This window comes from Poecilia reticulata, linkage group LG8 (assembly GCF_000633615.1).
Source record: "Poecilia reticulata strain Guanapo linkage group LG8, Guppy_female_1.0+MT, whole genome shotgun sequence".
NCBI lineage: Eukaryota > Metazoa > Chordata > Actinopteri > Cyprinodontiformes > Poeciliidae > Poecilia > Poecilia reticulata.
This window is the reverse complement of record NC_024338.1, coordinates 19,394,800-19,466,888: the sequence shown is the minus strand read 5'-3', so window position 1 is coordinate 19,466,888 and position 72,089 is coordinate 19,394,800. Positions and strand designations below refer to the sequence as shown.

General features: G+C 38.8%; 3 protein-coding genes and 1 long non-coding RNA gene across 5 annotated transcripts in view; 2 read left to right on the top strand and 2 right to left on the bottom strand.

Moving 5' to 3' along the window:
• Positions 1-130: 130 nt before the first annotated feature.
• tmem100a (transmembrane protein 100a) lies at positions 131-6,324 on the top strand. The gene is made up of 2 exons (XM_008416510.1): positions 131-304; positions 5,345-6,324. Exon 2 carries the CDS (start codon positions 5,407-5,409, stop codon positions 5,809-5,811), a length of 405 nt encoding a protein of 134 aa, XP_008414732.1. The 5' UTR covers positions 131-304; positions 5,345-5,406; the 3' UTR covers positions 5,812-6,324.
• A 17,286-nt stretch (positions 6,325-23,610) lies between these two features.
• On the top strand, positions 23,611-39,183 carry mmd (monocyte to macrophage differentiation-associated). Of its 2 annotated transcripts, none has more exons than XM_008416508.2 (7): positions 23,611-24,240; positions 36,049-36,130; positions 36,217-36,377; positions 36,519-36,593; positions 36,695-36,796; positions 36,883-36,952; positions 37,949-39,183. In XM_008416508.2, exons 1-7 carry the CDS (start codon positions 24,161-24,163, stop codon positions 38,150-38,152), a joined length of 774 nt encoding a protein of 257 aa, XP_008414730.1. In that variant the 5' UTR covers positions 23,611-24,160; the 3' UTR covers positions 38,153-39,183. The 2 variants fall into 2 exon arrangements, with proteins under 2 accessions (XP_008414730.1, XP_008414729.1); XM_008416507.2 differs by lacking the exon at positions 23,611-24,240 and adding an exon at positions 33,950-34,416.
• A 1,811-nt stretch (positions 39,184-40,994) lies between these two features.
• Positions 40,995-56,237, bottom strand: hlfa (HLF transcription factor, PAR bZIP family member a). Its single transcript, XM_008416506.2, has 4 exons — positions 55,881-56,237; positions 52,212-52,571; positions 44,431-44,633; positions 40,995-43,868 (listed from the first exon to the last, which is right to left on the bottom strand). Exons 1-4 carry the CDS (start codon positions 55,987-55,989, stop codon positions 43,653-43,655), a joined length of 888 nt encoding a protein of 295 aa, XP_008414728.1. The 5' UTR covers positions 55,990-56,237; the 3' UTR covers positions 40,995-43,652.
• Positions 56,238-71,286: 15,049 nt separating this feature from the next.
• The window catches only part of LOC103469038 (uncharacterized), a 2,063-nt gene continuing 1,260 nt past the window's right edge, over positions 71,287-72,089 (bottom strand). The window contains exon 3 of the long non-coding RNA XR_534292.2: positions 71,287-71,506. This is a non-coding gene — a long non-coding RNA (uncharacterized LOC103469038). The remainder of the gene's footprint in view (positions 71,507-72,089) is intronic.

Here is a 72,089-nt window from a genome sequence, read left to right as displayed (position 1 = left end):
TTTTTTTTTTTTTTACATTTTGGCTTTTTTAGATGTGTCTGATTTATCTTATTTTGAAAAACTCAACCGGAAGTGCCCACTTTTCCCTGATGACCGTGAACTTGACGCAGTCATCGATACTTGACACGGTCCGCCTCGGTGAGGATGGCAGTTCGGCCCCCAGGCTTCTTTCCTCAGGACTACAGGAGCGTCGGACTGCAGCCCGAACCGAACCAGCCAGAACACTTTAGGACCCACTTTGCTTCCGAAACAAGCGACTTTTATTGCAGCGGTTCGGAAACTTGGTGTTGGAATAACTCATGAGGTAACAAATACTTTAACTTTTTCTAATTTCAACTAATTTAATTAATCTTGAAATGATTTTATTCCGCCTTCAGTAGATTTAATTCCACTTTTCTGTATTTAATCTGGTGGATATAATCTGGCTTGATGGATTTATTTAGATGTTTCTGAATGTTATCTATTTATTTGGTAAACCTTTAGTTGCTTTTATTGCGAATTGTCGCTGTGTAAATAAAGGAAGCTGAATTTGTAAGTTAATCTATGGTATAATAAAGGTTTAACTCACTTGTTGCCACATTATTTTAACCCGGTTTAATCTTCAGAAACTTTCCTTTTTGATTTCTTTAATTTTGGCTTGGATGGTAACAAATCACACTAAATAATTAACTCTACAAATGTATTCAAGGAAATGTAAATGTTTGGTTTTTACTGCTGCAGGAAACTTAACCACCAGCAGCAGTTTTATTATATAAAAGCAAAAGACGCCTGTTTGTTCCTCAAATAAGTAAAATAACTCACCAACCTGCAGAGTTTCTGAGGATTTTATGAGATTTTTTTTTGTCACTGAAGTTTTTAATGTTTGTATGCATAGATTGGTACCATCTCTGAAATTTAAAGAGAGTTCACTACGCACAAAATTCCCAACAGTCATTAAAAATAGTTTTTAATATCTATTCAATTAATGCACCTTGTTGCAGTTTTAGTATTTCTAGAAATTACTTGAGAACACCAAGAACATTCATTTATTGTTTACAACATTGTAGCAAACAAGAAATAAATCTATGCAACATTTTACAAGTGGAAAAAAAAATCTTAGAAATTAAGTTTTCAGTTATCTTGATCAAATAACTTCATTTCCTCGCGACATTTCACAGGAAGAAAGTTGATTTTGTTTCTGCTGAACAATTTGTTGATTTTGTCCGCATGTTTTGATCCTCGTCCTACTGAAAGACCGAGCAGTGAAACACTTTTAAGCTTCTTCCACCTCCAGATTTTAATTTTAAGAAATGTTCATGTGTTTGTGATGGTCGGTAAGAAATGGGATGGATGTGCTGGTTTCCATCAAAGCTGCTAAAATGTCTCATTCTTAATATGGTGTTTAAAGTGTTTTTAATCAGGTAATACATCGGTTGTCTGAGGAAGTGATTTCAGACATGAACCTTCAGAGACACATAAAGACAGTTACAAATTCAGCCTTTTATCACCTGAAGAACATTTCTAGGATTAAAGGACTAACGTCCTGGCAAGATAAACTAGATCATGTGTTTATCTTTTGTTGCATTGGTTACGGCAGCTGTGATTTTACAGGTCTGTCCAAAAAATCCTCCAGCTGCTGCTGATCCAGAATGCTGCTGCTGGAGTTCTGACTAAAACCAGGAAGATAGAGCAGATAGACTTTAACATACTGGTAGTTTATAAATCACTGAACGGCGTAGCACCACAATACATTAAAGATCTGCTGCTGTTGTAGCAACATTTCAGCCCTCTCAGGTCTTCTGGTTCTGCTCTGGATCCCCAGAACCAGAACCAAACATGGAGAAGCAGCATTCAGCTTCTATGCACCACAAATCTGGAACAAACTTCCAGAAAACTGTAAAACAGCTGAATCACTGAGTTCCTTTAGATCATAGGTGTCAAACTCAAGGCCCGGGGGCCAAATCAGGCCCGCCGCAGCTTTTTATGTGGCCCTCTGGACTCCAAATTACATCAATAAGTCCTTCCAGTTTTTCACAAATCTGCAAAAATCACACAAAATCAACAAATTTCCAAATTTTTTCCTGATTATACTGCTAATTTTCTCAAAATTGGTCAAAAACGTTGAATCCGTAACCGATACGACGAGTGATAGAGTCACATTTGACATCATACATTAGCGTAAATATTGTAAAAAAATAATGATTACAAATATTTCTTAATATTCACCACACAATCTGTCATTTTGATTGCAAAAATAAACACTAAAATAATCACAAATCCCAGAGGAACAGCTATTTATTGATATTTTAACAGTTTTATTGGTTTTATCAATAGATTCTGGTGCAACCGGCCCTTTAAGAACATTCAGATTTTTGATTCGGCCCAAAATAAAAATGAGTTTGACACCACTGCTTTAGATAAACGCTAAAAACCCACTGGTTTAGCGTTTCCTTTCATTAACAACTGGAATTATCAGTTTATTTGATGTATATTTGCTTGATAATTTTGACAAAATGTAATGTTTATTACTTCCCATAATTGGTGACTGAATTACGTTTTTATGATGTAAATCACTTTAAACTGCCTCGTTGCTAAAATGCGCTACACAAATAAGCATGACTGGATGCCATGTTTCAATATGGCCGCTCCTCACATCAACAATAGCATGCTGTGACGGAAACATGTTTATCTTATAAAACACAAAAATAAAAACAACTAAAGACTTAAATATAAAATTAGACAGCTTACATGTAAAACCTGCAACTGTAAACTGAAGAAATTAAAAGTTGAAAGTGAAGCTAAAACAACGTTCATAAGATGAACAATGTTTACAGGCGTTGCCATGGTGAAATCCTGACTTCCCTGTCCCAATACTTTAACTTCCACCGTTCCTTCATTAAACATCAAGTTTCCGCTGAAGGATTTGATTGCACAGTGTGTACCAATTCTCCAAAGTGTTCTTAGATCTGTGCATTACCCATAATTCATTGCTGCATGTGACGTTTTAAATTTAAAGGCAGAATTATGGCAATGTCCTGTAACGAAAAACTTTTCAAATTTATTAAGCATTGAAATTATTTGGTTTCACTAGGGCTGGATGATAAATCAATAAAATAAATATATTGCAATAGACACATGATCAATATCGACTGATCTGATAAAAATGTTCAGTAATTTCACTGAACCCTGATCCAGAACCGCACTGCATTCTGGGGGATGTAGGCAATGAAAAGGCTTTTAGTCACTCAACCTCTCAGCCATCTTGGTATTTTTAATACACTCACTCTCCTAGCAACTCACTCATTCTTTGGTTACCTAGCAACCCATTCCTTGGTTTCCTAGCAACAACTTGTTGAGCCACTTGTGGGGCAGCAGTTTCAGGTTTCGCCGCCGTTCCTTCTAATTGCTTAAAAATTAAAAAAAACAGGAGCATGAACTGAAAACTGTTGATAAAACAGGAAAGATCATGCCACCAGTTTGGCAATACTTCTGATATTTAAAACAAAAAAACAAATCAATAATTATCTATATTGACTGATATGAAATGCTTATGTTTGTCATGCATATCGCTCAGCCTAAGAGGACTTACGTTGGGGATTTGATGAGAAAATAATCATTCAGACAGCTGACACTTGACCTTAACTTGGACAAAATGTCTTGTGACACTTTCTGGTTCCGAGTTGTTTTACTTTCAGAGACATGAACAAATTAAGTCATTATTACTGATTTTCTGTTCCCTCTGTGTCCCTCCCTCTTCAACGGGATGCTTAAAACTAACACACAGAAATCTGTCGCTTAGTTTAGACGGAAATCAAACATTTCAGCCACATGCTGGAATGTGGAGGAACTTCAGCTTTAGCCCAAAGACCGACGCTGAACCTGAGGTCCAGTATCAGCGGTGAAAAAACAAACCTCCAGGAAACCTTCCTACACGCAGCGACTGTTCTGGGATGAGACAGATGAACTCCAGCAGCATCTGGCTGTGATGAAGCAACTTGTTTGTCCCTCAGCGTCTGAATCGCGGCTTCGCGTTGGGAAAACACACAGGCGGGAGAAAGGAGGGGACGGTTGTGAAACTGCTTGTGATTTCAGAGCTTCTTGCGTTTCAGCGAGCGCTCCGTATCCCGCGCTCTCCAGGGAATGTCTCAGCTCGTGTCGGGCTGAGCGGACCTGCGTCATTCTCCCCTGACTGGGCTGAGAGGCGGCCTGGATTGTGCAAAGAGGTTACATTGGTTTATTGAAGCAGCGTGTGGTGGTCAGAGTGGGCTGGCGAATTGTGAAATGTGATGTGGAAATCAAACCAGAAACATCTGCTTCGGTCTCGTTTCTTCTGCGTTGAGCAACTGAAGTTGACCTTTTGACCAGGGCTGAAACGATTTATCCAATTAACCGTGATTATAGAAATAATCGTCATCTAACTTAATAATTGTTACCTGAAGATAGACTAAATAATTTCATTTCCTGAAAGAACAATAAATGAACCTCCAATTAGCCAATCTTTGCTATCTATTTATTAACCAAAACATAAACAGATTAGTATGCAGCATTTGTTTTTAGCTGCAGATGCATCCTTTGCTGCAAATGATCAAGCAAAAAAATTGCTATTATTATGTCAGGCAATAACAGTTTTATTTATTTTATTTTAAAAAGTTATTTGAATTATTTTCTTATTTGCATCTTTTAATATATTTCTAATATTCTGTAAAACAAAAATAAGTTAAATGGAAATCCTGCCCATTTTTTTAGCCAATAACCATTACTGGGTATGCATGATATCGCCTGCATGTGGGTGCTGTGGTAGTGGGGGCGCCAAAACAAAGGCATAAAAATGACTTTTACCTGTTTGTGTGTTTGAAAATGATGTGATCTGCGGTTGCATTCACACCAGACCCGTTTAGTTCACTTTAGTGGAACTGGAGTTCATTTGTCTGGGAAGCTCGGCTCTTTTGGTGAGGTGTGAATACATGCATCTTTGTTTACATTTTGTGAAGCAGCAGGTTGCGCTCAGTGTCCTCCTTAGAGGTTTTTGAGTCATTTCCTTCTATGGTTCTTGGTGCAGCGCCCCCACAGGCGAGGAGGTGAACAGGTTTTTCAATTACTTTGGATCATTTGACTCAGTCAAAAAGTGTGAAAGTGAATCACAGCAGCTGAAAATGTAGCAAATGTTGCAATTCTGGTCTCCAAGCTAAGGAAGTCTATTGGACTATCAGATGTGGAAAAAACCCAAAAACAGAGTCACACCCAGTGTTCACACACACCTCAGAAAGTATAAAGTTGCGCCCTGATATTATCAATATTTTCGATTGATTTTGGATCAATCCAATCCTCTGCTGGTTTGCTTACTGGTCGGTTTGTCTCTCCTCAGACTGGGAGCCCCAGAGCGCCGCAGTGAGGAGCCAACTGTAGTCGGTTCATCCTAATCCTGCGATGCCAGACGAACTCAACAAGGACGCAATGAAGACGCCAGCGACCTCTGAGAAGCCCAAAGCCACCGAGCAACCACCAGTCGCCATGACGACGTTGAACATCCCCCTGGTGAACGAGGTCCAGCTGACGGCAGCCACCGGCGGCGCGGAGCTCTCCTGCTACCGCTGCACCGTCCCGTTCGGCGTGGTGGTCCTCATCGCCGGCATCGTGGTCACCGCCGTGGCGTACAGCTTCAACTCGCACGGATCCACCATCTCCTACTTCGGGTTGGTGCTGCTGTCGGCCGGGCTGGTGCTGCTGGCGTCCAGCGCCGTCTGCTGGAAGGTGCGGCTGGAGCGGAAGAAGGAGAGGCGGCGGGAGAGTCAAACCGCCCTGGTCATCAACCGGAGGAGCATTTTCACATGAACCCGCCAAACTCTCTGGGACGTTATCAGGCATCATCGCAGCGTTTCCGACCTGCAAAAGCTCCGACGCTGCGGGCTTTGAAGACACTGGCAGGGGTTTATTTGTCAAACTGACGACGAGCATCTGGAGTGCTGGGAACGCAGCCAGGAGAAACGAATCCCAATTAAACTGAATTACCACTGTGCACAGCGGTGGAGAGGAAGTCCTGCATTAATCCGCTGCTGCGGGTGGCGGCTGATTGCAACAGGAAGGATTGTGGGAAAAGAAAAAACAGCCCAGGATGGAGGACGGAAACGGGAAAATCCAGAATCATAATAATGTACATGATATTCTGGAGAAAACTATTTAACCTTCCATGTATTTTCTCCTGAAGAACTTTAATCCTCCACATCGTTTTTGATAATAAACTTTATGTAGCAAAGTTTGAGCTTATCTTCATGGTCTACTATGTAAACTCTTGAAGTTACTGCATGTATAACAAGATGAGTTTCAATAAAGCCACTGATTCTCCAACATGGTGCAGATTTCAGAAACAACTGATAGAAATAATAATGTTTGTGGAATATTTATTTGCTTTCTGGTTGTTTTCTGATGGAAAATAGTAATAAAATTTACCTAAAATGGTAAAATGGTACAGTTCAAACATAAATGTCACCATTTGATGAGCTGAACCTTGATAGGTCATAAAAATACAAGACAATAATAAAACAAAAAAGAAAATATAACACTACATGTTGCTTTCTAGTCACAGAAAAACACCTAATCACTGGCACACACACACACACACATAATGATTATATCTGAACTGTTTTGTTTTTCTAACAAATAATTAGATTCAACAACCTATAGGAGTTTGTTTTGAGTCAATAATAATTGAATATTGATAAAAAGTGCTAATTAAATTGGCTCATTTTTTTCACTCATACATTTTCCCAGAAGTGAAATAATCTGCAAGCTTGTAGTTTTTCAGAAATATAGTTAAGTTAATAAAACTAACTTAACTACTTGTAAGTTAGTTTTGTCTTATTTCAAGTGTTGTCGTGATCCGTGTTTCTATGTGTTTCTGTGTGATCCTGTTCCCTGTTAGTCCTGTCTCTGCGTCTTTCCCCGTTGATTGTCTCCCAGGTGTGTCTCRTKCCCGTGATTGCYCCRTGTGTATTTAGTYTCHCCTGTTGTCTGTGTTCTTCGTCGGGTCCTTGTCTATTGATGTCATCTGTCTCCGTGCTGCCAGTTTTCCTCGTGCTGTTCCCCGCTGTTCCTTGTTGTTGGATCATTATCATTAAATTCATCATTTTTTCATCATAACCTGGGTCTCAGCGTCATCTCCTCACCGCAACCTACCACACCCCATGACAAGTGTACTAAGATACTTTTACTAGAAACTAAATCAAAAATACTTGCTTAGTGTTTATTGATTTTGAGAGGGAAACCTTGCATTATTATGTCATTATCAATATATTAGTTCAAAATGGTCTCATAACAACATTGTTATTGTTTATCACAATAGCTACTTGGACATTTTATGGACAGATTTGTCCATAAAATGATGATGGCAGAAACAAGTCCACCCTCATCTCCTCAACCTCCTCCACTTCTTCTTCTGTGATGGAAACAGTGTTTAATTCAAGCCTGTTTCTTAAAATCCACAACCAAATCCCCCAGATCAACAAAACTTCACATTATCCCATGTAATCTGCCAATTGTACAAATACTTTTTCGTCAATATCAGGGAATTATTGACTTTAAAAAGCTTCAAAATCTTTCTGAAGAGTCCGTTTTGTCTGATATTTGCACTAGAAACCGGAACAATTCTTGGTATGATTTTGTGTTTTTACCCTTTATGTCTTGCATAACACTATTTGCCGACTCATTGCTTTCCCTTTGCAGAAGTTTATTCGTTTACAGTTTTTTACTTTATTTTGTCTCCAACACTGAAAGGAAGCTGAACTCTTCGCTTTGACCCTATTGGTTTTAAAATAGCCCGGACAGGGAAGTATATTTATAGGCAGCATTTGCGTTGCTATGCATCCGAGTGACACCAGACACTACAACTGAAAGGTTTCCTTGCGTCAGAGGAGACCCTACAACACACGGTGTCACTTCTGGGAGCTCACCACCCCTCCGGCGCGCGGATCGCTAACACATTTATGGGACACGCGATGCTTGGAGGGCGTCTGCTGCCCGGCTGCTCGGGTTCAGAGGAAGCCAGCCCGAAGCTGGAAAAATGGAGAGACTTGATATGAGGTTTGACAGCTGCTCGCCGTCAGCGTCTTTAGCCTCATTACGCGGGCTCCTGCAGGGTCTGCGTGCGTCACTTTTTGTGCCTCACATGGTTGTCATTCCAGCCAGGCTGCCGGCTGGAGGAGTTCATCAACAAACAGGAGGGAATCTGGAGGAGGAAAGTCCCCACAATGGAAGATATCCACTTACTAATGAAGCACGTTTAAGACATGCAGATCAGGGGCGTCAAACACGTTTTTTCACTTTGGGCCACATGAAGATCACAAATGTTCGGTTGTGCCAGAATGAATCGATAAACCAGATGAAGCACGTGTCAAACTCAAGGGCCAAATCATGAAACTGCAAAATTGTGTTTCTTTTGACATCAGATGAATATTAGCTGCATTTCCATTATAAGTGTACATGTGCTGATATTCTGCTAATGTCATAAAAAATAACCATTTCACAATTCCAGAGTTTATATTAAATAAGAAAAATGATCGAAATCAGATGAATAAGTTTGTTCCAGCAGTGAGTAATTAAAGAGCGTGATGCTACGTCACCATCCTACCACACGTCTTTTTCTCTTTAGCCTGCAGGTTCTTCATCAAGTTTCTTTTGCAAAACCAATTTTGAAATGCCAAAGAAAAAACACCTCATCCTTGTATAAAAAAAACTTTAAATCAAAAAACAAGTTTTTCTTTTTTCCAGAATTCTTATGTTTCTAAGCAAATTTATTTTTGAAGTGTCAAGTTGTGCAATTATATGGTCAGTGGAAATGCAGTTACTGTCAAAGTTTAGCACACATTTGAATGAAAACACAACTAGATGTCATGCAGAAGATTCTGTTAATGAACTTTTCACCAAAGATTCACATTTACAAAGAATTCATGTATGTTTCATGCATGTTTTTTGGATGAAAATTCACATTTAGTTTCAGTCTGGTTCTATTTTTCAACCAGTAATTCTAGTGTTGAAATCTGACAGAATAAGGGTTAAAACAAGGCCAGCGGAAAACGGCAAAAATGTAAAAACACATGTTCACTACACCAGTCTTCAGCTTTTAACCTTTCCTCTATAAAATCAGCATCACAAAACAAAACAAAACAAAAAAAAAAAACGCTGACTGCACAAAGATCTATGCTCACCCAGCGGAAAATATGAGTCTACAAGGACTGAAACTGTCACGTTTCTGCAAGGCGTGTAAATAATACATAAACATCACACTTCAGGGTTGCACAGAACCTTCATCTGCAGGGCAGAAACGGCAAACAGCCGCGTGAAACTCCAGCCTGCAGCACAGCCGACTGCACATTGCTGAAATTCTCCACAGTTAAACATAATGAGCTGAGCTCTTGCATGAAACAGCTGTGCAGTCTGGAGATAAAGCGGGTCAAACGGACCTGATCCGACGGCTCCCCGACCAGCTGGCGGGACCGGCGTAACCCAGACGACGGTCTGGCTGATAAAGGTTCTGACTGAACTGATCCACAAACACTCTCCAAGACCATAAACATCTGAGAGACATTCAGCATCAGTTCAGGTTTTACTTCCTGCAATCAGCAGGAAATTACTTTACGTTAAACTTTTATTTTAACTATTTGCCATTTGTCCAATTTCTGGTGGAAATATCTTTATACTCTTGAATTAAGACCAAAACTAACTTAAAATGAACTTTTCAGGGAGATGTAGAAGCTTATTTTATATCTGTTTTTCACTTATAACAAAATGTTCTCATTTTATAAGTGAAATAATCTACGAATTAAAATAATATTTCTTCCTCAATTGTAAGTAATTATTAACTAAAACAAGCGCCTCCAGCTGAAAAGTTGCTTGTGGATTAGTTTTCTCTTATTTGAAGTGTACCAAGATATTTACACTAGAAACTAAACCAAAAATTCTTGGTAAGGTTTAGTGTTTTGCAGTGCATCTGCTGTTGATGTTCGCTGTTTGGGGTAATAACATTCAACCCCAAGACACATGAGGACAAGAATTATGCCACAAAAAAGTAAATTCACATAAGATTCCCTTTTAAAATGCCACAAAAATGATTTAAAAACACACAAAAATAAAACAAATGTCTTGTCAGAATCCATTTTGCAGCTATGGTTCTTTTAATAAAAATGTTCTCAGTGTTTGAAATGATCTAATTGGATCTTAGATTTCATTCATGGCTGTTTTATCAAAGTCCGGCTTGTTTGATGAACTCTATCCTACAAACCTGGATCTGGTTTGGTTGAAATGAACTCTGGTGCTGTTTGAATCCTTAGACGGCTCTGAAAGCAGGAACTGGACTACAGCGCAGGGCATTCTGGGTAAATACAACCAAAACAAAGGTGCTATTCCAGCGCTGGCTGGAGAAATGGCTTATGATCTTTTACCAAGCACAAAAGACACTTGTTACCATTTTAAAACTTTTTTCTATAAAAATATTTTCTAAATGAATGCATCACTTCAGTTTTAGCATCAACTGTGACGTCAGACTCTTAATTATAATAATCTCACAGCATCTGCTGCATTTCCCTCATCTGAACTCTGATTTGACACGACGCCGCCCAGCCAGAGGAAGTCCAGAATCAGGGGAGGCCATAAAATTGAGCCAAACCGAGTCTTTAAACTCTCCTCCGTGTCACGCAGCAGCTCAACTCCTTCCTGCAGGGAGAGGTGTGTCCCCCCTGCCAGCCTTTGGTTTGGTAGGATTGCAGCAGAGATTTTATGAACTGAAGAGTCTGTCTGAGGCAGAGAGAGAAAACTTCTGCTGCAAACCGAGTAATGAGATGCACATTTCGAGGGGAACCGGCGGCTGTTTTGCTTCAAGACGGGCCAAGAGGGAGAAAAGTCAACAGCTCGAGTGGACCTTTGTTCTAATTTTCCAGAAACATTATGTGTACTTCGACTCTAAAAGGTGTGAGAAGCAGAGCAGCACACACACTTTTTCTGATCCTTTCATGTGCTGCCAGAGGTTCCTGGAGTGGCTGCTGAGCTGGTTGTTCAAAGTCCCAGAGGTTCTGGTAAAAACCCGTTTCACCACATGATAAAGACAAAGCTCTTCCAGACTGTTTCCTCCCTTTTTAATGACGAGTCCCACTTCAACAAGACAACTGTCACAAATTCAAATCCTCTTTGTTTCACTCTGCAAAGGCTCCAACCCAACTGGACAAAACTTCTCAGATTTACAGCAGACGACTTTGAAAATCATTAAATAGATAAAAACACGAGAGAAAGAAAACCACAAAAATGAGAAGACTGCAAAAACACAAAATATCAACAAGTAGTTTTGGTCTAGATTCTAGTGCAAATATCTAGTTCCTCTAAAAGATTATTTCACTTATAACATGGAAAGATGTCACATTATAAGTGGAAATAAAAACTAGTTGATCTAGTACTTTTTATCTATATTCAAGACGTATTTACCCAAAACAAGATCCTTTACCTGAGTCCAAGAAATTACTCAAGTAAGAGTCAAATAGTATTTGGTGAAAAGCAACTAAAGTACTGAGTAACTGATCAAATTATCAATCATTTAATTTTTAAAATTTGTAAAATGTAAAGTTAAAAGTGGAAATTTTAGTATTTAAACTAAATTAGGCTAAATTATTTTTTTCCAAATCAGTTTTTTAAATGAAAAAACTAAGAAAAAATTCAGGTATGTGTCTGTGTCTGGTGAAGTTTTGGTTAAAACATGTTTGTTTTTCATTCAGCAGGTAGAAAATCCAGAAATTTTACTCAATTAAGATAAAAAATATTTCATAATAAAAGTAAAAGTATAAAGTAAGAAGTACAACATTGTAAAAATATTCCTAAAAGTAATTATTTTCCCAAAAAAAAGAGAAAAAGATACTTCTGTGCTTTAGATTACAGATGTGACTGTTTATAGTGAACCTAACAGGAGTTGTGAGACATAAACAGATATTTGTTCATCTAACCAACAACAGAAACCATGAGAAACTCAGAGAAATGACCTACATGTGCAAATCTGTAAAAACTGCTCTGATGCATGTTTATGAAGGTTTGGGACCCTTTTCTTTCCGTTCTGACTGCTCTCCCTGGAAGCAGGACTGAATGGCGTTCAGCCTTTCTGGCTGGCAGACGGGCGCTGAATGCTGAACAACATCTGAATCATCTTTGTGGAGTTTGAGCTTGTGAGGAGCTACAGACCCTGATTCTCTCCACCAGGGAACGAAAAAGAACAAAAGGAAAGCTGACACCCAGATTTCAGCCTCACGATGCGTCAGAGTTTATTACAGCCGTATGTTTCTGCAGTAAATATTGGAAAACATTCTTTAACTTTTCTGTCTTCATGTGTTCGGTTTGTGTTCTTGGTCTGCGCTCAGGCTCTCCCGGGTTCTGGATCCAGCTCTTTCTGTCACAATAAACATAAATCAATTAATCGCATGATAAATTAAAACAAGCTCAGTAATTTCCATTTGGATAATTTATTGTTTTTTCTCTTCCTACCAAAAAGTGGATGACAAAAGTCTTCAGTTTTGCGCTTTGATCTCATCGAACTTTTTATTTACAGACTTTATCATTCATTTTATTTGTTGTTTCTGTTGTTTTGTTTATTTTATTTTGGATATTTAAAATGTCTTTCAGTTCCAGTGCTAAATGTTCATCAAAATTTAAAGTTTAATGATATTTGAGAATGCATTTTTTCATTATTATGTCATTATGTCACTTGAAAATGATCTCAAAACAACAATATTATTGTTTATCGCAATAATTACTGGGACAAAACTTGTCATTGTGACATTTTAAAAGTTTTGCTTGATTTTATAGTGATTAAGATAAAACCACTGAGATGAAACTTTGTTAAAAGAAATCTAACATCAGATGTTAAAAGAACCAGTTATATCGTCCATGACAGTGAAGCTTCAGAAGCTAATTAAACATCAAGTACACATTACTTCTTCTTTGGTGTTGGTAGTTTTGCAGCTCAACCTGGCATAGTTAATTTTTTTTACAGATGAAGGAATTTTTAGAAAGTTTGCATTCACCTAAAGCACCAAAATGTCACAGTTATCATAGAATCCTGCTGTTAAAAATGCACTTTCTGTTGTTTCTGTGATTTATGTCAAACATTCCTGGATTAGTAAATAAGCAGCATTATGTGAACGGCCCTGGAGGAAATGAAAAGGTGTGTCTGATTCACCCAGAGGTCATCTGACAGAATGATGTCATGGGAGGGAACTTCTTCTTTTCCTTTTCATCCGAACAACTCGTGAAGTTTCCACAGTCCCTCCGCCCCGCAGCCATTACTCACTGTCACACATAACACCGAAACGTGAAGGAAAGCTTTCCAAACAGCTTTTAGACTAGAGGTTCCCAAACTGTGGGGCGTGCACCCTAGGGGGGCGCCGTGCAATTGCAGGGGGGACGAGGGAAGCCGTCTGGATGGAAAAAAAAAAAAACCTGAACACTGTATGTGCTGGGTTTTTACCATAGAATGACCAACTCTCTGTAATTCCTATGTCAGTTTGATACAGTAGGGGCTACATGTCCCATATCTGTGTCCTCTGTCACTTTTATCAGCAGTTAAAACTGTTTAATCCGCTGCTAACACGTAGTAGCCTGTTTTTCCGAGCCGCCTTTAAACGCAACATGAGCGCTACGACGCTGGGTTTACAGCTGTGCGGCAGTGAAGGAGACCTGCTGCTGCTGTACGGAGCTACGCAGGTGTTAGAATCATGGCAGCAAACCAGCAAAACGCAAAGAACTTTTCACAGTTTTTCCCCAAACTAACCGACTGAGTTGAGTAAAGCTGCTGGATGCAGGTAAAGTTAGCTAAAAGATGACTAGCTAATATCAATACATCACCTTAAGCTTAACAAGTAGCCTATAGGCTACTCGCTCAGCCTATAGGCTACTTGTTATGTTGTCTATGTTCAGCTACGTACATTCATTTTGCCCCCCCAAAAAGTCGATTCCCCCCCACCCCCTCCCACTCGCATAAGTCGTTCAAACCAGCCATTTGTAATCCATAGGGGGGGCCCTGAAAATGTTTGAAAACCACTGGGGGGCGCAGGAGAAACAGTTTGGAAACCACTGTTCTAGACAAACACTTTCACAGAATCAGTTTCATCTCATGTCCCAGTTTCTTGCATTCACACCAGCTATGTTTAGTCCGCTTTCATCAAACTCTTTCTCGTTTGTCTAGAAAACCCGGTTCGTTTGTGGAGGCGTGAATGCGTAACTCTGATGTGGGCCAAAAAAAACGCCTAAAATCCAAGCAGAGCAGAGTAGAAACGGCCCCAAAAGCAGGAAGAGGACTACACCGCAGGGCATTCTGGGTAAATACAACCAAAACAAACATGCTAGCTTAGCGCTAGCAGGAGACCACAGACAAAAGAGAAATCCTCCCACCGCTAAAATCGACGCTACTCTGTTTTTGTTTACATTTCGTGAAGGAGGAAGTTGCGCTCATTTCTTCTTTGAAGGCTTTCGTGTCATTTCCTCCTGTGGTTCTCCCTGCAGCGCCCTCACAGGGGAGGAGGGGAACAGGTTTCTCAATTAGTTTGGATGGTTTCATACATTGTAGTGTGAAAGAGAACCGCAGAAGCTGAAAATGGAAGAAATGTTGCAGTTCTGGTTCCCAACTGAACTTTATGAAACAGCCTTCGCCTCCCATAAGAACTGAGAGTAAGACAATAAACGCTGGAGGAAAATAATGATGAAAATAATATAGAGAAACAGCAAAAGCAGAAGTCTACTACTGGGAAAGATATGACAATATTGTTTATAGCATATTCAGGTTGTGGGTCTTTTTGCTGTTGAAAAAGTTGCTGTAATTATTATAGTAAATAATTCAGAAAATAAGTAAAAGTGTTCTTGCATTATTTATGCCATTACTATTTGTGGAAATGGTCACAAACAACAGTATTTTAGTTCATCGCCGTAACTTCTGGGACATTTTATTGTGGTGACAGGCTGATTTCCAGTAACATCACCAACATTCTGCACCAGTCACTGTGCAGGGATTGTGATCGCTCAGCTTTGGTTGTACAAAGATCACAGTAACGTCTCTCCACAAACTGCTGAGGAGGAAACTGTCCCACACTTTCTCCACATCCACAGAACAAAACATGAGCCTCATTACATCATCAGAGGGTAACGATCTCCACCAAAGCCACGCCTAGACATGAATTCCCTCGTTTCTTCAGTCAGTAAGTGGATGAAACCACGCCGCCCTGCGTCACTGCGGGCTGGAAAAGTAATAAAAAAAGTGAGAAACATCCATCTGGAAATCACAACCGAGCCAGATGATCATAAACGTTTGATTGATGGAGCATCTTTGGTGAGAAACTAATTTTGTGTGCAGCAGACCACCCTGACTAACGCCATTACCTCCACCCTCATCCTCCTCCTCCTCTTCTTCCTCAGTGAAGACAAACAATACCAGCAGAGGAGACGTGTTTGGATGAAGTCTGGGGTTTTATCAGCTGTGGACATTCCTGCCGGGCGAAGAGCAAACAGGCTGTGGGAACGACGTTCTCTCCGATTCAGGCTGCGGCTGCCGTCATGACGTGAAAATGAGGCAGTCAGGGATCAATCGATGAGATTTACGATAACAGACTCATGGAGGGAGGAGGAGAAGTCTCACTCTCTCCGTACGCTGTAGCTTTGATTTAATGCAGCCGTAATATAACATAAAATATTTTAGTTTACATTCATGTCAACAGTTTTTGTTGCTCTGATCACAAACACTCTGCTCAAAAACAGAATCCACCCACAGATGAATCTTAAAGGGGACGTTTTATGCAAAATTAAAAATTTGTCATGTCGGGTGTGATACTGTTAACCCACATGCAAGAACACAGGCAGGAGAAACAGAAAAGTTTAACAGGTTTATTGTGAGGTGGAAAAAAGGACTGGTTCGAGCGGCGGGCAGCGGCAGCAACAGCACACTAAGAACAAGAACAGGGAAGATGGTGAGTATAAGGCTGGTGGGAAATCAGCGTTGCTCCAGATAACAAAAGSGAGAACTTACGGTGGTAGTGGTCTAGTGACGCCTGGGAGGGAAACAGAGATTCTGGGGTCCAGTTCGTTAAATCTTCGGGGAACGGACAGGTCGGCCAGGGCTTGGCGAACTTCAGAGCGGGCAGTAGTCAACTTGAGAGAGAGGGAAGGATTCAGCGGTCAGCCTTGGAGARGGGASTCGGGCATCTGACGGGTATCGTCCGCCAGCGTCACGAGGGAYGAAGAGGAGTGGATGTCCAGATCCGGACKCTCGGGGAGTTTCTGCAAAAAAGCAGAGATCCAAAAGGATCGGATTGCTAGATGAGCGCAACAAGGAATACACAGCTTCAATGAGGGCTAGAGGGCCACGAGAATACCATAATAGTCAACAAACTGGCGTCGAAGTGTTGGTAACCGCCTCTCTTAAGCTGCCGGTAAGGGTGTAATTGCCGACCGGTGTGTCGGTGATGTAAAAGATCTGTTCCCCCATGCAGCCATCTCCAGGACTCCATCTAGAGGAGAAAAACAAACCTGACCTCCACCCAGAACCTAACAAAATTCACATTTTGAATGTTTTGTTTTTCCATTCGGGTCTCAACTGGTTCTGAAAACAGCCGAAGCGCTTAAAAAAATTATCCAATTAAAAAATTATGGCTCTTTGGTGTCTAGAAAACGAGCCGTTTGTTGAGTCATTCTGCGCCGTCACCTAGCAACCCCAGCTAAGCCTAGCCCGTCACTTAGCAACTTCAGCAGAGTTCCAGCACATTTGGTCAGCTGGTTTTACCGCTGTACAATGGCTGCTGGAAAAGAAACATGTTTTGTTGTTGACTTTACAACCAGAAGCCACTTGCTACAGTCTTGTTAAAAATGAGCTTCTGCAAAAAATGCAATGAAGGTATTTTGTATGACCCATTGATGATTTTCCCATGTTACAGGTAAAATATTCTGGTGCTTTTTCATCAATATTAAGGAATTGTTGACTTAAAATAAACTCCTACATCTTAGTAAAAAGCTTCTTGTAATTTGGTTTTGTTTTGTTCCAAGTGGATGAAGATATTTGCGCCGGAAACTAGACAAAAAATACTTGGCAAGATTTTATGTTTTTGCAGTGCAGATTCATCTGTAAGTAATTATAAATGATAAAAATCATTTTTAGGACTAATAGATCGAATGCATCCGCATCAGATCAGTGCGAACTGCTGGCTCACAAACTCCATCTGCAAACCAAATAAAACACAACATCTTTGTCTCTGCTGACTGAATTTAGGTAAAAATGAGATTTTCTGTTTTATTGTTTTACACAAACTTTTTCAGACAGTCTGAGTGACACCACCCAGTCGGGTTGGTGGCGGGTCCGTAGCGAGAGGAAACCAGGAACTCTGGGAGGAGCAGCTTCCCACACCCAGAAGAAGAGACGCACATCGCTCTAAAACAAACAGTCCTCCACTCAGGAAGGAAAGGACTCTTTTTTTGGGACTTTATCAGATCTGCAAGATCCTCGGTCTGTCTCTCATCCACTGCTGACTTGCAGTGTGACAGCAGCTCATTTAGCTTTTACGAAAAAAGAAAAAAATCACATTCCAGTTTGAGATTCTCATCTTCCCTCAGGATTCAGAACCAATTTATTTAAATAAGCTTGTTTTATTATGGATTCCCCAGAACAACTGGGACACATCATCATGACTAAACCTCCTTTAGTCTGTTTCAGATTAAAGGGAACATGTGAGAACTGTAGAAAAACTGCACCCCTAAAACATGATTCATGTCATCATAAAATGATGAAAATAAATATCTTCACATTTTTTGCACACCATATTTTGTGATACCGCAATGCGTCTTGTTTCATTTTCTTTAATTTCACTATTTTCACTGAAGAATAAGAACAACCGAGTTGGAGAACAGAACTCGAAACCACACTCTGGTCTCCGCTGGAACGCTGCTGGTTTGCTACGAATCTCCACTGAAAATCAAGCATAAAGCTCCGCGGCTGCTAGTTCTCACGAAATGCGGCGTTCATCTCTTCGACTACAGCAGCTGTCCTAGCAGACGGCAGTAGAATGTTTCCACAAAATCGACAGAATTTCCTTAAAAACACAGGAGGTTTCTGCACCAACAAGGAAACACGTCAGCATTTTTTATCATCTTATGAGCAGTGTCACAGGATGCAGCCAGAGCCTGTTACCTAGCAACCGAGCTCCAGAACATTTGGTCAGCTGTGTTTTTCTTTCACTGCTGTATGCACTGTACACTGTAAAACGTTAAAGCAGCATTTAGTTGTGTCTACTACGTTCTACTCGTTAAGTGAAATAAATTTAGATTTTGAACTTAAATGTGAGTTTGTGACAGATAAACTTGCAGCAGTAAGTTGTGTTAACTTTTTATTCATTTGCTCAAACCTCTAAGAGTTGAATAAACTAGAGTTTGTAGGTCAGCACTTAAAAACACTGAAAGAAGAAAGACAGGAGTGGGAAATATTTCCCAGAGTTCTTAGCAGCATGTTGTTGTAACCTGAGATGGAAGTGCGTTACATTGATCTGACTTTTGTGTTTTATAAAAGCAAATGTTTATTTTAATGCAGCTTGCTCAAAATCATTTAGTGTGAACAGGACATTATCCTGAAGCTTTGCAGAATTCATTGTGATGTTTAATAAAATTCATTATCAGATCAGAAATTTTGTTCATCTGATTTGAAACAAGAATTTAAATTATTCCAAAGTAAAATAAGTAGTTATTTTAACTTGATATTGAGGAAAATAATATAGAAATGTGGCTCTTTAACTTGGAGAGGGTAGTTTTTTTATGCATGCATGGATGCTGCATTCTTGTTGATTGTGCAGGAGGCTCTACTTCTGCTTTTCAAACACATCTATTTGCAGCCATTTTCAGGTGCGACCAGCAGCCGCATATTTGCATTTAAAGTGACAAGATGTCCTACAACAACTCAAAATAGGAAGAACTAAGAATTGTTTTGTGCAGAAAATGCATTCAGTGATTTCACACAGATTTTCTGCTTCCCTCTGTTCTGGATTCCTTCAAAAATGGACTTGATTCATGTAAAGTGTCTAACAGGAAATCCTGAAAGAGCTGAATGAATGACAGGACCTCTTGCACAATGCCAGTCATTATGCGAGAGCGGCGTTTCGAGAGGTCAGCGCAGCAGGAGCTTCCCTCAGCTGTCTCCTGGTTGTGCAACTTGCAGCTCCTTGCTGACCTCATGGAACGTCTCGGCAGGAACTGCGGCTGAGGGGGAGCAGGATCACGTTCACCTCCTCATCTGCGCCCTCTGCCCCAATGACCAAACGCAGGCGTAGGGAAATATCTCCCTCTCACCCAGAGAAAGAGCCAGACTTTAAAAACATATGCTGTCGTGATCCTGAAGCGTTATTGTGTAGCATAAATGTATCACTTAAGTCTGTTAAGACCAAGAAAGAATTTATTTAATCTAAATCTGCATCTGGATAAATGGACAGAAATTGATAAAGTTCAACACATTTTTACTAAAGTAACAGTAAAAATTCCAGGATCTTACTTTTATTAGAGTAAAAACGTACCGAGTACACTGCAAAAACAAAATCTTACCAAGTTTTTTTAGTTTTGTTTCTAGTGCAAATATCAAAGTATATTTGAAATAAGAGAAAAGTAACTTTTTTTTTTTACAAGATATAGGAGTTGATTTTAAAAAGTAATAACTCCTTTAGCAGATTGTTTCACTTATAACACTGGAAAAATGTCTTGTTATAAAGTGGAACTACCATTTTTTATCAATATTAAAGGAATTATTGACTTAAAAAGGCTCCCATATCTTACTGAAAAGTGACTTATTTCAAGAGCAATGAGACATTTTACTAAAGCAGAATTACTTCATAAGGTTTTGTGTTTTTGCAGTGCGCTTATGATCTAAACAAGAGGAGCAGGAAACAGTTCCTGCAGACAATTAGAGTAATTTATTTTGTCAAATGAAAACCTTTTGTTTGACTTGGAGTCATTTATGGGCCTTTTACTCCACTTTTATGAGGCACAAACTCTCCCACACTCTCCTGTTTCAGTGTTAGCTCACACTGCGAGGTCAGGAGAACCTGCTGGGATTCTCCCTCCTCATTTGTTCTGCCGACGATCAACGGTGGGAGAGCGAGACTGAGGTCACAAACAAGTCGGATCAAAGGGAGGACCACTGCTGGGAGAAACAGCCAAACAACCGCATGGAGAGAAAACAAGACAAGTCCTGAAGTCGTGGGCTCACAGAGACAAACAGCTAAAGTTCCTTCTCATCTGTCCCTGCTGGACGACCCAGCGGGACGGCTGGACTCCCTGGCACCAGAGCCTGGCGCTGGGGGAGATGTCGCTCTCAGATAGGGTCAGGAGAAGCTCCACCCAGCAGGAACGGAGCACACTCAGCCAAACCTGAGAAGCAAAACACCCCAGGACAGAAAGCGCAGCATTCCTCTGATTCACAGGACGCTTTTTGGTTCTGAACCCACAGCAGAACCTCAGAGGAAAGTTCTGCCAGAACATTATGGGGCACCGTTTGTAACGCTACAGTCGATTAATGAGTTAATTACATTTTCTAAAGAAACAAAAAATGCAGCTTCATTGGTCAAAGTTACATTTTCTCCATGTTATTCATTAATTTAAATGCCATAATGAAGCTAAATAATTAACAAACTAAATATTTAGTTTACTAACTAAATATCTAGATCCAAACTAAATATTCAGATGCCAAGCTAAACATTTAGCCTCAAACTAAATATTTACTTACAATTTGCTAAATATTTAGCAAATTGACCATATGCCAATCTACTTGCCAGTAAGTGGAAATGGACCACCAAAATAAAAGCTGGGTCTTGTGATGCTCTTTACTTTGGAACTAAAATTTAGTTAGGAGTTTAATATTTAGTGTGCAAACTAAATATTTAGGTCACAAACTAACATATCGCAGATCTAAACATTTACGTAATATGCTAATCTTCTGGCCGATAAGCGGAAGTGGACTACCAAAATAAAAGTTGTAAACTTTAGTTTGTAACTAAATATTTAGTTTGGATCTAATGTTTCCCATTAGCACACAGTCGCAGATGTTAACATTTACACTCCTGCTGCCTCTTTGAAGAAATTAAAACAAGAATAAACGAATCTTAAATTATAAACTAATGTGAGTTTTCCATGAAGTCAGACAAATTAAAACAGAATTTTTTTAATCCAATCCTGTTACGGCCTTTGGCTTTAACTTTAAAAGAGGAACCCAGAGAACCTTTTCTTTATTATGTAAACTCATCTAACATGGTTGATCTTCATTTCAGATGACAGCCGTGCTGTGAGCCTGCGGTGCAATCTCTGTTTTTAGTGAGAACAAGATGCAGGAACATGAAAACGTTCCTCGCTGTAACCAAAACCCTCGCGGCTCTGACTCCTTCCAGATGCCAACTTCTGCAGCAGGATCTGTGACGCACAGAGGTCATTGTTGTTCGCCGACAGATGATTCCTCAGCTCCCATCCTGAGGAGTCGGGTGGAAGTCACGCAGGATCGGGGTCAAGCCTTTTGACCCTGACATCAGTTTCCTGAACACATAGGCCGGGACCCTGAGAGGAGAGTGAGGTCATCCTGTGCGGCGCAGATCGCAGCTGACTCGGTTTAGAGCTGCAGCAGATTAGCAGCTGATTTTATGCTGCTCATGTTGATGTGCTGTTTGTTCTGTGAGGAGAAACTCTGGTTGGTTTCCTGCCACGTTTCTGCAGCTGGTTGAGCTTTAAGTGTTTGTGTCTCATTAGGAAAGAAACAACTGCTGGAGTTGTAAAAACTAAATGCATATCGTGGTTTTGATTTTTCTGTTTGATGTTAACTTGTGGTTACTGCTTTGTTTATGACTGGGATTGCTGGGAAATGACCAGGAAGGTAACTAATCCTCAGAGTTGTGGCTGATGCTGAAGCACCACCGGCTTTGCAGCTGTTGACCACAGCGAGGCTCCTGCACTGCAAAAACACAAAACCTAACCAAGTCCTTCTGGTCCAATTTCTACTGCAAATATCTTAGTGCCTTTGAAATAAAAAACAAAACTTACAAGCAGAGCTGGGTTTAGTAACTAGTTACTCAGTTACATTTACTTGAGTAACTTTGACAAAATTTACTTTTAGAAATATTCTTACTATCCTGCACTTTTAATTTTTACTTGACCCGCCCCTTTAACTCAGGGTTTTCTCATGACAAAATTTGCTGATGCTCTATTAAAATGTTTCTGATACATTTGAATTAAACGGAACCATCAGAAACATTTTAACACCAAAAGGAGCGGAGTAAATGTTAGGATTTAGTTTTCAGAACCGACACTAGAGGGCAGCAGAATGAGAGGAGAAATGTGTTGTCATGCAGTTTTACTCCATCAAACTTTTACTTATACTTAGTCAATAATACTATTAATGTTATTTTGGAATAATTCTGCTCCTTCTACTTTAACATGTCGGTATCATCTGACTGTATGAAACAGAAGTTTCTAACCAAACACAAATAACCATAGAGTTTCTAGCAAAGTGAAACTTTATGTACTTTATTACTGTACTTTGGTCAAAAATACATAAATTACTTTCTGAATTTGATCCCTTCAGAACCATTATGTTGTATTTTGTGTATTTGTCCTGCCTTACATTTTAATTTTGAAATAATTATTACTATTTTATACTTTTTAAAATACAATAATTTTCACCATTACTACAACTAATTGTTTAATCTACCGCTTTTCACTTTTAAAATTACTCTTAGTTGTTCTACCATCCTCTCACATGTGATTCTTACGCCCTCTGGTGGATGTTCTAGACATTTCAACACATATTAACAGTTTTAACAGGGCCGGGACTACAAAGCTTTAATTTTGTTTATTTAATTTTAACCTGTTAAAATTTAACGTAATTAATCACTTCTTTCATGTAGAAAACTACAGAGGCGGAACCTTTGGACTCACATTTCTGGTACACCCATAAAGCTGACGCACTTCTCTTGACCCGCTGGGGATTCATTTCTGCCACAAACAAATGATCTGATGATCGATTATGGAGCCATGGCCATCCTGCAGTTCTGCTCCAAAAATTAGTCTCTTCCCTGCTCCTGCTGAAATTGGTGTTTACCTTAAGATATTTTATTCTCAAAATTGCAAATTATGCGATTATATGGTCAATGGAAACACAACTACGACTTTTACACAACACATACATTCCGTACATTATGCATAATCTCTTCTCCGATTCCCCAGACAGTGGTCGCTGTAATCTGCTGGGATTACAACTTCAACAAAATAATCTGCAGGACACATTTCACGAGGAAATAGATTTCTGCTGAGCTGATTCTGTGAACGTTTTCTGAATAGCTATTTAGTGTTTAGCCAGATGGCTTCCTCTGTCAATCCTTTCTCACAGCCAAGATTAGGATTACGTACACAAACACATGTGCACACACACACACACACACACATGCACAAACACACACGCACTGGTTTGTTCTCAAATACGCCTGTTGCTAAATGTTTGCTTGTTGGCAGATGATGGCAACACAATGCAGAGTCTGATGAGTTGCAAGTGCAGCTTAAGTTATTAAACAGGGAGCTGAAATTACAGGTTAGAGGAGCGGGGCGGATTAAAGTATTTTTACCGCAAAGCCACAGAGCAAAGGCGCTGATCTGAAACGGAGAGGTTGGAGACCGAGGGAGGGCGAGGATGAGAGGACAGATTGAGGAGGATCTAGTGGCAGAGACCTGCTGCCTTCTCCTCCAGATCTCCGCGGCCTGTGGGCCAGCATGAAGCAGGCGCCATGGGCTTTCTGGAAAACTACCAGGAGATCGACCCCGTCACTTTGAACCTTTGCATCCTCATCGCCAGCTACGTTATCTTGCTCCTGGTTTTCCTCATATCCTGCATCATGTATGACTGCCGGGGCAAAGATCCCACCAAGGAGTACGCTCCGGACCCGCAGCCCACTCAGTCCCCCATCAGGCTGGTGGTGATGCAGAGCTCCTCGGCGCCGATGGGCCGGTGGGACACGGCCAACATGATCACCACCTACCACGAACCGTCGCACTCGGACTTCAGGGAGAAGAAGAGCACGATGGTGTGAAGGACGCAGCGCTGAGAAACTCTGTACATACCTCACCTCACCTCTTTTCTTTTCTTTTCTTTTCTTTATTGCTGTACATGTTCGTTTGCTTTTACGTGTTGCTGTTTTGTGCCGGGACAATGCTCGGATTTAACCTGCACAGGACCAGACTGGCAAGGTAAGACGTGGTGACGCAGGTGTTTCAGTGACGACTGCGGCGTATTAGAGCCGCTGTGGATTGAAAAATACAAGAAAAAAAGAAGAAGGAAGAGTAAATGTAAACAAAAACTGCAGAAAAAAAGTTTGGAGATTAATTTCAGAGATGTTTTAAGAAAAAAGTTGGAAATTTCTGAGTTTGAAAAGTAGAACATTTGCAAGAAGAAACTCAGATTTAAAAAAAAATATATGGAAATTTTTCTAGAGAATGTCTAGAAGAACATGAACATTTTTGAGTTTCAAAAGTTGAAAAATGTAGACTTTCTGAAATGTTTTGAGTTTTAAAGTAATAACAAAAAAAGATTTTTGAACCCCAGGAAATTCTGTGGTTTTTCTGGAAATTTTCTGACATTAATCTCAAAATCTCTGAGGTTGTTCTGTAAAATTTCTAAGGTTTTCAGTGGATATTTAATCCTTTTTCTCTCAACAGTGACTTTAATACCCTGTAGTAAAACGTACACTGCAAAAACACAAAATCTTACAGAGTATTTTTGGTCTGTTTCTTAGCACACTTGAAATCAGACAAAACTAACTTACAAGACAGAAATAAGAGCTTGTTTAAGTCAGTAATTATTGAATATTGATAAAGTAGTCTCTCTTGCAGATCATTTCACTTATAAGACATTTTTATATGTCATATATGTTAAAATTTGCCAGTGCAAATATTCCTTCTTCGTCAACATTAAGGTTTGTACTAGAAACTAGACAAAACACTTGGTAAGAGTTTGGTTTGTGCTTTTGCAGTGTGTGTGTGTGTGTGTGTGTGTGTGTGTGTGTGTGTGTGTGTGTGTGTGTGTGTGTGTGTGTGTGTGTGTGTGTGTGTGTGTGTGTGTGTTCCGGTAAAATCCCTCTTTATCTCACGGGTCCCAATACAAAGCCGTATGTCTGCTCTGGAGGGGAAATGTCACAACTAATAAAGCAGGAGGAATAAAGGCAGGATGGTGGGCGTTTGGGTCAATGGAGCCAAGGAAGGGTTGGAGATTAAGGTCAATGTTGGAAAAGATGCAGGTGAGAAACTATTTCCCCTCGAATCCATTGGACTTTGCACTTCTCACTCCAGACGGCGATAAAAGTTATAAAATCCTGAGCGAAGTTCGGGTGAAACCTCAGAGTAGAACTACTTCAGCATATTTTTACTCAAGTGGAAGTAAAAAGTAACTATCCAAGAAATTACTGAATAAAAGTAAAAAAGTATCTGGTTAAAAGGCGACTCAAGTACAGAGGAAATGATCAGAACATCTGATTAAAATCTATAAATGCAAAAATGTAAAGTTACGTCCAAATTCTGGCCTTTTAAGGACTAAAATAAAATAAATAACATGATTGTAAAATAAAAGATTCAAGCTTCACTTTTACAAATCATAAAAAAACAAATGAAGCTAACATTACAGTAGGTAATGCAAAATGTATGTTAGAACAGGGTGAAGTAAAAAAGAAAAAGTTTAAGTTAATAAATGAAACTTATAGATTAATTGATTACTAAAATAATTGTTAGCTGCAGTCCTAATTTCTTTTAAGTAGTTTTATACTGAGAAATATATTTAAACTCAAGTTTACCACTGGCCAAGTTGTATTGATCAGTTTTATGAAAAATAACTGATTACTGCCCAAAGAACAAAATAACACAACTTTCCTTTAATTTTCTGGTAAATAAAAACAGGACAACAATCGTTTTAGTAGCAACTTACGCAAATATTTACAAACTTCCTCCTGATAACTTCCTCTTTTAATTCCTGTTATATTTTTATCCCTCGTCCTTTGCAGCTTTTTGTGACTTTTTTATGAAATGCTGTTAGTTTTACATCAGATTTACACCTTCTGAAAAGATTCATAACGATGTTTTTGGTAAATATGAGACACATTTTTGTGTTGCTTCTTGCTTTGAAAGGAGGCTTTTCTTATTGTTGAAGCATGACCTCTGACCTCAACTGAGAGTTTTGATGTTATGATGAGTCGTTGATGAGTATCGCAGGAGATCAGCCAGTTTTGGGAAGGTTCTCCCTGCGGTTCTCTGGGGTCCCAGAACCTTAGAAATGGTTCCGGACTGATAGATATCTACAACTTTGACTGTCATATATTGAAGTGTTTGTTTTTGTCTACTTCCTGTTGTCAGACAGGTTCTAAAAAGGCAACTTTTGAACTCTGCAGGTCTGGCAGAAATCTGACATCAATGTGACAAAATTAAACCAAAAACATCTTTTACATCATTGAGGCGTCCTGTTTGAAAGATTGCAAGTTGCGTCACTCATATCGTCCAATTGCATGAAACAATGTAACCCCATTTATTATCAGTTCCACATAACAAAGACGTTGCATGTCAGTAGATAACTTTGTGTTTAATGTGTAACCAGAAGCCAGCTGACATACACAATGCAAAAACACAACATGTTACTGGAATATTTCTGTGCACTTTCAAGTGTAAATGAGACAAAACCAACTTACAAGTAACCTTTCAGCCAGATATGTTACATCATTCCAATTTTAGGGAATTATGTAAATAGTTCCTTAAAATTGATTATATAAACATACAAGTTCCACTTGAGGATTGTTTCCACTTTTTACAAGACATGTTTTCATGTGAAAGAATTATGGAACTAGTACTTATGTCCATCCATCCATCTTCTTGACACCTTTGTCCCTCAGTGGGGTCAGGAGGTGCTGGTGCCTCTCCAGCTGGCGTACCGGGCGAGAGGCGGGGTCACCCTGGACAGGTCGCCAGTCTGTCGCAGGGCAACACAGAGACACACAGGACACACAACCATGCACACACACACTCACACCTAGGGACAATTTAGACAGACCAATTAACCTGACAGTCATGTTTTTGGACTGGAAACCGGAGTACCCGGAGAAAACCCACCATGCACAGGGTCTTTCTGCATGCAAACTCCATGCAGAAAGACCGGGGCCGGGAATCGAACCCAGAACCTTCTTGCTGCAAGGCAACAGCTCTACCAACTGCGCCACTGTGCAGCCTTAGTACTTATGTAATAAATCAAAAAATCAGCCAGTGAAACTAGAGCTTTTTCATCAATATTCAGACATTATCGACTTAAAACCAGCTCCTATATGTTGTTAAAAATTCACATGTAAGTTAGGGTTTTTAAAAAGTCTATGAAGATATTTGCATTAGAAAGTGGACAAAATAGTTGGTAAGATTTTGTGTTTTTTATCAGTAGTTCTTGGTGCAGCGCCACCACAGGTGAGGAGGGGAATAGGTTTTTTCAAAGGTTTGGTTTGTTTGACACGTTGCGAAGAAAGCAAACTACACCAGCTGAAAATGTAACTCTTACAAGTCTGACATAAGAAAAACGTGTTCAGCATTTCACACGAACAAGCTGAAACAAGAGACAGACTGAATATTATCCTGCAAAATACATCTTGACTTTGACATGCGTCTGCTGCAAAGAGACAATGTTTTATTTTTACGTCCCAGTGTTCAGCTTGTGTTGCTAAAGCTGAACAGAAATAGATGTAGGAAAGCCGCCTAGACTCAGGGATGGTGCTCAGAGTAATCCTCACACTTCTAGGAAATAAATGGATTTCATTCATAAAACAGAACTTCTGTAATCTGACTACAAACTGGAAACACATGATTAATGAGTTTGTTTTTAAATCAAACTGTTTTTCTGTAAATTCTAATTTACATCCTATTAATCCAGCTGGTTTTAGCAAATTATGGTAGCAGGGTTCTGTTAAACCAGAGTTTTATTGCAGATTATTGGCGATGAATGGAAACACAGATTAAATCAAACAGATGTTACTGAGGCAGATAAACTAGCAGCAGGAAAGCAGCAAAATTATTTAGACAACATGAAGCAAACTCTCTGGCATGCATTTAATCTGGCAGATATATGTGAGATTATTAGAGAAGCTCCAGTGCCAATCCAGTGGGTATCTGTCTGAGGTGGTACTGGTCCAACCCAGTTAACGGCAAAATTACCACAAAAAGAAAATGTGAAAATACATTTTAAAAAATGTATTTGATAAAACAATTAAAAGTGGAGTTGGATAGAAACTAGCTGCATTTATTTGAATAACTGTTTGAAAAAAAAAAGTACTTTTAGGAGTTTTTATGTTCTACGTTTAACCAAACATTCTCCAGGCACACATCTGCAGTTTATGTTCAAATTGATTAAGTTTTATTGTGAAATAAATTGATTTGGAAAAAAAAATATCTTTTGCTTGATTTTACTACTTTGTTACTTATATTAATTATTTTCACTTTGATCATTAAACACTTTGGTCATTAAACTCCAAAATTCCCATCCAGCTGTATATTCGGTTTCTTCTGTTGATGTAATTTTTAAATATTAAATTATGTTATGATCAGTACTTGAGTAGACTTTTTACCAAATACCTTTTTACTCTTAATTGAGTAATTTCTTGAACTTTTTACTTTTACTTGAGTAAAAATATGTTAAAATAGTGCTACTCTGCCACTGAATGCGCTTCTATGCCAGAAAAAATACGATATGATTAATTTACACAGCAGGCGTCGATGCTCAATTCCGATTTTTTTGTTGTTGTTGCTAGAATCGAATTTATTTATTTATTTATTTATTTATTTATTTATTTATTTATTTATTTATTTATTTGTTTGTTTGTTTGTGAGGTCGTTCATACTACTAATTTTGACCGCAATCAGACTTCTGTTGAGAACTGTTTACAAAGCGAGCCGCATGCGCAGACGAAGAACGTTGACGTCATAGAGCAGCGCATTGTTTACGGAAGTAACGATGGACGCCGCCGTTGATTTTGAACAAGTGGAGCCGACATTATTACCATAAAATCATGACAAAACGATTTTCACTGAAAACGGCTTTTAGTGAAGCTTTGACGGCCGTTTCTGTAGAGAAGTCTGACTGGATGACCGTTCAGCCTGCAGCCGCTTTGAAAGCTATAACATATGTATCTGATTTAGTTCCACATAAAGGCTCAGATCACATTTTCTGTTTGAAAAGTACTTGCATTATTAGTACTAGTCCTACTTAAATGTTGACTTTTGTACTTGAATATTGAATATTGGAGATGATAGGAGCCATTAGAGATTATTCAAGATAACATCTGGGATCCCATCCTGATGTGATCCACCTGAGTCCCTCCAACACAGACAACTTTCCTTTAAAAGTGACCATTAAATATATTTTTAAACTTATTTATGAATGTAATTTTTAGTTTCAGTCCTCACTGCCACATAAACATTCATATTTATTCATTTTCAGAATTTACAAAGCACATTTTAGTGATTATTATTCAAACTAATATTTTGTGTGATGGTAATAGAAATCCACCTGCAGAGGTAATGTGTTTATTCGTTTTAAATGGGATTCAATGGCAGGAACCGTAGAGAAGGAACACTAAAGGCTCTGTTTGGTATGAAAAGGCTACATTTTATGCTATTTACTTCAACAGAGACAAACTTCATCAAAATAAACTCAAGGACACAAGAACCACAGATTAAAAACTAAAAACTCACTTTCTCACTTAGTTTTAGGCTCTGACCTTCACACTGTGGTCGAGATGTTAGAACACCATGACTGGATGTGACCAATACTCCCTGTCCAGGAAAGTGTAAACCAATTAGAAAGCTGTTTAACTTGCTGCCACGTGTGGACACAAAGCCTCTTTAATTCAAGTCGCTCTCCTGCTTGGACATTTTTCACAGCAGACTCATGGAAGTAGTTCTGCTAAAACCCAAATATGCTCTCTGGGATGTCGGTACTGGTTTTTATTTGGTTCTAAACATGTACAAGTGACATATTTACATGCAAGATCAGTTTTATACTCAAAAGTTATACGTTCATGTACCTTTAAGAATCTGCAAGATAACATTTAGGAGAAGCTTCACAGCTAATTACCAGACATTCAGCTATTTCTAAAAAAATTATTTTGATTAGAAAACCTTTAAAAAACAAGAAGAAGTCACTTCTATGTGAGAAACGTAAGAACAGACTGAAGTTCTGCAGAAAACTCAAGGATATAAAGCAAAACACTCAGGTCAATCTTTGTTTCACTCATAAACCAGATCTAACACAAGGTAGAGAGAAAAACAAAGAATCATTGTGGATTTGCAGGAAATATCTCCAGTAGCAGTCAGTCCTGCAGCAAACCTGAAGAGGCCTCTGACTGCAGACTGTTGTAATATGATGGTCTCATAACCATCATGACATGCTAACAGCGCCATATCCAGGCAGAAGAGACAATATTCCTCAGTAACACCATCAGTTGTTGCCAAGCACTGCTAGTCCACCACATTTGCTTTTGCCACTCTTCTGCCTGGCCGTATGTTTAGAAACCCAATCAAAGAGACGATGGAGTCGGACATGATTCTGTGTCCGTTAAGCAATCAGGAATTAAAAACATGAAAGCTGCAAACCAGAGTAGAAAACATTTAATCTCACGCAAAGAATGACGAGCCGAAGCTAATAAAGACGCTATTGTGTGGTTAATGTTAGCTTAAAATGTAAGTTTGGGGTTTTTTGCTCACTAATTGGATCATGAAATATAAAAATGTTCTAATTTAGATGAAAACATCCAAACAATTACAGACTAGCTTTTAAATCAGAGGCTCTGCTCTAATCGATTTCCTCTGATTATCACAGCAATTCTCTGAATCATTGATTCTTTACAACTGAACAATTCAGTTTGTTTGTCTTAATGATGTGATGTTACTCATGTAATATTGTAAAAGCAGATGAACATGTTATTCTGTTTATTATTGATCAGTTTTCTTGTCATTTTCTCAATTTATTGGATGATTTGTTTCTTTTTATTAATACTTTAAAAACTAGCAGAATAGGTAAAATTATATTTTAATAATATTTTAGACGTACAACAATGATTAATTATTACTTTGTGATCAAATAAAATATTTTGTCAAAATACTTGTTTAGGTCATGAAATTAAAAGTTAAAGACTTGGACTCAACTTAAGAGAAGAACTGAAATTACTAACAAAATTTACTATGTTTATTAAGTTAATTGTTTTTTAAAAGTCCTCTGTTTCTTCATGTCAGCCTTTTTACTTTTAATGTCCCTGTTTCTTTAAAAAATAGTTAAATTACGGAAGAGCATGTGGTGAAAATGTCAGTATTTTTATTTTAGTATATGTTTCCCTAATTCGAAGTAGAAAGTTACTTTAGATAACAAAACTTTCCTCTGCCACCTTGTGTTGGTGAAAAAAAAACATTATTTATGCAGCAGACATTCAGGAAGAAGCTGGAAATGTTTAAGAAAATAAACTGCTGGGAATAATTAAACAGTACAAACAGTGAATGTATTTTTATCCGATATGAAGGCAGAGAAGACGATGTCTGCTGAACCAAAAGAAAGACGGGAGAACTAGAAGCAGGTTTCAGGTCCTACTGTTATCACAGTGGGACAGTATGACTCATAAAATAGCTAATAATAAAGCTCATATAAAAGAGGAAATGATAAAAAAAAATCCCATATCTACAACTTTTAAGGACTCACATCACCAGGAAACCCGCTGGATGCAGGAAACCAAAAACATTTTAGGGGAAAGTTGGTCTTTTTAGATGCAGATCTTATCATTCAGGGTGAGAATATGTGGAAAATATCTGATCAAGATAAACTTTGAAGGTAATTTGTTTTGCATTCAGCAAAGAAAAAATGTCAAATTTTTTTCACTATTGGTGTTTTTTTCCTTTTGACTTGCCAATGGAAAAGTTTAAAAGAAATTGACAGAAAAAGGTTCATTATTGTACAATTTACAATAATAGAACATGTGACAAATCTTTATTCTTCCATGTGATATTTTATCTTAAATCTAAATTTAAAAAATCTCCCTGCTCAGAAACATCTACCACTCGTCTGCATGTCAAGTATTTTTGCAGCAGGATAGGAGTCTTTTAGTAAATAGACAAATAAAAATAAACCAGTGAACAATGAAATTTAAGGTTCATTTTTGTACAATTTGTAGATTTGAAGCGTAACTTAATCACTGTTTTAATATTATTTTACTTAAGATCTTACAATTAATATTGCAAATGAGTTTTTATTGTTTTTAAATGTTTTTACACTTTGAGATTTACACGTAGAGTGTATTATAAATTACATTTTATTATTATTATTATTATCCTGAATACAGTTTTTGACATAAACCTTCTTAGGAGAAAATTTTACCAACATTATGCGATATTTCATACTTTTGTATTTATCAAGTTTCATATAAAATCAAACTTCTGACCTTTAGGTGTTTGTTTTATTATCTTCTCAAACCTTGAACAGAATTTGGAAAAAGTTTACAGTTTTCTACAAAATTCTTTAATAACATATTAACATGATTTGTGTGCAAAATAAAAAATATTACAATTTGAGAGCAAATCAAAGCAAAGTTTGTTTTGAGGTAGAGTTGGGAAACTACAACACAAAAATAAAAATAAAACACGGCATTACTAAATAAAATCCACCCGTTGGTCTGTGCGTGTATTTCCAGTTGTCTCTTGGTTTGACCAGGTGGAAATCCCACGTGTAATCGGACGCAGCGTCTCCGGTGAGAGCAGGTTAAACGGCAGAGAAACCTCATCCTCGACCCACCTGAGAAAGTGATTAGTGGAAGTCAGACAAACACTCAGATCAGTTACATCCAGTCCTGGCAGCCATGATGAGCGGCAGCCATGATGAGCGGCAGCCATGATGAGCGGCTGCCATGATGAGCGGCTGCCAAGCTGCAGCGTCTGTAGACGTGAGAGCAAAACCAGGGAGTGCTCAAACATTTGGAATGTAGCTGCTGAGAAAGGAGGCAGAAACACACCGGAGAGGTTTATTTTTGAGGTCGAGTACAGAGCGAACTTTGCTAAGCCCTCTGTGTTCTTACATAAACACTTCTTTACATCTAAACAGCACTGGAACGAGTCACGGTGCTGTTATGTAACCGGGCTTTACCAGCTTGACATGGCAGTGTGTTCAGTTCACCGTCTGGATTCATGGCACAAGATCTGACTGAAGGTTTTTACTCAGATTAAGTGTTTGAATCAGAAGAGGAAAACAAAACCATGAAACAAAAACAGTGATCTGTCTTATAATAATAATGATAATAAGACTTTATATGATCATCTATGTGGCATGTTTTTTATTTTCTAAATATCTAGACAGACAGACAGACAGACAGACAGACAGACAGACAAGACAGACAGACAGACAGACAGACAGACAGACAGACAGACAGACAGACAGACAGACAGACAGACAGATAGACAGACAGACAGACAGACAGATAGATAGATAGATAGATAGATAGATAGATAGATAGATAGATAGATAGATAGATAGATAGATAGATAGATAGATAGATAGATAGATAGATAGANAGATAGATAGATAGATAGATAGATAGATAGATAGATAGATAGATAGATAGATAGATAGATAGATAGATAGATAGATAGATAGATAGATAGATAGAACATGTTAATCTTTCTATTCAGTTACTATTTAAATACACAATAAATACACATTTTATTGTGTATTTATTACATGATTAACACAGTTACAAAAATATCTATTGTGTTTATTTATTTACTTATGGATTTATAGTAGTTTTCTTTTATGTTTAAATATTGATTTGATTGATAAATTATTTGTTGAACTATAATACCGTTGGCTCAGGTGTATAAACAATTTATAAACGTTAATATTTATAACGTTACCGCCTACCTCAAATCTGATTGGCCCGTGTTGCAGAAGCGTCGCCTCTGATTGGCTCAACCCGCTACCAATCAACTAACTGAACACCGGTAGAACACAGCGGGATTCAGTTTTTATTTACTGTCTGGGCAGCTTGGTTTTCGGGGCGCTATGGGCTTCCACCTGTGAGACGCTGGTGCTTATGGACATTTCCATCTTCCAGATGAGGCGTTGATTCGGGGTTTCCATCATAATGGTGTTGAGAAAAAGGCTAAAATGGAGCTTTAGCAGTGGGCGGGGTGATACCGCCGGTGCCTTGTAGCTACAGTTAGCTTGTAGCCCGCTAGCTGGATGTCCGGCCTTTCGATTTCTGTGGCTCCTCGGGCGGGTTTATTGTTTTATTCCTCCTCAAGAACATCAGGTCTTTATTGTTTTCATCTGTGGAATAAAAAAGGAGCAGCTATGATGGGTGTTTATAGTTTTCACAGGTAAGTGAAGGCAGTTTTGGCTCTTTTTAGATAATAAAAATACATTTTTTTTGCGTGAATAAAGTTTATGTAAATTATATGAGAATTTCCAGAAATGCAAAGTTTTAACAACTGACCAATCTAAGGCTACAGTTATGATAAAAACAATTCATGATTTTGACAGACTTCCTGGATGCCTGTTGATCTATGAAAATCAGTTTTTGTCAATAAGATGGGGAGGATTCACTTCCGGTCTCTTTGTCTTTCGATATGAAATCAGTGTTAATCATTATTTATATTAATCATCTTTGAGGTTTTAGATACTTATGTTTTGGCCAAATAATACACTTTTTAATATTTAAATTGTTAAATCAAGTCATTCTCATTTTGTGGAGATTTTTTATTACATAGAAAAATTTAAAAATATATAATTATCACCACGTGAATATGCTTAACAATGAAATTATAAAGCATACCAACATCTGTAGTATGCAGATGTTAGCATGCTTACTACAGATGTATACTGACATCTGTATGACGGATACTAAAGATGTCAGTTCATTTTAACACTGGAATACACCAGAAGACATTTTAAATATACAAAAATAAATAAGAGATTATCATGCACCTGTTCAGATAATGGTAAACTGCATTGAGCAACATGTATTACTGCATTCGTTAGCCAATCCTGCTATCAGTTTGATCAGTTATGTTTTGATAGTGAGACAGTGGTGAGGTGTACGGTTGCACAAACAGGTTGGTTGAAGCTGTGATTGCATCAGGTATCAGCTCAGAGCCAACATATTCATAGGTCTGTTGCAATAAGCAATAAATCAATTAATCACGTTAAATTAAAACAAGCTCAGTAGTTTCCGTTTGCATGATTTATCATTTTTCTTGTTTTTCTCTTTCTACCAACAACTGGATACAAAAGTCTTCACTCTGGTTTGGTTTCAACTAGCCGTGCTTTTGAAGGACAGTTTTGTTGTTTTTTTCTTCATAATTGATTTTATTTCTGTTGTTTGTTTATTTTGGATATTTAAAATATCTTCCAGTGTTAAATGTTCTTCAGAATTTAACGTTTATTTTGAAAGTGATCCCAAAACAACAATATTATCATTTATCGCAATAACTTCTGGGACAATTAATCGGCTATCAAAATTAGTTGTCATGACAGCCCCATATATTTAGCTTCATTTGAATGTTTGGAGGTGATGTTGTGATTTCCAAACAACACCAGAATAGGCCTGACGGTCTCCATACGTTACTGAGACAAAAGATAATATTGTTGTTTTGAGACCATTTTCAAGTATCATAATGGTAATTGCGTAGTGATGCAATTGTCAGAGTTCAATAAACTCTAAATTTTAATGAACCTTTTAACACTGGAATTAACACTGGAGCAGAAGAAATTTTAAATGTATAAAATAAATGAGAGAAACAACAAATAAAATGATTTATAAAGTCTCTGTGAAACAAAAGTTTTCTTTGAAAAGTGAGCTAGTTGAGACCAAAAGACTGAAGTATTATTTTTTCTGGTAGAAAGAGAAAAGATTATTGCATTGCTTACTGTGACACAAAACCACAAACTTGGTTTTATGTTTCAGCCTGTTGAGTCTTTTTGACTCAAAAGTTGAACTTTTCTGGTTTCAGGTTCATGAACCGACGGGCTTCTGCTAACTGTCGCTACCAGCCCACCGTCTATGAACATGCTGCCAACTGCTACACTCACGCAGTGAGTCCCGTCTCTCTGAACGCCGCCGACCCGCTCCGGTCTGGGAATGTCCGCTGACCGCCGTTTGTTTGCTCTCGTCTCCGCAGCTCCTCATCGTGCCGGCCTTCGTGGGAATGACGCTGTTGCACTGCTTGTCCGACAACAACTGGGAGCGGGTCACGGCCTGGGTGTACGGACTGGGCCTGTGCGCCCTCTTCGTGGTCTCCACCGTGTTTCACATCATCACCTGGAAGAAGAGCCACATGAGGTGAGAGGGTTTGCATTCGTTTCCTCACCACCAAGCCTCCATTTTAGATGCTACTTGGAGTTCAGTAATTAGGTGGTGCGAACCACAGCTGTAGTATGACTCAGCATCTCTTCCAGTTTAACCAGTTTGTCTGTTTTACAGGTCAGTGGAGCAGTGCTTCCACATGTGTGACCGAGTCGTCATCTACGTCTTCATCGCTGCCTCTTACACACCTTGGTGAGCGTCCGGCTGAGAGCAGAACACACACACACACAGCTGGTGTGTGTGTGTTCACAGAAGCCTCACTCTGGGGGGGTTCTGTTCTTGTCTCGGTTCAGGTTGAACCTGCGGGAGCTCGGACCGTTAGCGGCTCACATGCGCTGGTTTGTGTGGCTCATGGCTGCAGCCGGGACCATTTATGTCTTCAACTATCATGAAAAGTGAGTTTCTGTTCCAATTAGAGCCGCTAGCGGCGGGAGTCCAAACTGAGGCCCGCGGGTTTCATCCTGCACGTTTGTCTCCTCAGGTACAAACTGGTGGAGTTGGCCTTCTACTTGACTATGGGATTTTTTCCTGCATCAGTCGTGACATCAATGGTAAGAAGATCCTGCCATTTTACCAGATTACGTTAAGGTCTGTCATTAATTAAACTTTATAGGCAAAATAAGCAACATTTTCAATTGAAAAACCCATTTTTTCTGTTTAATTGTTGAATAAATAAACATATAAACTCAACATGCTAATATCAGCATTGGTGACATCTGCTGCTGCATCATGTTTAGCACTGAGATGCTATTTTAAGCTACAATAGCTTCGCTGACAGGCTAACTGCTTTTAGCGTAACTTGCATCAGATCATCTTTAGAAGCAGAAATGAGCCGAGCGAAGCAGCCTTGTTGTCCATCGCTGTTAGCGGATGTCGCTTGAGCGTCAGATTTACAGGCGTGCCAGAAACGTTTGAGTAGCTGGAACCTTTGTTTGTTAAAAAACTAAAAATGCGATTAATTGGGTACTAACTAGTTACATTTATGCTATTACATTTACTTGAGCAACTTTTTGGAAAGAAATTACTTTTAGGAGTATTTTTACTGCTCTAGCTTTCTACTTGAGTAATTTTATGTTGAAGTATTTCTACTCTTGAATGAGTAAATGTCTGGATTTTAATCAAAAATTCACCAGACACACACCTGCAGTTTTTGTTGATGTTTCATAAGTTTTTTTATTTAAAGAAACTGATTTGGAGAGAAAAAAATTTGCCTGTTTTTTTTTTTTTGTGACATTTTTGTCCTTAAAATACCAAAATTTCCACTCAACTTTATATTTAGCTCCATCTAATTATGTAATTTTTAAATATTAATTTTTGATCATTTGATCTTGAGTAGACTTTTTACTTTTACTTGAGTAAACATGCGTTGAAGTAGTTCTACTCTTACTCTAGTTCCTCTGGTGAAACCTAATTAACAGTTAAAGTCCCGCCCCTAATCAGAATTTAATTTATTTGCGTTTCTCTCTCTGCTGCCCTCTTGTGGTTATAAAGAATATTGTGCCTTTGAGTTTCAGTGAAGAAATCTTCCTCTGTTTTTGTTTGTCCAGAGCAACACGGACGGCCTGCAGGAGCTGGCGTGTGGAGGACTCATCTACTGCCTCGGCGTGTTCTTCTTCAAGAGCGACGGCGTCATCCCCTTCGCTCACGCCATCTGGCACGTGTTTGTGGCTCTGGCTGCCGCCGTGCACTACTACGCCATCTGGAAGTACCTGTACAACGCGCCCAGCTCCGAATCCCTCCTCCAGTCCTGACCAGCTCTCCGCCCAGCCACCCCCCCCACCCCCCACTGCCCAACCAAGCTGCAACAGTAAAAGTTTACGACAACAACCTTAGCTTGTTTACTGTTTTGTAACCAGGAGGAAAGCAGGTTTGTCACCATCCTCTGATGAAATCAAGTGTTTTTGTAAGAGAAGAATTCTCCAAAGCTTCGGTATTTGTGACGTTTGATAGCGTCTTTTTAAAACCACTCAAAGCGAGTCACATTCCTCTTTAAGGGTCGATCCGTTTCATCCGGAGAAAATCGAGCAAGGTGCTAAAAATCAGCAGCTCTTCTTATTTCTACTGAAAGAAACCAAAGCTCCAAATAAAGGCAGCATAACAAAAACCTCAAAGTTTAAAAGAAATTAAATTGGTTAATAAGGTGTTGAGGTATAGTTATTCTCGTATCTGATCCAAAAATGTTGTATAAATCATGTTTTCTTCTATTTATATCTGTTCAGCGCATGCTCTCTGTCTGGAAGACGTTGGCGCCCTCTGGTGGCAGCTGGGTAGCATTCCTCAGTATTTCATAATGTAGAGGAGAAACAGGAGAACTGGGGTGTTAATGAGCCAAATGAGGAGACTCCCAATTAAAAGCAGTTTGATTTATCTTTTTTTTTTTAAATAAAAATGTGAATATTGTGTGAGTGTGTGTGTGAGCTGTTGTGCGGTGTAACATTTCCTGTTGTGATTTTGTGTGATTTTCTTGTGATTTTTGCACACCGATGTTAAACAGTGTTTCATATCATGAGGACATTATGATTTTTCTTTTTGTACGTTTGCTTCCTGTTTTGTTTTTCCTTCCTAGCAACGTCTGAAACCAAATCATGGCTCATGTTTTAATAATCATGACTCTTCTCTTGTCTGTTTTCTATGTTGACTCTGATGATCTTGGCCTTTTTGCAGAGAATAATTGCTTTTGTTTTGTCTCTTTCACTGGCTGGTGATGGTTCTTCGTAAAATCTGAACGCTCCACTGTACTGAAAATCACCGTGGTAATGTGACAATAAAGACAGTATCTGCAGCTCGGTGTCTGGACTCGGTTCATTTTGTTTTCAGTAAACTGCAGTTCAAGAATTATACATTTGAATAAGTGTGAGATTATTACTGACAATTTTCTTACAGTGGAAAATATTAATTATAACACAAAATATCTCTTTACAACCAAACTTGTATACAAAGAACTACTTTTATCTGGACTTTTACTGAAAAACTGACTTTGCTATATCCGAATCTGCTTTTATTTAATTTACTAAATAGTACATTTGGATTTTATTAATTTGTTCAACTGACCCTACAGAAGCTAGACATGTAAACACCTTTCTTTTAACAGACAGCTAGCTAACATCTGGAAAATAATCCAGTCCTTGCTGGTATTTCGGTTTTATTTGGAGCTTTTTTTCTATTAGGTTTTTTATAAAACTAACAACAAACATACAGCATATTTTAAGACTGGCTCTACCATAAAAACATCTCTTTCCTACAAAAAACAACAATAATCGGACTACTTTGCTAACATTTTTCTTCTTTCCCCCCCCCCCCCCTTTTTACGCGACGATTTTGGCCCATATAACAAACTTAATGTCTCCGATTATGGGTTTGGGTCGAATGAATAGCATGAACGGAGACCGGAAAAACAGCAGGAAGCGGACTACAGCGCAAGGAATTCTGGGAAAGAAAAAAAGCAACCAAAACAAACGTGTGTCTAGCGCTATTAGAATTAAGTGTCTTTGTTGTTGTTTTTTAAAAACCAAAGAAAATATAAAAGTCTTACAACCGCTAAACTGACGCCACTCCATTTATCTTTTGGGGTTTTTTTATTGTCATTCCTTTCAGTAGTTCTTGGTGCAGCGCCACACACAACAGGTGAGGAGGGGAATAGGTTTTTCAAAAGGTTTGATTCGTTTGGCACAAAACCAGCTGAAAATGTAACAAATGTTGCAAGTTTGTTCCCCAATCAAACTATTAGGTGTCAAAACACCTTAAACATCTTCACAAGCGATGCTAGATTGTAGCATGAGGCGGACAGAAGCTCTGGATTAACCTGTTCATGAGACTCGGATCATGACTGAAGGAACCCGGATGTCACTGCTCTTCTTAATCAAATGGGAGTCAACTCCTCGCTTCACCACTTACGCCCTCTGGTGGCCATTTTAGAGCAGTTCTGGCAAATGAACCATCACGTCAGCATGGGACCGTTTTGTTTTAGTTTCATTGAGAAAATAGCTTTTCTTGTACAACCGTCCCCTCTCGTTTTGGATCCTCTGAAGATGGACCGGTACGTTTTTGTACTTTGCTCATTTAAGATGCGTAACCATAGCAACAGGGAGCAGCTGATGAACATTTGGAAAAGCTGAAATAATATAACTGAAGCCACAATCTAAAACTTAAAGATTAGAGACACCAGGACCAACAATGGACTAAATCTGAAGGCTGTCATCAGTTCAACCTGGACTTCCAGAACCTCAGCACAACCACAGGGTGCTCTCCTCCACGCCACGCCGCATTGAGGCAGTTCTTCATCCAGGAGCCCAGACCAAATATTAAGAAATTAATATACCTTTCAAAAAACTAATATCTCTGCTTAAAACATCCTTTTTTTTTATTAATCAGATGTACTATTCTAATTTTCTTTTGAGTTTTCATCTTCTGTGAGCCACAATTTTAGATATTACAACATGTAATATTTTACTGTGATAAATCTATATAACATCCAAGTCGCTAGAAATACTAAATATTTCTAGCAATATTTAGAATGTTTAGAAATATTAAACTTTTCCACAATATTCTCATATTTTGACATATACATCTATGTGCAGAGAATGAAAACACATGGGAAAATAAGTGGGATTTTTATTAGACACTGGAAATTACAGACAGAGAGGCAGAGGGCTGAACAACACGTAATAGTCCTTTATGCTGCACTTTCAACACTCTGAAACAGTCTGTTGGTGTTGCCATGAATACAATGGTTACAAATCTGCTGCAATGTTTGAAATAAAACGAAGGTTCAGGAAATCTTTCGGCACCAATCTGGAGCCATCAGGGCGGCGCTGTATGGGACCAAAACACTGGGAACAGTCGGTGGATTAAAGGCACTGGAACAAACTCACGATTATTATGGTTAATATTTCCAGGTGAGGTAGAGAGATCACTCCACACATGAGGTACGTTTGGGATTTCACGGATCATTACTGGCTTTTTCCTGCTTGATTCTAATAAAAAACAAAGACGCTCTGGAAGCTTTGGAGCCTCAAAAGTGATGAAAACTCTGGGTAACAAAATGGTGGCATAAAATCGCTCACACCTGTGGACCAGATCAAAAACGCTCCGAAAAGTCTCAGTGGAATGTGACAGTTTTGTTTTACAGTGGCGGAGGTTCCAGGATTATTTCATTTCACTTTTACAATCTTTAAATGAACCAAATACAAAAGATCCTAATGAGCATGACTTCAGGAGACAAATATGGAAGTCCAGAGATGCCAAAAACTTAATTGAAATTAATGAGCAACTAAAAAATCCTGATAAGAATATGTTAAATGTGCTTTGTTGAATTATAACAGAGTTTCTCCCCACTTGTGTTCAAGAAGTATGTAGTGTTGCTTTAACTTAATGAAAAATTTATGGCAGGGATGGAAACTGCAGAATATCTAATTTTCAAGCGGATAGAGTCAGCTAAAAACAGCAACCGTCACTAAAAACCATGATGCTTCCGAGGTGGTTAAAGTTTGATGTGATATTTTATGAGCCTTTTAACAAAATAAAATGCAATCTTTTCAAAACTGAATGAAAAAAGAATTTATGGCAAAAATATTTTAAAAAGTTTTTGCCATTAACAAGAGGTCAAATTAAGCAGAGCTGGTTTATTTGAATAAAATAATTAGTATACAAATTTGTGTTGATTGGGGATAATTGCTTCCAAAACAATCTTTAGTATGTGTAGGTTATGTGACACCTGGCATTAGTGGCCTCTTCTACTGCAGTGAGATGACGTTTGAGGTAAATCTTTCTAGAACAGGTCACGTTTTGCACAATTAGAGCAAACTGCAAATATTTGCATTTAATAATCTTTAGGATTTTCATGCATATGCAAAAAGATGCCATCATTTTGACACCTCTGGTCTTTCATACCTGCCATGATCTGCCTTGTGAAACAACATATCCTCTGATGGGTGTCTAAACATGACTCATAACTCCAGTTTCAATCTAAAGACTTTGCAGTTAAAAACAAAACAGCAAAAACGACAAAAGAAGTCTTCCAAGGTTCATCACTCGGGTTCAGGGACTCGCTACAACTGAGGAAAACAATCGCAGAGCAGCAGGAAGAACCAGCTATAGTTTCCCTGCCGTCATAGTAACGCCATCCCATGTTTTTGAAAACATTAAGTACATTAAGGAGTGATGAAATCATATTTTATAATTACGATAATGCCCCCAATAGTTTGGTTTCCTTCCCATTCCGTCAAATAGAATATCAAAATACCTCTTTATTTATTCATTTATTTTATTAAACACATTTTTAATATTTCTCTGGACCTGTTGTGCCTTTAAAATACACAATTCACCAATTTTTTTTATATATTTATATATATTGGAAAAATACTGTACAAAAAAGGAACAAGGTATAGATTTCTAGAAACATCTCTGGTTTGGTCTGCAGGAAACAAGCTGACGGGGTGAACCACAGTATTGGACAACACCATCCAGCCTTTTTTTGTCTTTTACATTCATACAGCCATCTTTGAAAAGACGGCAAACAGACGCCACCGACAAGACATCTGCACCGAGTCCTAAAAGAAAGAAAAAACAAAACAAAAACACTCGGACTAGTCATGCCAAGTCAAACAGAATCCAAAGAATCGACAACTAGTCCAAAAAAACAAACAAAAACTGAGAAATCATGCTTAAACCTGAAGAGAAGGAGGCTAAACAACCACAGCTTGCAGAGGAGTAAGAATACTAACAATTATATCAACAGAATATATATATATTTATTTATAGATATAAAAACAACAATCTTCCATCTGACAAATAAAAGGGAGATAAATAGGAGGAATTTTCTTGAACCGGATCCGATTGTGAGACGCTAGTTAGTGCAGAAGTTAACGAACGGGAGCAGGAGGTGAAGACATATTTAAAATTATTGCTCAAGAAATTAAAACATAATACTAACAGAGAGCAAAATGTTCCTGGACTGGACAGAAAATACTAACATAAGTGGTTAAAAACGACAAAATAAGAAGGATTTTAGTCCTGATGTGATGTAGAGAAGGAGGCGGGCTCAAACTCCTCACAGTGGGAAGTACGCACATGGAAATATATTTATATCTATTTATTCAAACCGTGTAGAGAAATCAAAGGAGGAGCAGACGAGATGAAGCTGAATAAAATACCAGAATCATACAGGTGGGGGTGCCGCCATTAGAGACATTGTCCTTCAAACAGGAGGGCAAACTGGAGGGTCTGGGAGCAGAGGTGGGCCGCCGGAGGGGCTCACAGGGGCCCGTGTCGCGCCTCGTATTTAGCCAGAATGTTCTTGCAGCGGCCCAGCTCCTTCCTCAAGTCGGACACCTCGACGCGCAGCGCGGCGTTCTCCTTCTCCAGGAAGCCGGCGCGGATGGCGATCTGGTTCTCCTTGAGGCGCCGCGCGTCCCGCGAGCGCTTAGCCGCCACGTTGTTCTTTCTGCGCCGCGCCCAGTACCTGTCGTCCTGCAGGGAGCAGCGGAGAGCTCAGTCAGCAAAACAATGTGGCAATGAAATACTGAAGATCAATTATGCTTTTATTTTGAAGGTGAATCCTGTCACTAACGATTATAAAAAGGCTGGAACATTCTGCTGATTTTTCATTTAACCACTTACGGTTAATTTATACAATATTATAAATACATAAAAAAATACAAAAAACAAATAGTTCAATTAATTTTTAAAAAAGAAAATGAACATTTTATTGCCTAAAATGCAATAACAGCAGTGAACGCCTGATGATTCGCAGCAAAACATGCATCTGCATAAACATCTGAAAAGATCAGCTGTTTCTGACTGACTTAAAAGTTTAGAAAATAAGGAAGCAAGGAAGGAAGGGAAAGAGGGAAAAAGGAAGAGAAGAAGAAAGAAAATGAGAAAAAGGAAAAGCGGAAGAAAAGATTCAAAGTTAATATTTTATAGTTAAAATCTAAATCTGCCGAAATGGAAAGAGAAAGATTTTATTTCCCATGTTTTGGTTCTGAGTTCTGGTTCTGGTCTGACCCACAGACTGATGACTCTTCCTCACCTTCAGGTCCTCGGGGATGAAGACTTTCCGGGCTTTCTTGATCATGGGCTGCGGCTTCAGCTCCTCGGCAGAGAACTTGCGCTTCCTGGGGTCGAACATCTCCTGACCCGGAACGCTGGACAGCGCCAGGTCGGCCGGGTCCGGATCGTACGTCACCGGGACCTGGATGGACTCCGGGTCGATGGGGCTGGGTGTGTCTCTGGCTGCGGACCGGACAGAGGAGACAAACGGAACATCAGAACCGGGAGGCCATGTTTGTTCCCTGTGAAGCTTCCAGTTCTGCTTTAGGCAGTAATACATCCACCGACCAGCAGGTGGTGCTGCCACACAACGATTACACAAACCCTCGACCAACAGCTGACCTGGAAGCAGCAGGTTCTGATTTTTTGCTATAATCTGATTTTTTTGCTACTAATTAAACACGACTGCGTGAACGCGTTACATCTTCAAAGCGACCAGAAACCACAGAAGAAGAACGTAGGCATCACACAGCAGCACATCGTTTACAGAAGTAATAATAGATCATGTTTATTAATCAATTTTAACATTTATTCAGCAATGGGAGCTCTAATTCAGACACAGTGGAGGCTTTCAGTGGAGGTATTTTCCTTCTTATATCCAACAATTATATAATCAAATATGACTTTAAAAGACTTTGACATTGTAATTTAAAGTCTCTTTAAAAACTCCTGCTCTTTCTGAAACTTGTTTTTGCCAGATGTGCAGTTCCATCAGTTGTTTGCTAATGGCTGCTGGCTAGTCTGAAGGAGCCGAGCAGGAGAGGTCTGCTCTGTGAGGCCTAAGTTTTGTAGCTCTTAGGAGGAGCTTCGTCGTCCAAGGCGGGGCTAGGCCCACCCAGGCGTTTTGCCCAGGTGAATGGTTGCCATGGCGATTAAAGGATTTCTCAAACATGCATGAAAGAATCAGAGCAAAACTTCAGGTTTGTTTTTGTTGGGGGTTGTAAAGTTAAGAAATGTGGATTTTACATAAATCCACTTTTAAATTACATTTTTATCAACAGATAAGTAATTAGATTTTTTTTAAGTCAGTCATTGTATTCATCTGAAAAATTGTACCCATATTTCATTGTACAATATTTAATTGTTACAATAATAATAATAATCTATTATATTCAGTGTAGAACATAAGCAGAAAGCTAATAAAAACAAAGCAGAACTAATAGTAAATGTTAACAGTTTGTTTGGATGTTAGTCAGACGAGTGGAGGAACTGACACAGACTTCTTTTAGTTTGAAAATTATCATTTTCAGCCATTGTTTAAATCTCGATTTACAGCATCTGGCTTCTTCTGGTGCCAAATTATGACTCATTTCTCATATTAATAGTGTAAAAGTCGGATAAAACGCAATATGAACGTTCAGACGGGTTTAGAAACAATCAGATACGATGTAGTCTCAGATATGGAAGAGGAACAAATCGGATGCTTTAGGAGGTGAAAAGATTTGAATTGGTCCGTTCAGACTGCAGGGATAAATCTGGATTCGCCCAGAACAGCTCCAGGCGCTACGTGCATTTTCATCGGCTGCTGATCCGCTGGCGGCTCGAACATCATGACCCACATTAACGAGGTCGGAGCCGCTGACCTGCGCTGCAGGAGATCCGCTGGAACAAACGCTTCTAGATCTGAAAACCCAAAGCTATCTGACATCTACCATCACGTATTCTGCTGAATGGTTCTGATTCAGACATACGGGAGACTTTCCTGCCAAAAACACTAAATCCTACCAACTATCTTTGGTTTAGTTAGTAGTGGAAATATCTCAGAACTCTTAACATAAGGCAAAATGAACGTTCAAGAAGCTTATTTTGAGTAAATAATTCCTTAATGTTGATTTTAAAAGTGGTAGATTATTTCACTTATAGTAAAACATTTTTCACATGTTAACAATGAAATAATCTGCCAGTGGAACTAGAACTTTTTCACCAATATTAAGAAATTATTGACTTCAAACAAATTCCTATATCTTGTTGAAAAGTTACTTGTAAATTAGTTTGATCTTAATTCATATTTGCACTAGGAACTGGACAAAAGTTCTGGCTTAATTCTGCTCTGATCGTAATGTTGTTCCAGGAAATGGCTTTTTATGAGTCGGTACACTCTGGTTAATGACTGCTGTGATTATTTGAATAATCGATTAATCGTGATTAATCGTTTCAGATCTAGTTCTCAGTGTGTTTCTCTGCCGTTTCAGACAGATAGATGTCTCAGACTTTGTTTCTCATCTGTTCTTTCATTTCTAAACCAGAGACCAGATTAAAGATAATCCGTCTTTAAGAGGCGACACAAATAGTCCGACCTGACCTCTGCGAGGCGAGCGCAGGTAACCCAGGCAGAACCGGTCCAAACAGGAACGTCTAAACTCAACGACCCGGTTCTGACCAGACCCAAGAGGAGGAACAAACTGAGATTAATCAGCAACCTGCGGAGGACGACCTGCTGGGTTTCCATGGAAACCTCTATACCAAATTCAGTAACGTTTTATTTTATTTGTTATACTGCAGTATAGATTTATTGATTTTACGGATTATCGTCTGGATCCAGCTTGACGTCACGCTCAGCAATCGTATCGGGCTTTTTATGATTTTATGAGCGCTGTCGTCATGACGACCAGCCGTATCTCTGAACTGTTGAACTCAAGAGTCGGGTGGAAGAACGGGAGGGTGAACTCTATTTACTGTAAATACTCTCAGAGGAAGATCATTTCAGGTCGTGAAGGTTCTTTATTTCATCTCAAAAAACCTTCCAGCTGCAACGTTGAGCCTCAGATGATAAAATATACCAGAGAGAGAGAACGGCAGCTCTCCATCGACTGGCTGGTTTCCCATCACTCTCCTGGTTAATTAGTGAAAAATCTGCATTTTCTTCTCTGTAAATTCATTAAAACTGAAAACCTAATCTTCTGCAGTTTCCACTGGTTTAAGGTTTAGCAGAAATCAGATGAAGGTTAGTGATCCACCATTTGAGGCATGAATGGGGCAGATTGTGCAACTGATGCACATTCTGCAGAAATATTTAAAAGATTTACAAAGGAGGTTTTATTTTTTTATGCTTGTGGTACCTATTAATGTTATTTTACCCTATTTATTGATAATAACAAATAATGTAATAATTATAGAATATATTTATAAAATGAATTCATAGTAAAATATTAATTCTTTAGAAAAAAATAATGATCAACTGTGTGAGAATTAACTTATTTTCTGATATTTATGTTTTAAATCTTTCAAAGCTTCATCCTGAGGTTTTCCATCTTACTGCAGCTCTGGTTAAAACTGAAATGGTTGCATTAGATGCATCAGACTCTGAAGAAAAATATAAATATCACTTTCTAATGATGAACCAGTGAATTTATCAGTTGTCCAGAAACAATTTCAGTTCATTTTGAGGTTTAAAATAAAGTCATCTTAAACTGCATGACTTTGTAGTTTAGCGCACGGCATTCTGGGTAAATACAACTAAAACAAATGCCTAGCAACAGCGTGTTCATTCATCACTTTCTAAAGATGCACTGGGCAGGAGTTCAGCCGACCAGAACCAAACTTAGTTTATTTCAAGGTTTAATTATTTAGTTTTGACATTAAATGGTATAACTTTTTAGATTAGTGCAGGGCATTCTGGGTAAATACAACTAAAACAAACGCATTAATCTAGAGCAGTGGTTCTTAACCTGGGTTCGATCGAACCCCAGGGGTTCGGTGAGTCGGTCTCAGGGGTTCGGCGGAGCCTCTGCCACGGAGATAAAGACACACTTGTGTGAAGTCGTGATTTGAACTTGTGTCTTTAATTACTTCAGCAAAACTCACCGTTTTTACCAAATTCTATAGTCTAAATCTGCTCCTTAGTCGCATCTTTTCGGGGTTGCTACTGCCTCTAGTGGTGTGGGGGTGGTAACACAGCTAATAATTACATTACTAAATCAGAATACCGCAAAGTATTTTGTGTGTCGGCGGGGAGAGATGGGGGAGTGGGGATAAGAAGGGTTCGGTGAACGCGCATATAAAACTGGGGGGTTCGGTACCTCAAAAAAGGTTAAGAACCACTGATCTAGAGCTAGCAGAAGAAATGGATCATGGTCTTTCGCCAAAAACGAGAGAAATCCTCCAGCCGCTAAAATCTGACGCCTCTCCATGTTTGTTTACATTTAGTGAAGAAGGAAGCTGCGCTCGCGTCTTCTTCAAAGGTTTATGTGTCGTTTCTTTCTGCTGTTCTTGCTGCAGCGCCACCACAGGCGTGAAGGGGAGCAGATTTCTCAATCAATTTGGATCATTTGACACGATGCAGTATGAAAGCGAACTGCAGCAGCTGAAAGTAACAGATGTTGCAATTTTGGTTGCAAATTGGACCAAATCTACCAAACTGCCAGGCGTAAAAAACCCTTATAAAACGGGTTATGTGAATTTTACTCAAATTAAATAAAGTTCAACAAAAAAACTGCTGTTGAAGCTTAAAAAACAACAACATTTCTTTAGTTTTTCACCTTCTGATCACTGATCGAAGCCAACCAAAGAAATATTGGTTGGTTCTGATCTGATGTCAGAAACTAGATGGAAACGTTCTGATTTAAATCCCTGTGTGTCTCGAGACGGAGATGATTTCTTCCTTCAGGCACCTGGAGTTGAATAACTGGAGTCAGGTGCAGCTCGACCTGCGACCCGACTCCCCCTCCGGCCGCTGAGGGGTCGATGTCCCGAATGCGACCTTCGACCTGTGAAGGCCGTAGCAGCGGCACACCCAGGATGTTATCTGCCAGCTGCAGGTCCTGCGACGCTGCGGTGCTGGTTAGACGAGACCAGACTCGCTGAGCTGGAACAATGTGGCGCGCACGTGACCGGAGCACGCCCGAGTCCATGTGACCTCTGCAGGGTACAGCGTGTGCTCTGAGTCTGGGCCGGGTCCCGGGGGGGATGGGACAGGAAGCAGAGCGAGTGGAGTGGACGTAGGGGGGAGAGAAAGGGAGAAAAGCAAAGGAGGGGGCTCCGGTTTGCAGCTCGGCGTTGCACACGGCTACCCGCATGCGCCCGTCACATGGCGCCGCACGCCAGAGGAAACACCATCCTGGCTTCACGTGAGAGCAATATGTGAACCCAAACAGAACCCAAACAGAACCCGGACACATGAATGTCAAACAGAGCAGGAGTTCCTCTAAGATCTGAGCTGAAGCTGCAGCCTGAAAAATCCTCAAACGCCTAAAAAATTTGGAGCCAGTCTGACTGCAGGATTGTCTGAAGAAAATACGGAGGACCAAACCAGCCATAATTATTTAAATAAATCACTGAATGATTACTTTTTTTCTACTAATTCAGTCACATTGTAAATAAATGTTTCAGTCATGTCACATTTTAAATTCATTGAAATGTGAATAATAAAAATATTTACCTAATTTCCAAAAAACAGTGAAATAATTTTGTGGGCGGGGAAAATTTAGTAGTGGCATATTTAACGAAGCACATAGACATTTTTTATAAAGCATTGATTTATTTCTTCTTCCAACTATTAACATTGTTCAATTCAGGATTTAAAGGATTTAAAGAGCAGACATTTTTTTTTCTTTTATTGTCATTATTGTTAGAATTATTACCATTATCAATAATTTTTCTGATAATATAAAACTAAATTTTTTTTATAAATATTCCATCAATTTAAATTGTAACAAACACACCTTAGGAAATGCGAGTAAAAATGTGCAAATATTCATTTTTATTGAGTGTTTTTCACATTCTGATAAATTTCCTGAGAAATGGGAACAGTAAAATAGTTATAAGAGTAAAACGAAGCTGATTAATTTTCCATGCATTTGTTTTCATCCCTGCATTTTGTTGCTTTATTTTGGATGACTTTTATCCTTAAAACTTAAGATTCTGAGATTTTATTTAACAAAATGTGGGATAATCCTCCTCCCCGGCGATGCGTTCAGCACATTAAAGGTGAGGTAAGACCTGTTTACAGAACCTCCAGCCGGGTTCTTCCTTCCTGAAAGGAGGAAATGTTTGGGAGGAGTCGGACCTCCAGCAGCAAACATCTCCAACTAAACCGGACTCAGCAGCTGGAATCAAACCGATCCGTTATCGTTTGATTAACCTGAAAACATCTGACTCACTGGGTCAGTGAGGCCCTCCGACAGGCACGAGTGGCCCCTCACTGGGACCCCGCCCCTTCAGGTAAACACCCTCAGGGTCTCCATCTGTTTATCTTCCATGATCTGATCCGCTGGCCAGCAGCCGGTCAGAGTCTGGAAGGGAACTGGTCCCCGGATCAGGCAGGAAAAGCAGCCGCTGCCTCCTGGATGCCAGCTCGTTACGTAACCGCTTCCTTAACGAGACGTTTTCTGCAGTGACCAAAACGCCAGGCAGATTCAAAAACGTGTGAATCTGAAAGTTTCCTCCTTGGGGAGTGGGGTGAAGTGAGTTTATGTGGTGCAGAGAGTTCAAGCCTGAGGCACAGCTTTAAAAAAAACCAAACAATGTGGAGTAAACAAAAACAATGAGGGGGCGGGGCTTCTTTCAGCCAATCGGAGCTCAATGAGAGCCGCCCTGCTGCATACTTCATCAGCCCGCAGCATTACTAACAGATTGAATCATTTTCATCCCAACCTGAACAGGGTTTCTGCAGGTTTTAGCAAGTCAGATCTAAGACTTTTTAAGACCTTTTTAATGCCACTTTAAATGGTATTGAAGGCTAAAACAACTACAAATACAGGGAATTCTTGGGGGACTCTACTGTGTCAAACTTAAGACTTTTTTTCCCTTTCTTGCACAAACTGCACCTAGTCTTGCATTTACCTGGTAACAGAAATGCAAACTAAGCATTAATTTGCCTTTACACTTGATGAAAAAAAGTTAGCAAGCTAGCTAACTAGCTTGCTAACTAGTTAGCTAGGTATATTATATCAAAGGTATATTAGCAATTACTTACTGGAGGCATTAACCACCTGAATTTAGAAAACATGATTATGTCCTGCTAGAAAAATAGAGTACATAGAATATAGGAGACAATATCACCCTGCCATGACAAACTTTAAGACCTGTGATTAACGTATTCAAAGACAACATAATTTTTTCTAATGGATTTAAGTTTTAAGGCCTTAATTTTAGATATGCAACATTAAGACATTTTAAAAGTCACCTAGAATGAAATTAAGGCTACAGAAATAGCTGTTTGGGGACGGTTATGTCATTCCAGAGCAGAACTTGTGTTTGTGAGACTATGTCATGAAATCACAGCCATACGGTTGCCTAAATAAAGAAGCAAATATAGTTCTCAGCATCACTAATACCACAAAATATCATGGTAAAACTTTAAGTTCGTATCACCCAGCCTAATAAGACTACATCATCCTGCCACGGCAAAATTTAAGACCTGTGATCAACGTATTTAAAACCAACTTAAAATTTTTCTACTGACTTTAAGAAATTTTAAGGCCTTATCTTTAAATACACGAATTTAAGATTTTATAAGGCATTATCTTTAGTTACATAAATTTAATTCATAAAGCCTTGTCTTTAGATACACAAACTTAAGACTTTTTAAGATCTTAACTTTAGATACATTAATTTAAGACTTCATAAGGCCTTAACTTTACAGGAATTTAAGACATTTTAAAGAACTTAACTATGGGTACATGAATTTAAGTCGTTTAAGACCTAAATTTTAGATACATTTAAGTCTTTTTAAGGATGCACAGACAACATCTAAGGACATGTGGAGGACATTTGAGGACCCACGTGTGTGAGTGAGCAGGTGTGCCTCAGCATGCTTCCTACCTGCGGCGGTGGGGCTGTGCAGGCAGGTCTGAGGCGGCATGGCAGTGTGAACGGAGGTGGTGGCGCGGCTGCTGAGGTCCACCACTGAGGGGCTGGGTGGCTTGGGTGGCGGGGCCTGCTGCAGTGCTGCCTGGGACGGCTGCGCCGCCTGCGGGGCCTGCTCGCTCTGGGCCGTGTTGGCTGGGATGCCGTTTTCCGACAGGAACTCCTCCAGGTCCATGTACTCCAGCTGGAAGTTGTCGCCGTCGTACGGCAGGGTCTTGTCCCACAGGGTGGGCCCGAGGAAGGCCGACTGGGGGTGGCTGGCTGTGCTGCTCTCATCTTCCAGCTTTTTCTCTTTCTCCTTATCCTTCCCGAATCCTGAAAAAAGAAAACAAATCCCATCAGATTTCATCCTGGACTCATCTAGTAGGAATCTGCGTCACTTCAGTCTAATCAGGACCAGAAGCTGTGGTCAAAACAAAACCACAGCCGATTCAACAACAAACACCAATTAGTAGGCATGTTAGAATAAATCAATTAAACGCATGATAAATTAAAACTAACTCAATCATTTCCATTTGCATCATTTAAAGTTTTTCTCTTTTATCTCTTTCCAAAACCTGGCTGGCAAAAGAATTGGTCTCAATTAGCCCTTAGACTGAAGCACAGTTTTATTTATAGAGACTTCATAATTCATTTTATTTGTTGTTTCTGTTATGTTTATTAAATTTGGATATGTAAAATGTCTCCCAGTACCAGTGACAAGTGTTCATTAGAATTTAAAGTTTATTGATCTTTGATATTGTGTTCTCAAAACAACAGTAACGAAAACTTCTGGGATAATTTACCGCCCAGCAACACTTGTTTTTGTGGCAAGCCCACCAATTAGGCATTAAAGTTATCAATTAATGCGTTAATATAAAGTTGATCAATTTTATCAATCTACTGGTGAGCAGTCATTTGAGGGCCGACCGTCTTTCCATAACATGAAGGGCTAAATTTAAACATCATTAAAATTTACTTTGTCAGCTGTATGTAATATTGACTGAATAAACTGAAAAATGCTTGTCACATTATTAAACTTATATTTCTAAAATATAACACAGGAACCTCTGAAGTTGCACAACAGAAAAGAGGAAAGAAATGCATACAGAAACCGCCTGTATTTGCTCTTTATAGAATATTAAAACGTCACTGCGTGAAGCGCTTTAACTCACAACAATCTCCAAAAATCAAACTTGCTTTTTAGCGCCTTGTTTTTTTCCATCGTGTTATAATTTTGTGTTATAATTTTTATCCGTTTTTCTGTCGTCACATCATCCTCACCTTCGTAGCACATCAGTAGTTTTCAGTTTATAATATTATATTTATCGGCTCAATGACCGCCATTAATAAGGTGAAACTTAAGGAGCTGGTCGAGTGTTTATAATTCAAAACAAACCGCAGAAAATGCATTTTGCATCCCACCACGGACCGTTGGACCGTTTCTTTCCCATTTTGGTAAGGTCGCCATCTTTGTTTCTTGGCTCCGCTTAAGGATGACCAGCTGCGCCCTCTGCTGGACGACGGTCAAACTACAAACACTAAAGACGGTCGAAGCTGGCGTTAAGTAATCGGCTGGAGCTAATTTGAATCTAATAAACCATTAATAGTCAATTAATCGTAAGTCAATTAATTGTTTGTATCCCTAATACCAATGTCCATAACTAAATAAATGACAATAACAAAGCTATTTTGGATACAATTAGTGGTAGGAGTTTATATTTTAAGTGCGATACATGCACATTTTGCCTGTCAGTAAAACAGTGGGAACCCGGCCTACTCATAAGATTTTCTGCTTAAAGTAACTCCAAATTATTTGTGATTTCATAGAGGTGGGGCCAATTGGTAGTTTCACTCAATTTTAAGAGCTTCTGGTCTTAAAAATGACCTAGAAGCAAATTAAATACATATATATGTATATATATATTAGATACATTTTTATTTTATCCTATTCATTCTAGATAAGTAGGAAAATAGATTTTTCACATCGGGACTGAATTATCCTGCATTACATATTTACTCTTTCAACTTTAACACCTTAATCTGTTTGTATTATCTTTAAAAAAAACATTTTTGTACCTTTTATTGTTAAAATCCCAAAAGTAAAGTTGTTTTGGCATTATGATAGTTGTGAAATTGTTCTTTTTTATTTAATTTATTAACTCATTTGTGGTTCAAGCTAAAAAGCCTAAAATCCCTGATCCTGATCGCAATTGATGGCTGAAAAATATTGCTCAAATATTATTAAATTTTTTTTCACACTTATCCAGACAAGGAAATTGATTTAAAAGGGAACTTCCCCATTCATTTTTTAAGAATGCGTAGGAGTCCAGAAACCTTCTCACCTAACTTCCTGTTAGGTCAGAAGTGGGCCTTTAATTTTTGAGGTTTCTCCTTAATGACAACCTCCAAATCCATAATGGCAGCTTGTAGTATATATTCATAGACTGTAATATCTTTTACTTTTTGTATTTTGGTTCAAAAAGTGAAACTAAAGTCCAATCAGTTACACAGTTTGAGTTTTTGTTTTTATCCATGTCCAATATTTTATGGTCCAGTTGATAAAATCCAAAATTTAGTTTCTTAGACCAATTAAAGAGAAAAAGGTAGGCCTACTAAACAATATGCCCATGTGAATTCAATAATTTTTGTGGCAAAAATCTTGAATATCTAAAATTCATTGAAGTCTGTTGTTATCCATATGCACCTTTATCCACCACTTTTTCCCTCCACTTAACTTTCCATTAAAACGCTTAGATACAGCAGCTTCTTTTGTCGTTCACCTCCAGAGCATCTACATAGCATAGCAATTCTGTATTAAAAATACTTTTTTATTCTTATTATTGGTCTGACAATATTAAATTTTTATGAGAAACTGAATGTTCGATCTTCTTTAGGTGTAAACCACAATCACCTAAATATATAAATATATGAAATAAACACAACTATACTGAAATAAATAAAGTTTTCAATTATATTCTGATGTGTTGAGATGAACACGCAGGTGTTTTTTTAAAATGTCCTTTGTAAACAAGTCTACCCACCTCTCTCTGTCATCCGACTGGAAGAAACACTAGAAGCTGTGAAAATGTTCAGTAAACCGTGAGAAATGTAATATTTGAGAAGCCTGGCCCTTTAAAGGTAAACATTATCCGCCATTCATATCAGCGAACATCCATTTAACACGTCCTGAGAGGCTTCAACATGGAAAATGCCCTCTACCGACAGGTATCGGTACTGCTAATGAGTCCCATTGAAGACAGCGGGGTTTAAATGTTATAAACAGCGCTGTACGCTATTAACAGCGCAGACACAACAGCAGCGCGGTTAAATCTGGACTCTTATGTGTTCATTGAGAAAATAACTTCATGTTTAAATCACTTACTGACTGAATTTGACGCCAAATCTGCCAGTTATAAACATTAAACCCGAATTACCTTTGCCGCTCCCTGGCAAATCAGATTACGGTTTAATTTTTAACAAAGATCGCAAACTACACAGACGCGCCACTTTTAGGTGATTTGGTTGACCTGTGTCCTTTAAGTTCGCTCTATTTGTCAGATCAAAGAAGTGCGCCAACAAGCAGTCCTACGTGCACCTGTGTGCGCAGTAAGTTTTGCACATTTTTTTTTAAAGACAGCGTACCTTCATCGTGGTGAAACGGGAGTTTCAGCGGGTTTTCCAGCAGGGATTTCAGGACGCCATGAGTCGGCGGCAGGAAAGTTGGGTTTACAGGTCTGGCCATTTTCTCCATTTCACTTGAAGGGCAGCAGGAGTAAAAAAGATTAAATGTCCCCAAACCCGGTTAGTAATTAATACAAATAAAAATAAAAAAAATAGTTCAAAAAAATAATAAAAACTCGCTGTCCGGCTCGTGGAGAAACCCACGCAGGTGGAAAAAAGGAGACCACACTCCGCTCAGCGGCAGCAGCGGCGGCGGCAGGAGCAGGACGGTGAGCGGCTGGATGGCTGTCTGTCGTCGGGGCTCTCTGGCAGAGAGGAGGAGGAGGAGGAAGGCGGGGAGGTGGGGGGAGCCGCTGCTGCACTCCCCCGTGCATGTGAGGAGACGGGCGCCAGTGACGTCAAAGCACCAGGGAGGGCGGGGACTGAACGTTCAGGGACGTCAGGTAAAACCCCATGTCCGTGCTGCCTTTACTGACAGTTGGGTGCGACCGCGAATCAGGGCCATCGTAGATGGGAAAAGAAGGAAAGAGAAGAATATATTTCTGCCAAAAAAAAAAAACCTCTGGAAAAATTGCTAAGTAAAATAAAAATAAACTCTGAAATTTTCTGGAAAAAACATGAAAATTTCTGAGTTTCAAAAGTTGAAAACTTGCTTAAAAAATTCTGAAATTTCGAGGGTCATCTCAGAAAGTTTTGGGGAAATATTTGAGTTTCAAACATTGATTTAAAAAAAATTTTTTTTTTACTTTTGACACTCAGAAATATCCATGATTTTTCTAGATAATTGAAATAAGGTTGTTTTTTGTTTTTTTTTTTTAGAAAAAAATCGAAATCCGTGATTTTTCTATAAATTTCTGGAAATTAAACTCAAAATTTTAAAATTCAAAAACTTTCAGCTCAAATTGTACAACCATAAAAATGTCAGTTGCAAAACTCCAAAATGTTAGACTTTTGAAAATAAACTAAAACATTTCTGAGAATAATTACAAAAGTTTTTTTTTTCTCGAAAAATTTCAACATGTCAAACTCAGAATTTGTTTTTTTGTTTTTTTTTTTAGAAAAGTTTTTCAGAGTTTTTTTTCTATCTTATTACACTTAAAATAAGACAACACTAACTTACAAGTAACTTTTCAGCAAGATATATGGGCTTTTTTCCCAGTAAATAATTCTTGAATATTGATTTAAAAACTTGTTCCACCTGTAATTATTTTACTCATAACAAGGCATTTTGTCCATGTTATAAGTGAAATAATCAGCCAGTGGATTTATGACATTTTAAATCAATATTCATGAATTAGAGGCTTTAAACAAACTCTTCTCTTCTTACTTCTGAGTTAATTTTGTCTTATTTCAAGTGTACTAAGATATTTGCACTGGAAAGTAAACTAAAATACTTGGTAAGATTCTGTGATTTGCAGTGTTGGCAAAAAGCGACAAAAGAATGTAAAAGAAAAACATGGAAAAGTCAGTAAAAATGCCCCTTTAACAATGTTGTAAACGATAATACAGATGTTTTTATTCCAAATATGTTGTGTTTTATGCACACAGGAAATCTCTGCTCTTTTTTTATGCGAGTGCTGCACACAGCTCGGCCGTAAACCCCAAAGCAAACAGTAACCACCCTGATCCAGCTCCTATTGTGGTCTCATGATGTTTCATATAATAAACTGACTGCCTCACTCCTGTTTACTCACACAGACAGTCATCGTATTTTCTGCTGGGCGTGAGCCGATGCTGTAACCTATTTCTAAACACTTTCATGGTTCCCTGGCTTTCATGCAACTGTCTTGCATTTGCAAAATTATGCAAAGTATTCAGAGCCATGTCGGCGTTTACAGACTGAACCTCCTCAGCTCTGCTGCGCTCACACGCCAGCTCTGACAGCTTGTTCTGTGCAGCCGAAAGCATTTCAGAAATGTTCAGAGCAAGAAAACAACTTTGTGAGGTTTATATGATTTGCCTGGACATCACTTTAATCTGGAACAAGGCGCAAACACACTACAAAAACAAGTATTTTTGTCTAGTTTTGGGTGCAAATACCCTTTTTACGCTTAAAATAAGACAAAATTAACTTATAAGTACGTTTTCAGCAAGATATAAGAGCTTATTTTTAGTAAATGATTGCTTAAATATTTGTTCCACTGCCAAATTATTTCACTTATTACAAGACATTTTACTTGCTCCGATATCTTGCTAAAAACTTACCAAACAAATTAAATTAGAAAAACATGTTCCCCTCCTCGCCTGTGGTGGCGCTGCACCAAAAACGCCAAATATTACCAGGTATTTTTGTCCAGTTTCTAGTGCAAATATCTTCGTAAACTTTTAAATAAAAGTGACTTACAAGTAACTTTTCAGTAAGAAATAGGAGTTTGGTTTGAGTCAATAAGTTCTTAATGTTGATGAAAAAGTATTGGTTGCTAGTTAAAATACTAATTTCAGATTTCTTTTCACATAAACATGGGAAAATGTCTTGTTATTTAAAAAAATCATCCACTGGAACTAGTATATTTTCTAAAATCAATTTTAAGGACTTATTGATTCAAAACAAACATATCTTGCTGAAAAGTTTTGTCTTATTTCAAAGACATTTGCCTTGTAAACTAAACAAAATACTTGGTGATTTTGTTTTTTCAATGTATTTTCTCAACTTGAAATGTTGAATTTGTGCCAATTTTATAAAGTTGAGGCCAATAAATCACTGAAAAGTTTGAGACACATCAAGTTTTAAACCTGTTAATGAAGCTCAGGTGCCTGAAGATCTTCCAATTTAATCTAAATACTATAACTTTTCACATATTTGCCACCTGAGTAAATACAAAAGCAGTTTTTAAATCAAAATTTTAATAATTAAGATAAAAAACTTCTTCAAACCAATATGTGAGGAACTAATATGTTGCATTCATAACTGAAGATGAGTTTGTTTAGGAGCTTTGACTCAATCTGCTTAAATTCAACCACATTGGGAGGATTTCCCAGTTGAGCTGCACCAATTTAACTGGTTTGAAATTTGAGCCTTTCCAGGACTCTAAACCAGTTTTTGCACTGGTTGAACTGGTGAACCAGCACAAATAGTATGGGTGCAGGCACGTTTTCACATTTAACATGTTCGTTTTTCCTGGTTGACATGTTTTAAAATCACTCTCCATACTGACATAAGGTTCTTGATTTAAAGCAGAACTACAAACAAAACAAATTACCATCTGAAAGTGTAACAAATGTTCCAGTTTTGGACCAGACTAGGAAATACCCTTAAATTTTGTATTTTCAGCTCTTTTAACATATTTTGTTTAGTAAATTCAGTGATTTCTGATGCGGGAATATTAGCGTATAAATTAAACCCAACAGTCACATTAATTAAATCTATTTTATATATAGGCTACACTGAACTGGTCCAGATATTAATTCCGAATTGATGCATCTTTAATTATCAGCCCAAAAGGCTGAGGAGGTGTAAATACTTTGTGGAGCAGCATCTCTGCTCTATCTTTTCCTTTCTAGTGACACTGACTGATCTGGAGCCGAACTGTTGCGCCGTCTCCACCGTGTTGGCACATTTACACCGCTGTGCGCCTGTAAAGCCTGTTGAAACTGGCAGCCAGCGCTGCGCGTCGCCGCAGCGATCTGCTGTAAATCAGAGGAAAGAGGAAGTAATCCGCCGCGTTCCCACATCCAGAGATGACGCGAATCTTTGACCTATTTTCAGCCAATGGGTGTCGTCTGGCTGCTGCTCTGTGTGACACATGGAGGCTCATGCTGTCCGGCGTAGTAGTGGCTGAGTCATAGTTTAAGGCTCCTCGCTTGGCTCGGCCCGTTTGTTTGTTGTTAATAATTACCGTACGTCATTAACAGTACATATGTGACCCTAAAATTATAAACAAGCCAAAAAAAGACTCACTCTATGAACAGTTTGACTTTGGAAAAGTATGCTGTCTAGTTCTCATTTAAACCCAAAAGGGAAAAAAGGCAAATATCTTCTTGTCCTCTAGAGTTTGAGTGGTTTGTTTTCACAGCTTTTAGTCCAGTGGACAACAAAACTGCTATATTTGTTACATTTTCAGTTTCTGCCAGTTCACTTTCACCTTGCACTGTCAAACAAATCAAAACATTTAAGCAACCTGTTCCCCTCCTCGCCTGTGGGGGCGCTGCAGAAATAAACATCGAAGGAGACACTGAGCACAAGTTCCTTCTTCACAAAATGTAAACAAAAATGGCATCAAATTTTAGCAGTCGTAGGATTTCTCTTGTGTCTTTGGCTAGAAACCAAGAGCCATTTCTCATGCCAGCATTTTATTGGCGCTTTTATTTTGGTTGCATTTACCCACAATGCCGTGCGCTATAGTCCACTTCCTACATCTGGAGCGGTTTCTGGTCCACTTGGTGTTCACATTTGCATTTAAACAGCTTCATAGTTCACTTCTCTAAGTGGACCAGAATTCACTTTTTTGGTCCGAATTTGATTCTATATATTGAATAATTTCGCTGATATGCTAACTCCTTTTAGCACAACTTACATAAAATTACCATCAGATCGCTTTTTAAAGCCAAAATTAAACCCAAGTGCACCGGAAACGTCTGAAAGGATAAAACCATATTAAAAAAATGAGATTAATTATGTTAATTTTTTAATTAAAACTTCATTAATCCAAATTAAAGAGTTAAAGTCCTACCCAGTTCATTTTGTCGCTTAAAGGGGACCACAATGATGGGTGGGTGGTTTTAATGTTTTGCATGTTTTCGTGCAGGATGGATTTCACCAGATCATAACATCATGTGTTCATCCTGAATAAAGAGTCATTACATTCCTCAATCCTCTGGATATTCCCCCAAACTTTACTGTCTGTGGTTTGCTTTCATGCTCTGCCTCAATCTGATTAGACTTCATTCTCATTTTTTCTGTGGAAGTCCAGACATGCACTTAAAAATATTGCAGTTTAAGGTTGAGTCGTGTTGCTGTCCTACTTTCCAGCATCCAACTTCATCGTGTATGAGGCTTACTTTTTAACAAGCCTCAGGATTGTTTCCAAACATCCATCTAAGAGTTGCAAAACTTCCCCAGAGCAAACCCCAGACTTGTGAATTTTCATTCAAACAACCAACAAAAACTAAACATTTCTATTGCTTTCTGCAGGACTAAACAAAGTTGGCACATTCTCTTGTCGCAAACAGAAATCCAGCCGAGTGGACTTGATTACCCTTTTATCAAACTGAGAAATCTCTGATTCCACACAAAACTCCTGCAATCACATTTTCACAGAACTGATGTTCCTTGAATTTGTCTATTTTCCCCTCTCTGTCCTTGACTAACTCAGTGATTCAGGAGTATGCTGCTCTGTTCAGCTGACTGCTTTCATACAATACAGGTTTTGTTCAGTTTACACGTCACTAATTTTCCTTCTGCAGAGTTTAACCACACATGCTGGACTAAGACGGGGATCTCAGAGATTCTGAGAAGGACATTTTTAACAACGTGTAAGACAGCACACATCACTCACTAGGACAGGAACTGTGGCCTGACTTTGGACATTTGTTTTACAAAATAAGACAATCTTGATAGTAAAGCAAACAAGATAATTCAGCGTAATCAGATGTTTCTTCAGTGGTGAAACTTAAGTTTCAGTCAAGGTTGGCAGATCACAAAGAGTTTGAGAGAAAAGGACACAGACATGTAGACTTTCACTGCAAAAACACAAAAAATTACCAATTATTTTACTTTGCTTTCTAGTGCAAATATCTTAATAATGGAAACTGCAGCTCTGAGGAGGAGCTGCGCCTGGAAATGAAAGGATTTCTCAAACATGAATGAAAGAACCAAGCTCCAGGTGTGCTTTTAATGAGGGAATCATTTCTTCATAAACATTTAAAAAACATAAAAACTTAATTCATGTCAGCTTTTTTGACATAAAGCTCAAAAGGGTGATTTTCCTTAACTGCACCTTCACCATTAGGAGCTGCAGGATTTAGCTTGTGAGCTCCTTCTGTCTACATACATGGATTATCTGGTAAATCTCCACATTAAAAGTCTGTAACTTTGCTAATTTTCCCTAAAACACTCCTGGAATGTGTTTATAGTATTTCCTACAGCATGAGTTAAGAAACATGAACATGTGCTGACTAGAATACAACAGTTTCCAGCCTGATCTGATGTAATAATCTGGTCAAGATGAGTCTTTCTCCACAAGAAGGATCTGAAATGAAAGAGCTGTATGAATTAATCCAGCAGCAGAGACTCTAAGCCATCTGCAGCTTCTGCTAAAAATGATCCTGATTTGTCAACAAAATGTTATGTAACACTTTGTAAGTCAGTTGCACGGATCGTGGCGGTTATCCTGCTCTAATCACAGCAGTGTGCTTCGGCTGTACTGACACAGACCAACCAGGACTCGATATTCCAGCCGGGAAAGGACGTCCGCTCACATGCAGGGAGGTTTACACGAAAACGCTGCATAAATCTGAGATTTAACATGTTTAATCAAACAGATCTGCTCATGTTTTTTTATTGTTTTCTAGTATGAAGTGATGCCACACTTTTCTGACTCCACTGTGTTAACGAAGAGGAGATTGTGATCCTCTTGAGTTAAATAGAAAATAACCTGAACTTGTTTTGACCCAACCGTTTTTACAGTGAAATCAGCTAAATAAAAGCGACATAAGGCGACCAAAAGCAGAGTTGCTGTAACATCTGTTTTTGAAGTCTTTCTGAAGTTACGTTCAAAGGGCCAATAGCAGTTCAAAATGGCAACACACCGTTTACAGGACGAACTGCTACTTCAGTCAAACTTACTGTCACTTTGACCGGCGGAGGCTCTGCGTTAGTAAGGAGGAAGTGAGGCGACAATATGTCTTTGAGGGGTTTTTATTCAGGAGCTCCAAGTTACACCAACACCCTCATCATCTTTTAGTGAAACAAAGCAGCTCACATTTATACCTGAGGCAAGTTCCACTTACACCAGGTGAAGGGGTGATCAAAAAAGGACAAACAACAAACACTATTTACACAAACCTAACAACAATAAATGATCCAACAAATATTTACATGCATGCAAATTATTAAAACTAAACTATTCTAAGGTCAATCAAAAAGTAAAGGTAACAAAATAAATCCTCAGAGTGTTACCCCTCTTAATGGAAGCTGGTATGTTCCAGGAGCATTTGTCTCCCTCTCTGCTCCACCTTGCTGAGACACACCCAGAAAGGCAAGTACTCAATTAACTCAAATTGACTAATCTAAATCAAAACAAACTGACATTCCCCCCCCACATTCTCTGAACAGGAAAGATGGCCAGTCTCCCTACCCAAAAAGAATGTTCACCAAATGTCAAAGTTACTGAAATAAAGAACTGATACAAAATACATTTGAACTGAAAATAAATAACATAATATCAATAATCAACATGGGATGGAACCCCTGGTCTCCATCACACTTACCGTCTCCCTCCATAGGAGAATTTACACACTTAGAAAGAACTCAAAAGAACAGAGTAGGTCCAGTGAAAAGACCCAATTCTTCAAAATACCAAGACATTTTGGACAATTTATTGCTTGTAACTTGTAGGGTGAATGACTGCAGGCTGTGAGGTCCACCAGAGTGGAAGATCTTGGCTGCTCTGAACTCCTTTTGGATCATTTAGAGATTACTATAGCTGCATTTCCATTTAAACACAAAACTTTGGTCAATATTCCCGATTCCGCAATTCCTCAGTTTCCATTAAATAAGAAATGCAACTAAAATCACAAATGGATAAGCTAGTTAAAGCAGTAAATCACTGAAAAACATGCAGAGCTATGATCCTCCAACTACTTCCTGTTTTCTTCTTTGTGGTTTATGTCAGTGGCAACATTCAGTTGTTGATCATCTTACTTGTGTGATACGGAAGAAAAGCGTTTCCATTGCAGTTTTGCAAAATAAATACAATTTGATACGACCAAAAAAATAAAATCCACCTGATCCGAGTGCACAGGTGTCAAACTCGAGGCCCACGGGCCAAATCCGGTCTGTCGTATGTGGCCCTCTAGACTCTAGACTAAACACTAAGTGTGCTTAAATATTATGTTATCAATCAAATCAATGCGGTTTTTATCTGTTTTCTACCATATTATGTCAATCAGTCCCTCCAGATTTTTGAGAATTATCATGGAAATTCATGCAAAATCATCAAATCCTCACACATTTTGCACTTATATATAATTGGACATTTACTGCAGATTTTTCTCAAAAATTGTCAAAACCTCTTACTTGTCTTACTGCCTCAGCCTTATGTCAGATTATAGTCCATGATCTATACAGCGAGTCTTAAAAAGTTACATTTACCAAAATAAGTGCAAATATCCAAATATTTCCAAATTAGAAACACAAACACTTTGATTTTTATTGCAAAAAAAATCACAAAAAGAATCATGAGTCCTGCAGGGACTAAATAAATGTTCAATGATATTATTTAGTTTTAAGAATCCACTGATATTTTAACATTTTGTGAAATGGTTTTGTGAATGCATTCTGGCACACCGGCCCTTTAAGAGAATTCATGATCTTGAGTTGGCCCAAAACGAAAATGAGCTTGACATCCCTGAGTTGTTGTTTTTTTTATTGAAATGTTTCCATATTTCCAGAGTAAATTTCCTCTCGAAATATCAAATTGAGCAGTGATATGGTCAATGGAAATGCAGCTTCTGAGTGTTTTAGTTTTGATGCTACATTTACAAACTGACTTGTTGACGTCTGTAATCTGTCTGGACATCTGCTCTCAAGAATCAACTGCTTTTCTCTGTGGGTTACCAAGCAGTGTAACATTTAAACTCATTTTCACAAGGTCTGGTTTGTTGCTTACATTTCTGTTTGTCTGTTGCTTACACCGTTATCCTTACAGCTGGGCTAATCTCAGACTCCTGGAGCCCAAAATGCCCTTTGGTCTTGTAAGCTTGTGTTACGGCTGTGCTGCCGGTAATAAGCTTACGTTTGGAGCCAAGATTGGAGCAAACAAACTTTCAGCACAGGTTAATCCATCCCTTGTACTTTTGCCTGTGTATTTTTGGTTTAGGAAAGGCTAATGCCTCCATGAAGACATTCCAGCTCCATGTGGGTGTAGGAAGCAGCGTCTGAGATGCAGGCAGTGACATTTCTCTCCAGATGTAGCGCTACGTTCAGCTCAGACAGACCAGAAATGAATAATTCATGTTCAATGTCACAGAAGACTCAGACAATAACTGGGGAGGGATTCAGCCTTTCTGGATACACTCACTCTAAGACTTTTGTCCTCAAATGTTCTAGGCGAAGAAACAAAATTGTCATCTGCATAGAAAGTGTGATTAAAATGCTAAATTGCCTACAAACTTTGGAGGTTTTTCATGAAAACAGAACTTCATTGTGGATCTTTATTTTGTGCATTTATCACCAGCAGAGTTGGGTAGTAACTGTTACATTTACTTGAGTCATTTTTTGTGCTTCTATGATTATTTTTACAACGCACAACTTTTTACTTTTACTCACAACTCTAACATGAGTAAAATTTCTCTTCCCGCTCTGAGTAACTTCACTTGATGAAGAACAAACTTGTTATAACCAAACAAAGGAATATCTTAGCAAGCTCTAATTTCAGGGGAAATTTCTCAACAACTTGATTCAGAAAACAAGCTAATCCTGATGCAGACAGATGTCAGGGTCGGTTGCTGAAGCGTCTAGAAAATGGCTAACATCTGAGTGAAGATAATGAGTTTTGCAGTCTGGAGAAAAGTGACGGCGCTGCGCGCATTTCCCGCTGACTCCCCACCCACCCGCTCATCATCTCCACTAGCAGGTGAGAGATGCCGAGGTTTCGGGTTGTTCATCTCCCCTTCCCACACACTGCATTAAAATCACTCCCGCAATCCCCCTCACTCGCCGCCACACACTCCAGTGCCCACACACACGTCGAGAGGGCCCGGGGTGAAACAAGTGGCTGACGGCTGCGGAGTATTTCTGGATCCTTTAATGTGCTGCGGTCCGTTTAGAGAGGAAAAAGAGACGCATGGATGACTGGCTGCTGAGATGCAGCGGCGCAGATTCAATCAGAGAAATGCAAATGATTTCTGCTGGAGGGAACTGGACAAAATGTTGGGAAAACTATTAATTTGCAGAAAGCAAAAAGTGTGAAACTCGATTTTAGCACCAAGAAAATAAGCATTTCACACGTTTTGCTAATTAATCCCAACGGTTTGGGGAAAGCATCATGCAGCTAAGCTGTAAAAATGAGTTTGGATTGTTGCCTTTTTACTTTTGGAAAACAACAATGAAAAGAGGCTGAAAATATCTATCCGCCAGTTGTCTTCCCATCAGGTCGTCACGGTAACAAATCTGGGAGGAAAACCCAGACATTCCTGTTCCCAAAGAGAATCCAGCTCATTTCTGGAGATCCCAAAGCCAACCAAAACCAGGAGAGAAAAGCTAACAAAGCGGCGAAACCGCATTAGCTCACCAAGCTGAGACTTGCACATTTGCTGAATGTGAACCTGCACTGAGGATAGTTTGGTTCTGATTCTGTTCCGTAGAATTGTGAGTACAGGGGATCTGTGATGCAAAATTCACTTTTTTCACATCCATTTAAGTCTGAACTGCTTCTAGAAAGAGCCCAAAGACCCACTTAGCTGTTTTTGGAAATAAGTTCATGTTTATTGCTATTTGGAAAATGAGCCATTTTGAAAAATCTCTCTTTTGTTGAACTGGGTTGTTACCTAGCAACCTAAGCTAAGGTCCAGCACATTTGGTTAGCTGTATGCTCTGTACAATGGCTGCTGGAAAAGACAAGTACTTTGTTAATTCTGCTTTCTTACTGGTAGTGCAGGAGGTTCTACTTTTGCTTTTCAAAGATATGCAGTTATATTATTTTGAATCTGTTTGCAGCCATTTTCATGTGTGAGTGTAAACGCTGAGTTGTGTTTGTTTGGATTTAAAGTGACAGACGCTCATTGTGAACTGAGCAGACTGAAATCTCATTATCTAAGAAAGATTTTGGGCACAAAAATGAAATGAACATTATTTGTATAGACCATAAATCTGTCCTGATCTGTTCGCGGATTCATAAAAGGTCACCTTTAGTTCACCTACTTTCTGTCTTTTCTGTGGTCATTTAAAACTCCCTGCTGTGTGAGTCAGTGTGCAGGTTTAAAGGAAAGCCAAAACATCAGCCTGCAGACATTAAAAAAAACGACCAAGATCGTCTCCTCTGATTGGGTGGATGTAAGCTACCTGGTTTGATTTCATTCTGGGTGAGTTTCATCCACACTGCTCATGGTTCTGTCTGCAGAGGATTGGCCATAAAAGGGCAGACAGACTAAAACACACGCTCTCCGTACCGCTGCTGTCTGCTCAGTCACATGCTGTCAGCGTGGACCGACACGTTTCCCCACACATGAGCTCTGCCTCCCCACCTATCTTGTTTTTCTCTCTGTTCTCAATTTTAGATTCTCTGTTTTGACGTTCCGCCTGCTGTTTATTCTTTTCTCTTTTTGTGTTGCTGTTGTGGTTCCCTGTGTTTCCACTTCCAAGTCTCTTGCAGGGAAACATGGGCATCCGTGCGGCCCGAGCAGAGACGTTTAATTTGGGCCTCATTTTTTCCATGACATGGAGTGCAAACAATCTGGACGCAGCAGAGCGCCTCGTTAAGAGGCCGCTGTCTGCCGCCGCTTAACGCCAGGTGAAGGGTGAAGCTGCTGCCGCTGCAGCGAGGTGGAGGTATGACTACGATGTGAGAGTAACAAGAGGAAGAATCCATCCATCCATCCATCCAACCATCCATCCATCCCCGATGGTTCCTGCACTTTAGCAGCAGGAGGATCTGGAATAAATCTGAGCAGAAAGGAGATAAAGATGATGCTGCAGAGCTGAAAATATCTGGATTTTATTTATTAGGACAGTGCACATTAACTAACCACAATTCATGACAGTGTAAATATTTAGCGCCAAACTAAATTTTTAGCTTAAACATGGAGAAATGTGTCACTTTACACTTTATTTGCTCGTAGCGTTTAGCTCCACGTTGCCATTCTGAACTCAGATTTAACGTTTCGTTTCCAGCTGGGGTCCAACTCGTCCCGTATGTTTCTGACCTGCAGAACACAGAAAAACTTCATCAAAAGTGAGAATTTCCATTTCAGGTTTTGGCGTTGGGACGGCCTGGTCGTGATTCAAGCCTGATGCGCCGACTGGATGCAGCTCAGACGTGAAACTGAAACCGTGTTGTTCTGGTGATTATGAAGCTCATTTATTCATCAAAATGACAGGCCACATTTCCAGACTTGCCAACTCAAGGATCTTTTTTCAATCCCACACATCGACTTCTGGTTGAGCTGGAATTTAATTAACAGTTTTGGATCAAACTCGTGTTTGGAGTTACTTAGAAGTAATCAAGTGAAGCTGATTGATCATGAAAGAAAAGCCCAGTTTGAAAACATCCCTGCTTGTATAAAGAAAGCTTTAGAGGGACACGGCAGCGCTAACTGGAGCGTCACACTCTGTCCTCCTGACCGAAATTATACACACCAGGGGATGCACCATTATGTAGTCCATGTTCTCCATTAATAGGCTCTTCTGTGGCCAACATTATGTCAGAGAGAAATTTGAACAAAGAAGCCAGAACCGCCATGATGCAGGTGAGAAAAACAGACCAGAACCAGGGCCGGTCCAAGACTTTTTGGGGCCCTAAGCAGGTTTTCATTTGGGACCCCCTACCAAAATGTCAACACCAGATCTGTGTGTAGCGTACCTGCTATCATTAGCATCATTTGTAATTAGCTGACATCATACCAGTGTAATTATGGCTGTTGATTTTAACTTTAAAGGAACTAAAAAAATATATTTTATTATTTTAACAATTTTAAAGTAGCATCAGCTAATAAATACTAAATTTGCAACAATGGCAGCAGGAAGAAATCAGCCTATTATGTGTGGAACAGCCATAAAAATAACATGGAAATAGTTTTTCCATGTGTTACAGTATTTGTTTGTGTTATTCACTGGTATCTTAAGTCATGCTAGCTTTGTGCTCAAGTTAAGCAGCCACTTAACTTGCACATGCTTTGGACCGACTCAGAACTGAATTATTACTAAATAATACACCTAGTTGCTGTAGTTGCATGTTTGCAAACTGATGATCCTTCAGCATTTCACCTGATTTGCCTCTCAGGTCTCTGATTGGACAGATCATCAGAGGTTACATAATCATTCTCCACTGTTGTCCACTCATATCCAGAGGAGCGAACCTTGTGTGATGCTGCGAAACGTAATGAATGAACACTAAAGATTAACCGTGTTTGCATGCTCTCACTAATCCGACCGCTGGCAGAACTCCAGTTTGAGTCCATGAAGTTTCCATGCTGCAGGCTCTGATATAATGTGAACGCGGGCCAAGCATCCTAACTGGGTTTCCGCTAATTGGATCTATTCATTCACAGAAAACAGAGAATCCAGTTTATTCAGCTAAGTTTAGTGAAGCATAGGCCGCTCTCTGACTGAAAACAGCATCTGTTGCTATGACTGTAAAATCAACCCGGCATATCAGAGCCTGAACGGGTTTTGAGATCAATCTCACAAATTTTCTAGACAAAATAAGGAAATTTCTAAGTTTGAAATGTCAAAAATTTGCTAGAAAAATTTAGATATTTTGAAATTGATCTCCAAAGTTGTCTAGAAAAAAAACAAGGACATTTCTGAGTTTGAAAAGTTGAAAATGTGCTAGAAAGAAACTCAGAAATATTTTAGATTAGTCTAGAACATTTTCTAGAAAAAACATGGAAAATTTCTGAGTTTGAAAAGTTGAAAACTTTTGGAAATCTGCGCAGCGTTTCAAAGGTCGAAAAGCACAGAGAATGTTCCAAGATGCTGTTTTTACTCCCCCACACCTGTAGATGGCGCTAAAGGTGAAGTTGCTACATGAGGTTAGTGTTAAATACTACAAGAAAACAAGAACGGCGAACAATAAACGTGAGTAGAGTCTTTTATGTGACAGCAAAATTCAGATTATTCGTGTCGGATTATAAAACTAGTCGGCCATTTTTGCTGTGTGTGGCGCATTTGAGGTTTTAGTTCAGGTTCCAGGTTTGGCTAATGCATGAGCGCTTTTAAGAAAGAAAATTGTCCATTAAAAACTACGGAAGAGGATTAGGGCCATTGAAAAAAAAAAAAAAATAGTTCAGATTTTTTTTTTCTTTTTTTCAGTGGCCCTAATCGTCTTCCGTAAAAAACTGTTTTTGCGTGGATGCAAAGCAAAAATGGTCAACAACTTAAAAAACAACAACAACAAAAAACAACATTTCTGTGTTAAGGAGGCCAGACTCAGCAGACTGGTTGTAGTTTGACGAGCTGATTGGAGGATTACTCAGTAAATCCCCGGGTGTCCTGGAAATGAGCATGTCAGAGGTTTCTGTAGGTCAATAAAACTACAAAGTTCACAAAGAGTTGCACAAATATGAAGTCATAAATATAGTTTTGAGTTTCGGTTTGGTTTTCACAGCAGAGCGACAGCTGGTTCTACGTTACTGCACCAGTAATGAGGGATTAGGAAATGTTCCTGTAGCCTCACTGGACGCAAAAACCACGACAGACACACGTGACCCGATCCGCTCAAAACATCATGTGAACTTTCAGCAGAAGCAGCTGCATATTAATCTAAACATCCAGAGATTCTTCCAAGGCTGAAACAGACTCTTCAATGATTGGTTAACTTCAAAGTAAGTAGCTTTTAAAAAGATGTGATTAAAAAAATTTAAGTACGGCCAATAAAATATCTATAGAAGTTATTGATATTGCTGTAAATCTGCGCAGTGATGAATAGAATCTAATTCATTAATAATTACAAATAGACAGTATAATGAGACTAAAGAACACAATAGTCAATAAGTCAACAGAATAAGTTAAATTAAATGTTTTTTCTAAAAAAAAAAAAAAAAAGAATGAGCGTGAGAAGTCCTAAAGGTTTGACCTTTGAAAATTTCTGATTTAAATCTAAAAATCTCCTGTTTTTTCAAGCATTTTTTCAACTTCTAAAACTTACGAATTTCCATGTTTTCTCTAAAATATTTCTGAGATTAAATTAAAAATTTCAGAGTTTTTTCTTGCAAATTTTCAACATTTGAAGCTCAAAAATGTCCTTTTTGTAAAAGAAAAAAAAAGAAAAGTTTATTTTAATCTCAATATTTCTGAATTCTTTTCTTGCAAATATTTGAATTCTGAAACTCAGAAATTTTCAAGTTTTTCACGAAAATATCTGAGATTAATGTCAGTTTTTTGGTCGACTGCAATGATCTTAATGCTGTCATGTCATTGCGTGTGAAGCTAAAATAATGTGATGACAAAGCATATTTAGGAGATCGGGTCAAGACGAGAGGAAACACAAAGACGAGTTTCATGTTGAGGTTTTACTTGTCACATTCATCACATTTAAAGCCGCAGAGACGTGATGTTTTTCTGTTTCTAAGCAACATCGCCTCTGCTGATTTCCCAGGATCAGAAGGAAGTTCACTCTGCAGCTTGAACGTCTTCTGGTCGACGCCTCTGAGTCAGTCACCTCTTAATTAGGTGGCAGCTCACCTCGCTCTGGCTGCTCTCTGTCTGCTTCCTGCAGGATAAATTAACAACAACAAAGGAGTTTTTCACCCAGCAGCTTTTCTCAAGCGGCTCGGTCAGCTCCACTTTAATAAAACGACTATTTTTGTCTTTTCCAGTGATGCTACATTCATTCACTGCAATGTGGGAGGATTTTGTTCAGCAGGAAACGGAGGAGTGTGTCTGAAATAAAACATATTCCACCAGGAAATATTCGTGTCTTCTCTCATCTTCTTACATAAATGTAAAATTTGCTGAAAGCTATTTCACACGATTCACTCAAAATAAAAATGAAAATGGCATTCGTGGGATTTATTAGTGGCAAAAACAGGAAATGAACATGTAAAACACATGGCAGACAGTATATAAGCAAAAATTCTGATTTAAATGGAAACTTTTTTTGACTGGACAATTTTTTTAGTTAGATTAAAAATATTTTTACAACAGAAAATATTGGCAACAACACAAAATATATGTTTTAAGTTAAACAGACTTTTTTCTTTCTCCTGCAAGATCCACGTCTGTTACTTTGCCGCAACCAAATCGTGAATTTGCCAAACTTGGATAAATACAGGAAGCATTTTTCAAATAAAGAC

Coding starts and splice junctions, on each gene's coding strand:
- tmem100a (XM_008416510.1), top strand. CDS start 5,407: ATGCCAGACGAACTCAACAAGGACGCAATGAAGACGCCAGCGACCTCT.
- mmd (XM_008416507.2), top strand. CDS start 34,280: ATGTCCGGCCTTTCGATTTCTGTGGCTCCTCGGGCGGGTTTATTGTTT. Junction 36,797..36,882: donor GTCTTCAACTATCATGAAAA/GTGAGTTTCTGT, acceptor TTGTCTCCTCAG/GTACAAACTGGTGGAGTTGG. Junction 36,953..37,948: donor CATCAGTCGTGACATCAATG/GTAAGAAGATCC, acceptor TTGTTTGTCCAG/AGCAACACGGACGGCCTGCA.
- hlfa (XM_008416506.2), bottom strand. CDS start 55,989: ATGGAGAAAATGGCCAGACCTGTAAACCCAACTTTCCTGCCGCCGACT. Junction 52,572..55,880: donor CCCGTTTCACCACGATGAAG/GTACGCTGTCTT, acceptor TTCTTTTTTCAG/GATTCGGGAAGGATAAGGAG. Junction 44,634..52,211: donor GCACAGCCCCACCGCCGCAG/GTAGGAAGCATG, acceptor TCCGGTCCGCAG/CCAGAGACACACCCAGCCCC.